A 72089-nucleotide genomic window follows, 5' to 3' on the forward strand; every position below is an offset into this window, starting at 1 on the left:
ATTAATATAGTAAAAAATAAAAAAATATTCACATTCTGTATACCTTTCTCCCTTGTTAATCTTTTCCCCTTTGTTTTCTTTGTTCTTACATTTTTAAATTAAATAAAAAAATTTTTCAAAAGCCTAATTTGCTAATAGATTTGTGTTGAAAGGATAAGATCATTGTCCTTGTAAACGTAGGGGAATAACCACGATAAGAGATAACACATGTAGGATAAATGCTTTTCTGGTGGTCAGAACAGTAATCTGCAATAACTTTAATGCTGATTTGTATTCCCATGTCCAGAAGCATGGAAATTCATTTATCAAATGAAAGTGCAATGGACGTCAACAATGACGAGTACATTGAAGTAGCTGTAGTTTGTTTACAATGTTGAAATACACATTTGATATTAGAATGCACATTCTATCCAAGCACATTAAACACATTTTATTTTATTTGAGAGGATATGTTTGGTATTTGAAATAGTCACACAGAAACCTGCAATGTCTTAACTCCTAGGGCCCTTCCATACAGCCCTATATCCCAAAATATCAAGGCAGAAAATCCCACAATGTCTGCTTTCAACTGGGTTATCTGAGTCCACACTGGCATATATTCCAGTTCAAAGCAGAAAACGTGCAATTTTATTCAGATGTGTATCTGATCCCAGGTTTTTTGTTTATCCCAGATTACCTGGCAGTGCGGACTCGTGCAATCAAGTTTAAAACAATAACCTGGCATCAGATCCTGGGATATAGGCCCTGTCTGGAAGAGCCCCTAGAAAGATGAATGAACTATAGAGGTCCTGAAAGATATTTTGGGATCATGACACATAGGGCCCTTCCACACAGGCCTATATCCCAGAGTATCAAGGCAGAAAATCCCACATTATCTGAGTGTAGACTCACATAACCCAGTTCAAAGCAGATATGCTGGGATTTTCTGCTTTGATATTCTGAGATATAGGGCTGTTTGGAAGAGCCCATAGATTTCATTTTCTTCTTGGATTTCAGTGTCCACCTCCGCACAACAGCTTGAGTCAGATCCCTGGTCTGTTTTTGCCAATTCTGGCTGGCAGCGATTTTGCGCTCCTTTATGGAAGTAGCGGTGCCAGGAGTTGCTTGACGGCGCATGCGTAGTAGTCCTTTGGGAGAACGGGGAGACCTCCGAAGAGGACTGCGCATGCGCCCTCTAAGTTTGAGCTTCCTTCAGGTCAATAGCGGTGCCAGGAGTTGCTTTGGAGAAGGGGAAGAGAACTGCGCATGCGCCCTCTGAGTCTAGCCTCCTTCATGGCAATAGCGGTGCCAGGAGTTACTTTGGAGAAGGGAGAGAGCGCTGAAGAGAATTGCGCATGCGCCCTCTGAATCTAAACCTCCTTCAGGGCAATAGCTGTGCCAGGAGTTGCTTTGGAGAAGAGAATTACGCATGCGCTCTCTGAGTCTAAGCCTTTTCCAGGGCAATAGAGCTGCCAGGAGTTGTTTGAAGGCGCATGCGTAGTACTCCTTTGGGAAGAGCAAAAAAAAAAAAAAGAGTGCGCATGTGCCTTTTGAATCAAGCCTCCTTCCTAACAGCAGGGGATGCCAGGAGTTTCTTGAGGGCGCATGCGTGGTACCTCTTTGGGGGAAGCCGTTGCCTTGGCTGCCGTGGAGCCAATTGCGCGCGCCCCTCCCGCCTTTTCCAGGATCCCCGGCGCCGGAGGGAGCGGAGCCTCTCCTTCCTCCTTTTCTCGGGCCCATGCCACCCTCCCCTGGCAGGAGGGACACTTTCGCCCCTGGCTGAAGGAGAAAGAAGAGGAGGGGAGGATGAAGAAGATGAAGAAGATGCTGGGGCTGGGGAGGAAACGGAGGGAGCCGCCGGAGCCCTTTCCTCTGGGCCAGGCGGGGGCGGGCTCGGGTCTGGGCCTCGCGGGAGGCGCCTATAAGGTCCGGAGCAAAGAGCTGCCCAGGCTGCACCGGGCCGCCGCCGAAGGAGACCTGGCTGAAGTGCGGCAGCTCCTGCAGAAGCAGCACGACCCCAACGAGAGGGACAAGAGTGACAGGTGAGGCTGGGAGCAGGGAAAGATGCATCCACACTGTAGGATTATTGCAATCTGGCACCGCTATGGCTCAGGGCTATGGAATTCTGGGAGTTCTTGTGCTTTCTTTGCCAAGGAGTGCTGCTGCCTCACCGAACTACATTTCCCATGTCTCCCAGCCTTGAGTCTTGCCAATTAAAGCGGGATCAAAATACACTGTAGATTTCTGTGTTTCTCATACCTTGGTTCTCAAGCTGTTTTGGATTGCAAATCCCAAAAGGGATGCTATAAGTTTTTCGGGCTGTATGGCCATGTTCCAGAAGCATTCTCTCCTGACGTTTCGTCTGCATCTATGGCAGGCATCCTCAGAGGTTGTGAGGTCTGTTGGAAACTAGGAAAATTGGGTTTATATATCTGGAATGTCCAGGGTGGGAGAAAGAACTTTTGTCTGTTGGGTAGGTGTGAATGTTTCAGAAGCCTCAGTCATCTTACTCAGCAGTCAGGAATTCTGGGAGCTGGAGTCCTGGAAGACCAAAGTTTGGGAAACACTGATGTAGATGCATCCTAAGGCCCCTTCTACACTGCCATATAATAATTATAATAATAATAATAATAATAATAATAATTTATCATGTCAGGAGCAAGCAGACATTTGTATTACATTTCTAACAAAACAAACAAACAGACAAAACACAAAGTTTGTAAGCTTGGCAGTTGATTAAATGTCCTTTGATAAGCAACTGGAAAAGCTTAAGATTTAAAGATCAAACTGCAAAGACTCTGGCACAAGCCAGTAAAGGTGGTCCTAGTAGTGATTGGCATACTTGGTGCAGTGCCTAAAGACCTTGGACTTAAAAACAATCGGCGCTGACAAATCTGTCATCTGTCAGCTGCAAAAGGCCACCCTACTCGGATTTGCACACATTATTCACCAATACATCACACAGTCCTAGACACTTGGGAAGTGTCCAATGTGTGATCAAATACAAAAGCCAGCATAGTGATCTTGTTTGCTGTGTATTAATCTTGTTATGTAACAAATAATAATAATAATAATAATAATAATAATAATTCTTTATTTATATCCTGCTTTTCTCCCAAATGGGACCCAAAATGGCTCACAACATAATTAATACAAATCAAAGGACATTTGACATAAAATATCAGCTTGGTCAGCAGTCAGGAATTCTGGGAGCTGAAGTCCTGGAAAACCAAAATTTGAGAAGCACCGATGTAGATGTGTCCTAAGGCCCCTTCTAAACTGGCTTAGAATAATAATAATAATAATAATAATAATAATAATAATAATTCTTTTTTTACATCCTGCTTTTTTCCCTAACAGGACCCAAAGCGGCTCACAACATAATACAATACAAATTCAAGCACATTTAACATAAAATACAAGACAAAAATCACACAAAGCATAATAACATCCAAAAATAAGATATAAATGAACATTAAGCATTGAAATTTTTTTAAATCAATTACAATTATTGTGGAGACTCATCAATTAAATAATATATTTTGCTAAGCTCAGTTCAAATTGACCTTGTTGCCATTAGCAATTGAACGCAAGTGTTGGAGGGAGGTTGGTGTTATAGGCATTTTCTATGCTTTTCAATATTATCCAAATATTTAAATTGTGATTCTCAAACTTTTGATCCTTCAGAGTTTTTTGGACTTCAGCTCCCAGTAGTCTTATTGATTTTGGCCAAAGAGCAAAGAGTCTGTGACCTGAAGCCCAAAAACACCAGGACCAAAGATTGGGCATCACTGTCCTCAAAGTGATATGACGCTTGAACAAGGTGGTTATATGTCTGCATCAGAGTATGATTAGGTCAGTGATTATCCCTTGGCGTCCTAACTCTGAATCGGTTAAACAACTTAAAATACCATATCCCATATTGTATTTGAAGCTAAGCAGGGCCAGCCTTTGGATGAAAGACTATCACCAAATACAAGATGCTGTATATCTTTCAGAGGAAGGAACTGACTAAACCTCATCTAAGTATTCCTTTCCTAAGGAAACTCAGTGAAATCCACGTGGTTGGCATAAGTTGATAGGCAACTTGAAGGCACACACACAGGTCCTTGCTCTTGTTCTGTGAGGCAAGTTAAACTGGGAAATATTAGGGGAGCACACAGGGGAGCAATGACACAGGCTTTCAGTCCAAATCTGGCACTGTGCTACATTATTCCAGTACCAATGTAGCACAGGGGTCCAGCACTGTGCAATATTGGCCGCCCTGAGTCCCCTTAGGGGTGAGAAGAGTGGAGTACAAGTATGGTAAATAAATAAATGCTTGAAAATTCCTTTATTTTTTCTTTCTGGGTGAAAAGGTAGAACTGAATGGAAGACCATTTGATGTGCTTTAGGGTCAAGTACAACTGCAATGGGAAATGGACTGAAAAAAAAAGTTAAACTAAAAGTCATTAGAACATGTGACAAACTCAGGGACCATATCGTGCCATGCAGCTCTCAGCCTGTGATTCAGAGAATCCCTTCTCCAGGTGATCAACCATCAGCTGGGCTACAGAAAGGACAGTTTCTCTGCAGGGAAACTAAATCCATGCTACGGCTTTGATCCTGATCAAGAAAGCCAAATTCCGCTTTGGACTGCTGTCAAGATTACAGGGGGTGGGGGAGTCTTTCAGTCAGAAGAGCTGAGCCTTATAAGTGTGAAGGTGAAATATGTTGAGTGTTTTCTGCTCCATCCCATTAATGCTTCAATCACCACCATAGCTCCATACCCATGTGGTCCTTGAGGGGTCCTGCAAGGGCCAGTGTAACTTCTCCTCCAGTTCCTGTGGTAGGAGGCATGGATCAAAGGCCTTTGGGGTATCTTAGGATAAAATTGAGAACCCAAGTTTGTACTGACAGAGAGTCAAATAACCCTAAATAAAATAATAGCAATATTATTCTCTGATAGTGATTGAATCTCATTTCATTCTTTTCAGAACACCTTTGCATTTTGCTTGCGCCAATGGATGTATAGATGTTGTTACTTTCTTAGTAGACAACAAATGCCAGCTAGATCTCTACGACAGTGATAAGCGATCTCCATTAATGAAGGTATATATGAGACGTAATACTGCAACTTTCCAAATATGACATGTGAATGAAAGTATCAACTTAATGCAAGTCCTATCAGCAGAATAAGTCACAGGTTATAATCAAGTGTTTTAATTCTTATATGAAATTGTTTTGTGTGTTTGAGTCTATTCAACGATGGAAATCACTGGATGACTTTGAGCAGTACATACTCTCTCAGCCTCAGAGAAAGGCAGTGCCCCCCCCCCCCCCAAATCCTGTCTAGCTAGAAGTTGGAAATGACTTGAAGACACACAGTATTAATACATTATCCTGTGGCAGCATGAATTTAAAATGTTTAAAAGCACTGCTTTTTGGGTTTGCTTTTGGGTTTATAAGAAATGTTGCCTAGGGGATGCCCAACTGTATTTACTCAGTCTTCGAGGAGGCTCTTTCAGCGTCTTGAGCAAACCAAGAATGGGCAACTTGGAAGTCCCTGAACAGACTCAGAAGTGGAGTGGGCAGATCAAAAGACAATCTGTTAAAATGGCATTATCTAAAAGAATCCTCCACCTTGTGCAACTGTGGAGCAGAACAGACATTTCCACATCTGTATGCTTGTCCGCAGTGTCCTGCCTCATGTACAGAGGAAGAATTGTTTGAGGCTACAGACAATGCAGTCACTGTTGCCCGTTTTTGGTCAAAAGATATTTAGCCGCTTATGCTCCTTTTATTTTTATCAGTTTCACACTAATTTATGCAATGCTTTTGATACAGAATAAATAAAAAGCATGCTTTGTTTGAATGAATTGATATAATTTTGGGCTAACTTCCTCTTCTTAAATGTTATAGGCTGTGCAGTGCCAGCAAGAATTATGTGCAATTTACCTGCTTGAGCATGGAGCAGATCCTAATCTTGTGGATGCATACAATAACACTGCCCTCCACTTTGCTGCCTTTAATTCTAGCATATCAATAGCAAAACATCTACTTGAACATAAAGCCAATGTTGAAGCACAGAATAAGGTAAGACACACTATTTTAATGCCAGAAAAGTAGGCTACAACAGCTTTGTTCTTTTGGAAGTTGAAAAAGTTCAGGAAGAAAAGCTATTACTGGATGCACTAGTCATGATCACATCTAAATGATAATGCAAAAGTCATACATTAAAATATATGCCCATTGCCATGTGGTAAATTCCCTGTTTTCACTCTGTCTCTCTGCTTCCAACCCCCCCCCCCCACTTCCTGTGTCCCACTGCTGTCCATAGATGAGACTCAACCACATGTCATTTTTCATTTATAAAATATGTTGGTTCTACCAGTAGATTTGATACATCTCTTTAATTTATAGTAAAAGTATTTTTAAAAAACTACCTAGAAGAATCCTCCACCTTGTGAGACTGTGGAGCAGAACAAACAACTCACCATATGTATTCTTGCTCACAATGCCTTGCCTCACACACAGAGGAAGAACTGTTTAGATCTACAGATAATGTGGTTGCTGTCACCTGTTTTTGGTCTAAAATTATTGGCCGCTTATGCTCCCTCTATTTTATCATTTTTATACTTATTTATACAATGTTTTTGACACAAAATAAATAAATAAATAACAGTATGAGCATTTATAAAACAATACATTTTTATTGACACACAGAACATACTATATGAGATCTGAAATCTACTTTATATGAAATGGCCTTGGTGTTGCTTGTGTTCCTTATTAGCGATTTTAAGATTCTGAGTAACTCTTCTTTTAATTTTGATACGTTTAGGTTATAAATAATTATTGATCTCCAAGAAAACAACAGGACAATAGAATGTGTCACTGGTTATATCCCTAAAAATACACATTTTAGTATATTAATCTTTATTTTATTCTTTAAATAAGCATTAGGAAAATGTCCTTTAATTTATTTCTATTCTTACAGGATGGGAACACACCTTTGATTGTGGCTGTAACTGAAAATAATCGAGAAATGGTAGACTTTCTTCTTAAAAAAGGAGCATCTGTGCATGCCACTGATAAGTCAGGAAGGTACAGTTGGATTCATTTACTTTTTCTTTCTCTCAGAAATTTCGGGCTGTTTCTTAAGTAAAGTGTTGAGGTTCATTCCTAAGGACAATAACGTTTTAGTCTGCCATCATAGTCATGGATGATGGGAGCTTTCAATTCAGAATGTGTATTTGTTGCTTATAGAACAGCTGAGATCAACAAAAGAGCAACAATGTTCTTCTTGATTGAACAACAACAACAACAAAGAAATGTTTTGATTTGTTGAAGGTTGCATTCATTAACAGTCTTGGTTACTTCTTAAATCCAGACTCTAGGTGGTTTTGTGTGAAATAGAAGAGCAAATAGCCAATTCTTGAAAGCTAACCTTATTGAAATAGTCATGCTTATACCACCTATATCAGAACTTTACCAAAGTGTGATTTGTTTTCATTTTTGTCATAGTAAACAATGGTATTTAAACTCCAAGGTATTAAAGCAGTAGTCGTGAGTGTTCTAGGCTAAATGAGCAGATCAAAAATTATTTTTTCTCTATTTCTATTTCAGAACTCCGTTGTTGATTGCTACAACTAATAAAAAACGTGATTTAACAAATATTCTCCTCTTTCATGGGTCAGATGTTTCCCATAAAGATGAAAGCGGATGGTCAGCACGGGATTATGCTCTGCTTAGTGATGATCCTATGTAAGCTTTTATTTCTAAAGTTTTCAAAATGTATATTTATAATTATATTTTCTGCCAACCTAGCAGTTCAAAAACATGCAAATGTGAGTAGATCAATAGGTACTGCTTCTTTGGGAAGGTAATGACGCTGCATGCAGTCATGCTGGCTACATGACCTTGGAGGTGTCTAAGTTGAGTCATACAAAACTCAACTTAATGTCAAGTGAAACCTTTACCTATATTTATAATTAGCTATTGATTTAAATTCTGAAACGGTGTTAGAAGTTCTCAGAAATCGTGTCCTTGCATGTCCCCAAGCAAGAAACAAATAATTTGAGTGTCATGATTTCCGACTAAGGAAAAGAATACAAACATTGATCAGTTGGCATTTGAGAATAGATCTCCATAGATTCTTGGAAAAGGTCTTCGCTCTTACGGTGCAACTTAATGTTTCCTTCAGGTTGTATTCTTTTAAAAAAAACTTTTTGTCTTGTTACAATGTTATATACTGTTTTACCTCTTCCCTTTTAGTCTTCTTCAATATATCGCTGACTATTCCAGGCAGAGAGATAAAGAAGAGGAGTCTCTTGATGAGCCAAATGTTCTGTCTATATTGAGCGGTTCAGGCAAAATGAAAAATGCTGCTATAACCCTGGGTGCTCCTGCTACTAATAGAGAAGGTACAGGTTTACTTTTAAAGAAAATAAGACACGCTCTACTGATTTAGACCAAAAATTATATGATCCACTGTCTTTTCTTTTTCCATGGTGGTAGAAAGCACACAATTTGTACTTTTATTTCTGTTGTCCCTGATATGTTGTCTTTAGGGGAAAGTGTAATTTACTACTTGTATTTTTATTATTTACTACACTTTTATCCTGCCCTTTTCAGCCCAGAGGCAACTCAGGGTGGTGTTTCAGTGTAACTGAAACCAGAGTTTGTCTAGCTATTGTGATTGGTAGCATTTGGTAGCCACTGAGGCCCCTTTTGAGCCCTTCCACTCAGCCATATAATCCAGTATATTAAGGCAGATAATCCACAATATCTGCTTTGAACTGGATTATCTGAGTCCACACTACCATATAATCCAGTTCAATGTGGATTTTATACAGTTGTGTGGAAGTGGCCTTGGTTGCCCTGTATTCCGGGATCTGATCCCAGATTATCTGCTTATCTCATGTTATCTGGTAGTGGAGACTCATATAATCCAGTTCAAAGCAGATAACCTGGGAACAGATCCTGGGATATAAGGACAGTGTAAAAGGGGGTTGAGAGGCATCTTTCAAATCAATTTGTCTCATCTTCCTTTAACCATTTAGGAAGTGGGCATTACATCATCTTGGGAGTTTATACCTAAATTATTTTATTCTGTGAAAAAAATAGTTCCATTTGTTTTTTCTGACTTCTAACATTTAGCTTCATTAGCTCTTCCCATGTTCGGCTCTGTATTCATTTTTTCATGCTGGGTCAAATCTTGCATACCTCACAATGGCTTCAAGCTTCAGAAAGTGGGTCAGTGGCAGTGCACTGCTCTTGCTCCTTAGCTCATAGATATAGGAAGTACTGTAGACCAAGCCAAGGATGTGGTGAGTGGGCTGTGCTTTGTTCAGTCTACATTTCTATCTCTATGGGTTAAGGACATAAGCCAATCACCACTTCTATTTTAGGAAGCAGGAGGAAATCAGCCAGGCAATGACAAAACCACAAAGAATTGGGTCTGCAGATGTCAAAACAGCAATTGTGGAGGAGTGACGTACCTAGGATGGAATTGATTTTTCACAACTTTTCTACATTGGGTCAACATTTTCATAATATCAAAGGGATTTTAAAATCTGTTTTTGTAGCTACTCAGTGCTTGTTAAGATCTTATCAGTGTAGATGGTCTGTTAGATTTTTTTTAATCAGTTTGCATCACTTTACATTTACCTACCGTCTGGCAGAAGTTGTGCATACAGTCACTGTGTGGGATCTAGCGATTCCTATTCTTTTTAATAATGCAGATGTACATCACTTTAACTGCCATGACTCATTGTTGTGGAATTAGGGGAGTTGTAGTTCGGTGAGACATCAGTATCATTTGACAGAGAAAGCTAAAAACCTTGTAAAACTACAACTCCCATTATTCTGGATCATTGAGCCAGGCAGTTAACAAGGTGTCAAACAGCATCCATTTTCTCGGAATTTTTAAAATGATTTTTCTACTTTTATGCCGCTAAACTCTATGGCAGTGACAAAATGTTATTTATTTATTTACAGTATTTATATACCGCTTTTCTCACCCCTGGGAAGACACAAAGCAGTTTACAAAAAAATAATTGCAAAATTCAATTCCTTACATGCATAAATCAAAATTAAAGCAACCAGCCCCACTCAGTTTGCATTTAATCTTCTGAAAGAGTGCAGTTCCATCTAGAACAATTTGTATTCTGCTCATCAGGGTAGAAAAACTGTCTCCTAACAGTGACTACAAAATGCCTTCGCTTCATTAGCTTTCATTACTGCACCTGGCCAATAATTTATTGTTATTGCCTGACCTCGATTTGAGTCCTATTTCTAAAAGACTGACAGGATATAAATTAAATAAATAGGTAAATATATAAAATAAACCGAAGGAGAAACAGAGTTGTATGTCATTAGAATTTGTCACTTCCCTCTAAATTAAGTGAACAGTTTTATATTGATTGCAAGCCAGAAACTTGTGGCAGCAGTAGGACACACATTGTAATTCTTCAACCCACTTGGCAGCTCTGTCCTACAGAGGTACAGCATCCAATTTGATAGGAATGGTTGGAGCTGTGCAGGTTCTTATAGGTAGATTTAAAAAAGAAACCATGGGAGATATAAATCTGGCAGCTTTGCTCTAATTTCTGCAGTACAGCCCTCTTTGGTTTTTGTCTTTTGATGTCTCTGGAGTCACCCTTAAATAGGAGATGCCAGTAAAACTCGGGTGCCTGGTGTTATATGGATTTTTATACTGAGCAAGAAAATTGATTCTTCATTGACAGTACTGAAAATAATATATTATCAAAGTAGTTGCAAGTAGGCATGTGCAACCGATAAAAAATGTTTCAAAAGTCATTACAAAATTAGTGGGTGCTAGCATTTCATTTCTAAAGTGTATCTAAAGTATAGTTAGTGAAAATCCGGGCATCCCCTAAGCAACATCCTTGCAGATGGCTAATTCTCTCATACCAGAAGCAGGTTGCAGTTCCACCAGTTGCTCCTGACATGAAAATAAATTAATTAATCAATTCTACATTTTCATAGAATCCTAGAATTGGAGGGGACCCCTAAGGGCCATCTAGTCCCTTTTTCAAGGCAGAAGGGCATCATCAAAAACTCTCCTATGCTTCCCTTATTGAGTTGTAAGGGACCTCTAATGCCCATCCATTTGGGAATTTCTTCCCAGCACTGATTTACTTATTTGTATTGAAGTATCATTCAGCCCACCACTTTGCAGATTCAGCAATTTATTGGAACCCTGGTTGGCTTCTGCTACCGAATGACAGATCTCTTCCCTTCTCCTGATTGGGGCTTTTTCATGCAAACAGAATTCTGGGAAATGCATCCTCTGCCATAGGGCTCCTCGCCTTCCCAAACTACATTTCCCAGAGCACTGTGCTTTCTTTCCCAGCGGACACTGCTCCCTGCTTTCTCTCTCCTAATGGCAACAACCCGTTAGTTTAAAAAGGAAAGGCAGTCTTTTTGGCTATGCTTTGCTTCCTTGTGCTAAAAATAAAATTTACTTTGGGAGGCTTCCGAGATTTATAAAATGCAAATGAAAAAGTATTAGGTAAGTTTCGATTCTTAAGTTTTTGGCGCGGGCCACGCCCACATGTTGGACATTGCCCCGTAAGTACGAATTTAACAAATTTGTTACAAGTTATGAGAACTATTAAAAAAATGCACACCTTTAGTAAGCAGGAAAAACCTAAGCTGAATATTTTCAATTTTCTTCCTATATTTTGTGTCTAAATCTTCTTTGGCCAATTAAATTATTGGTTAAATCCAGTTTTCTTTTTCTTTAGAGGGTTATGCTTTTCCTTGGTTTGAATTCCTTTCCACATTATTACAATTCAGAAGAGCATATAAGATGCCTTAAGCTTAATTTATATTAGTACTAATATTATTAACAGTGATTTAATAATTACTTCAGGAGATTCTGTACTATAGTAGAACTGACAGTGTAAGACTGTAAGTGTCAGTAAGATTATAGCCAACCACATTCTCTGTGAGTACATCTGCATTACAGAATTAATGCAGTTTGTCACCACTTTATCTCCCATGGCTCAATGTGATGGTAACCCTGGATTTGTAGTTTGGTGGGGCACCGGCACTCTTGCTAAGAGGAAGATAAAGCCCTTGTAAAGCTACAACTCCCATGATTCCATACTTTCCATAATTGCATCAAACTGCATTCTACAGTGTCAATGCAACCTGACTTACCCTGATAGTGTAATCCTCTGTGCACATATCTCTGTGTAAGCTGCATTCAGTTTGGTAGAATAGATTGCTCTAGATGATTTTTAGGCAAGTCATATTCTAGATGGAATGGCTGTGTTTTTTCCCCAGAGTTAATATCCTATTTTCCCGAAGAAACAATTCTTTCTTGTCTGCAGATACAGTGACACCCAAATATAAAGCAAAATACAGATTTTTCATACTATGTTTAACCTTTCTATCCTGAAAGTCCTAAATATTCCAGAATTGGGGGGGGGGGGGGGGGGGAGGGAGGGGGGAGAAGAATCACAACAATGAATCACAATAATGAATGATTTACCTTTTGAATGAATATTTGATATTTTTGTTCATATTTGTTTTTCTTTTCATTGTAGTCATGACATAGAGTAACTTCTTACTTGCTCATACATTCTCATATCTGTAAACATTTTCTGAATTTACTTTTTCATCTGTCCCCTTCCTGCCTTGTCTTGAATAGATAGAAAAGGGCAGGAGACATTCAACCAGGCAGCAGGAGTTTCAGGGGAAGGTATAATTGTCTCAAAGAGTCAAATCTGTTTGCTTAGTGAATATTAGTTGTTTTGAATTCAGACAACCTGCTTGAGTGTGTGGTACTGCTTTTTTAAATGTGTGTGTAGTATGTAGTTCCACTTCATTTTCTCAACTACTGTGTAAAAATTCTAAAATCCAAAACAAGTTGGTTTGTATGAATTGAGTAATGTATATAAAACACATTGAACAATATACTCAAGACATATATAATAATATAATATCAATTTCAACCAAAAAGGTCTCCTTCAAAGTATAGCAGATTTTTACAGCAACCAATTTTGAGAGGAAAAACAGTATTGATAGAATTAATACAGTCTGACATCATTGTAACAGCCATGACTCAGTGTTATACTGTAGATTAATGAGAATTATACTACAACAAGGACCCAGAAATACTTCGCAGGGAAGTTTAAAATCTTGTCAAACTGCTTCTCCTTTTTTCCATAAAACTGAGACATGACAAAGTGGTGTCAAACTACAAAATGCAGATGCACCTCTAGTGCTTTCTCTGTTGTGATTTCTTACAAATCCTTGTCTTTTTTATGTTTCTGGTAGTAAGGTTGATACACATACCCATGAGTATAATATTTAATTGTGGAGCTATTGAGCATGAATTTATGTTCTATTTTCTAAATGGTGGTACTTTCTCACCATATTGTACACAATGAAAACTGATATGCATTTTACCTTTAAGCTTACTTAATTTTGTACAGCTACTAATTATATACATTTTGAATGTTTACCTTATATGTTGGAAACCACCCTGAGTCCCTTCGGGGAGATAGGGCGGTCTACAATTATTATTATTATTATTATTATTATTATTATTATTATTATTATACATAAGCACATGAAGCAGGTGTTTAAAATCTTTTAGAAAAAAGTGTACAGTATTTTTTCTATTCTAAGATGTGCCCCCCCCCCCCAACATCTCTAAAAATGGGTGTATCTTAGAATCATGGATGTTTAAGTTTGTTTCTGTTGGTGGTATTGAAATTGATGTGTGTGTTAGAGTAGAAGAAGTACAGTATTTCCACTTTTACTGAATTTATGAAATAGTACTTTGGCCTAAAAAAGACCTGTAGTTTAAACATTGAACAGTACTTGCAATTATTGTTTGCTTGTTTAACATTATCTCAATTTTGCTTTCTCTTTTTCATGTATACTGAACACAGTTATAGACGACCATTCTTCTGGAGACTCAGTAAGGTACAGCTGGCATTTTTGTTAATCTGCATTCTAGACTGCTGCTCTGCTAGAATATGGTGTAGTGATTTGAGCATTAGAGATCAGAATTCAAATCCCTGCTTGGCCGTTGAAACCCACTGGATGATCTTGGGCAAGTCACTCTTAACCTCAGAGGAAGTAAAACTTCCTCTGAACAGATCTTGCCAAAAAAAAACCCATAATGTTGTTGTCACAAGTCGGAAACAACAGGAAGGTTCACAAAAACCAGAAAAGAGATTAATTCTTATCTTTTCTGTTCATTTTAAGAGATACAGGACAAATGTATGATGACACATGGCAATCTTCAGAAGAGGAAGAATTGGACTTCAGCCCTAAGGTACTTTTTATTGTGTACGTTCCAAGCTTGCAAAGGTGATGATTCAATAATGATTCCATAATTAATTACCATGGAGATTTCTGTTTACAACGCTACTTCTTACATTAAAGCCACCATAGATCTCTCTACTCTAGTTGAGCACTTTTGTCTCCTTAGGTTTTCAAGGTTTTAGGGTAAAGAAGTGGTTGGACTAACACTATAACACAGAAAGAAGAATTGGGGTTTAAATACATTTAGGGTTATTATTTTTGTATTATTATGTTTATTTTTAAATGTTTGTATTTGAGTTGAGCATTGAATGTTTGCCTTTCTTGTGTGTAAACTGCCCTTTGGGAGAGAGGACAGTCTATAAATAAATTATTATTATTATTATTATTATTATTATTATTATTATTATTAAATAACTGCAAACAGGCTGAAGAACCTTTCAGACAATATTATGTAGCTGTTAACCGAGTAGCTACCATTTAGAGAGTCTTGTGTGGTTTTAGCTCATACATGCTACTTTTAAGCATTACCTTTAAAAGATTTTTTGCCTTCGGGGCATTTTATATCGTTTACTCATTGGCGCCTGAGAGATCCATTGTGGCTGTGTTTGTTTTTTGTTTTTCTTGTTTATTCTACAACAACCCCCCTTTTCCCGTTTTATTCAGAAGAAAGTCTTCAAGTTTTTTCTTATTATGACATCTATAGCTTTCTAGAAATTTAATATTATCTAGACATTAATTCTGTTTAGTTTACTAATTTGGGTGTCATTTTTGAGAGTGGCAGTATTGTACCTACAAAGGGCTGTGCCTGAAATATGCATAAATATTTCAAGAACCCCAGAAGTTGAATGTTCAAAACAGTATTAAACATTTGTTGGGTGTTTCCTGCTTCTTGTGTACAAGTTTTTGTGGAGAACAAGTGTTAACTTGTTTGTGTTGATATTATATATTTTCCCCATTGGACAATATTGGTGTGAGATCAGAAAGACAAAAGCACACATTTTCAGTGGTACTGTGCCTGTCACTGTTTCTCAACTTATTATATATGCTAAATGTAGAATAAAATTGTAGAATAGAATAAAAATGTAGAATAACATTTTAAGGTGCTGGTGTTGGCCTACAAAGCCCTAAACGGTTCCGGCCCAAAATACCTTTCGGACCGCATCTCGGCCTATGAGCCCACGAGGGCCTTGAGATCGTCTGGGGAGGCCCTTCTCTCGATCCCGCCTGCTTCACAGGCACGTCTGGCGGGGACGAGAGAGAGGGCCTTCTCGGTGGTGGCCCCCCAGCTGTGGAACACTCTCCCTGTAGACATCAGACAGGCGCCCTCCCTTATGTCTTTCCGTAAAAGCCTAAAGACATGGCTATTTGAGAAGGCATTTAACTAAGTGCTACAATAATTTGGTAAAGACGACTGGAACGGAATATGGATTATGAGATTGGTTACGATTCTACGTTGAGACGGAGCGGATTTTTTTAGTGTAACTATATAATTGTTGTATTATGGATATGTTGTTATTTTGTTATTGCCTTTTGTAAATTGCCTTTTATATGTTGTACACCGCCGTGAGTCGCCCTAAAGGGCTGAGAACGGCGGTCAACAAATGCAGCTAATAAATAAATAATAAATAATAAATAAAATGTGGATAATGGATGTTTGTCACCATAAGATCTTGGAACGGAAGGTTATTCATAAATGGTTTCTGGAGATAAAACTTAATGTGCTTAAATGTTTATTTCTAGAAATTACAAAAACCAAGTTTGGCTCACCTAATGAATGTTTCTCAGCAACTGAAGAAAAGCTGTAAGTTGCTTAAAATTGATTTATTACTTTTGACATTCTTACATGAAACAATGGATTTTAAATATTTTCTTTTGTTCATAATTGTGTGTGTTTTATATTTTGATGTAGTAGATATGAAAAGTAGCATTATGAGAACAGAACATATAGAAATTAAATCAGATTGTGAAGCTGGAGATGGCAATGAATCCCTTCCTAAGCCTTTGTTCCAAGTCAAATCCTTCCCTCAGCCTAGCCATTCCTCACCTGGCTCCTTTTCCAAATGCTCCCAGATGGTGGCTCACTTGAGCTCTAAGCAGGTAATAATTTTTATTCACAAATTTCAACTAGTCATTTGTTTTATCTTATGTATTTTTATATCCACATTTTATTCTGCGCAGACAATGAAAATGCGAATGACCAGTCACTAAAAGAAAACATTAAAGCAGAATCTCAAAAAGATATTAATCCCAATAAAGAAGAATTTAATAATCCAAATGATTCTTCTGTAAGTAACGAGGAGGATGAAATTGAGGAGGAAGAGGAAGATGAGGAGGAGGAGGAAGAAGAAGAGGGAGACGAAGAGGAAGAGGAGGTGGAGGCGGAGGAGGAAGAAGATGAGGAAGAGGAGGATGAAGAAGAGGAGGAGGAAGAAGACGAAGAAGAGGAGGAGGAGGGGGGAGAAATGGAAGAAGATTTCAGCGAAGAAAAGAAAGATGAAAACATAGAAGTAGGAAGACAGTGCGAGATAAAAAATGGAGGGGAGCAATCATTTGAAAAACTAGAAAAAGGAGACATTATTGAGCATGATGAACTGATGGTGGAAGGAAATCTTTCTAAGAACAATTGTGAAATAAACAAATTACAAGATGAAGAAATGCAAGAATCAGATGATATGCTGATGTCTTTTATTGCTGAGCAAAATGAAAATTCACATGAAAAAGTTAAGTGTGATCTGCAGGGCCATTCATGTGAACAGGAGAATAATAGTGAACATGATCAGTTTGAAAATCTAAATGATTTACAAGATATTGAGAGAAATGACAAAATTCAAGATGACATCCAAAAGGAACTTCACAACAATGTTACTGTTATTACTACTTTGGAGACTTATGAAGGAACAGGATTAGCAGAAGCTGAAGTTTTCTTAAATAGCCATCATAACAATGAAATGAATTCAAATCTAGATGAAAGTATTAAAAATGATCATGGTTCTGACTCAGAGGCAGAGCTTACAGATAACAATACTAAAGAACAGAATTTGGAGAATACTGATTTTGTGTATTGTCAAAAGATTGCAGACAAACTATATACAGAAATTAAAGAACTTCAAGAAACAGTAAACGAATCATTGCTACACAAAAATGAAAATACTGAGGAAAATCTGAAAGCTGTTCCACATGATATCAGTGTAAGTGAATCTAATATGATGGGAAAATCCATTTAATAAAAGGTAGATATTTACTAACTAAATCATAAGAGAATAATACAATCCAAGATTCATACAGTTATCATTTTCTTTAAGAGAGTTCTTGATAGTGCTTTTTGGTACTTTTTTTTTTACACTTGCAGTCAGTTTTGTTCCAAGGCATTGATCTTGGTCTGTAAAGTTCTGCATGCTTCTTAATTCAGAGTCCTTGAAGGACCACTTCATTTGAGCACTCAGTGTCTTTAAAGCGTGCTTCTGTGATACTTTGCTTCTACTTATTTTATTATCTATTTTACTTGTTTTCAGTGAAAAACAATACAAGTACACATAAAACAATCTCCATACTTACTATTAATAAAAATAAGAGAAGTAACCAAAAATGCTGAATTATTTGCAGTCTTCTACAATTTGTATTCAGTATTTTAAAAGCAAACGTTTTCTATGGCTGTATTCCGAACTGATACATGTAAGATGGAAGTACATAATATCGCATTTGGGAATGCACTGGACTATAAATGTTGTCTTATACTTCTCTAGTTGTATTACTGATTTTTGTCGGATTTTCTCCCAAGTAATAACATATAGAATAGTCCTACATTGCACAAAACATAAGTGAAAACATAATATCAGCAATTAATGTGGTTTCTGATTTTAGGATGAATCTTCAGAAGAAGAAGAGGAGGAGGAGGAAGAAGAGGAAGAGGAGGAGGATAGTGAAGAGGAAGATGGGAAAATTTCAGATGTGGTGGATAAAAAAATGCCTTGTAATGAAAGTTCTCAAAATTGGAATTCTTCACAAGATGGTGCCATTAGGAATGGTAAATACAATTAGTTTTAATAAATTTGTTGCACAAAGTAGTAATGTAGTCCTTTTTAGAAAAGGGAAGAATGAATGAAATATACCTTGGAGCTAAATTGTGGCTGGAGCAATGAGTGGCTGGCAAAGGGGCAAAAGTGTGCAATCTAACATAGGGTGGGAGGTACAGTAGTAATGAAATAGCTGTTTGCCTAGCAACCAGTTGCACTCAACTACATTTTTTTTTGTAAAAAGAAAAAAATAATCTTTTGTAAATAAAATATGATCTTTTATTTCCTAGTTACAGCAGTAGTAGGCATGCATAAAGAAGACCAGGACAGGGGTACAGAATCTCCATGGGATTCTGAGGTAGGTTACTTGGCTTTGAAGAAAATACTTTGGTTTAAGCCTGTTGCCTTAACTGTTTATTATCAGGTGCTTTTTTGAAGTCTATATCTTGATAAAAGGAGCTTGAAAGATTATTTGTGTTACAGATGTATGTCTTTTCAATGGAAGAATTGAACTTGAGCAAGTTTTGTATTACTAGTAAAATGTGACCAATAATAATAGATCTCACAAGCAGAGTAATGAAATTCTGAATGTCGAAGCTGTTAGAGTTTGGAAAATGGTGCAAATGATGTAAATTTAGTATAGTTGAGCACATGTTCTAATGAAGAAAAGACAGAAGAAGAGGTAAAATTATTTCAGGTAAAAGGATGGAGAAGGAGAGTGGATACAGGAGAAGAAACAATCAAGAAGTCAACGTGCAAACTAGCAATTTAGGCATGCATAGATTGTTAACTCTTCTTTATAAATAAAGAAGCATCTATCTTCTTTATTTGTTTCCAATAGTGTATTACCGAAAGCCCCAGAAAGTCAGCTGTCAGTTCCTTGCCAGCATCACCTGCCAAAAATGGGACATACATGCACAGTATTACAGAAGAGCCATGTGACAGTAAGATTTTCATAATAGTTTTGTTGCCTACCATGTTTGTTTTTTTACAATGGTCTTCACATATAATATTTTACAAATAAACAAAGTGTTTGCAAATGAAACCCTATCATATACAAAATGTTTTGTTGTTGCTGTGTGCCTTCAAGACATTTCCGACATATGGTGACTTTAAAATGAACCTATAGTGTGGGTTTCTTGGAAAGAGTTATTCAGAGGGGCTTTCTTTGCCTTTCTCTAAAGCTGAGAGACTGTGACTTGCCAGAGATGACCTAGTGGGTTTCCATGGCCAAATAGGGATTTGAATCCTGATCTGCAGAGTCATAGTCCAATGCTCAAACCACTGCACCACATGTGTCAAAACCAAGACTCATGGGCCAATTTTATGTGGCCCACAAGGCTTTCAATGCCAGAGTAACATAGTTACATTTATACACTTACAATTACAACCAGCCCTTTGAAAACAACCATAAAGCAGATTTGGCCCTCATTGAAAATGTGTTTGACTTCTTTGTACTAAACCATGCTGCCTCTCATAAAATGGGTACAATACAAGATACAGTGGAACCTCTACTTAAGAGCATCCCAACTTAAGAGCATTTTGAGTTTAGAGGGAGACTGGAATAAGTACTATATCAAGAAAATGATGCTTCTGCCTCTTCGCTTTGTGCTTCTACCATCTTAAAGTTTATATTTCTTTTTTATTGTTGCATTTGAATGTGCATTTATACATTATTTGTTATTTATAGAGTACATTTTCTTATTTAAAAACACATAACAAAAAATGGGGGGAGGGGTCAGGAGGCCAGAACGGGTTAATGGCATTGCAATGGAAAAATTTGCTTTGAGATAAGAGTGTTTTGAGTTAAGAGTTAAGTCATGGAATGAATTAACTCTTAAGGAAAAGTTTCACTGTGCTGTGTATAGATATTATCTTTCTATAGTTTTAACTCTCTGTTTTGAGATTTTCAAGCCAAAATGTATGTTCAAGAAGCCAAAAATATGAATAATTTGTAGTTAAAACAGTTGTTTCATTCTTATAAGTGGTACTTACTCTCACTAAGCTTGCACATAATATCATACTTAATGTCCTCCATATATAATTTTCAGTACCTTGACATGTGGATTATGTGGTAGATATTAGCACTTTTTATTCTAATAAGCAGGAAAATTTCAAAAAGTGAAAAGTGTTTCTATAGGTGTTCAGTACAATTAATAATTACTGAAATTTTCAGTGCATTATTATTACTATCACTAATTCATTTTCTTGACATTCTAGGGAATTCAAAGAATATAAAGGTAAATATAGCTCTAATTATATTAACACCAATATGCTAATTTAAATATATATTTTTTGTTTTCCAAAGGTTCCACAGAGATTATTCTAATGATTTTTTTTCTGGAATATGTGAGCGTAGCATATAGATTTGCTTCTCTAGGAAAAGCAGTTACCCAGATCTCCAGACCAGCTCTGTTAGTAGTGACTGAAGTTGGAGCTTCTGAGAATCTAGCTCAAGTTAATAGTGCTGCTTCTTTTTGCTTCCCCCCTCCCTTTCCTCTTATTTTTCACTCTCTCTGCTTTTTCTCCTAAATCTGAGGAATGGGCTACCACATGCTCTTTACTGAAGGGGTAAAACTCATTTTCTTCAGGGCCCATTTAAGTTGTCTTCTCACAGTTCACTTCCTTAACAGAAATACAGAAGCTAGAATGGACCAGTGGGATCAATGTTAATCTTGTTCATATAATGACAAGTGAACTTTATATGCAGCCTAGTAAAGTGATGGAGCTGCTTAAGCTTTTAGTGAACAATTGACTTGTAGTTGCTTTTTCTGCTCCCATGTGCTGTGTATACTGGTGTATTAGTCAATCTCCTGTGTAAGTCAAGAACAGGGTTGGGGGCCAGAATTATGGATTTTGATGTGCCCTGTGGGTAATTTAAGGATTAAACTTTGAAGTTTAACACAGAACTCCTCAGAACCATTCCACAGAGAAGCAAAAGCGCCAACACCACCTCAAGGCCTGCTGTTCTACTGTTTCCATTTTTGAACTCAGGCCTTTTGCCACTTTTTCAACAAAAGTTAAGATTCAGTAGGAACTCGTATAAAAATAAAAGCCCTTCTCTGAGTAATTTGGCAAAAACTAGGAGATTACTTCAATCCACATTAGTAGATGGAGTTTGTGGTGCTGCTTCGGGCCTTTTTGAGTTCCAGGGCAGGAAAATTGTGCCAGTGGTGGCTCTTTGGTGCTTCCTTTAAGCTGAAACAACTGCTTGAGGATTATTGTTGAAGAAAGCTGGCTGGCAGGCAGATAGGCAAGTGAGCTGTTTCTTCAGGGACCAGCATGGGTATTCTGGATTGAGGTCTTGCTGCCTCTTCAGACAAGGAACTCACCAAATATTGCTCTGTCACCACTGCTGATTCTATGCTCACTGCTTCCACAAGAAGCAGACATTGTCTGGCAGTGCAGGAGCCAGTACTAACTACTTTTTCTCTTTTGCTCTCAACTGGCTTTTATTACCTCATCAGCTGGCCAGCCTGAAAGTGGGCTCAATTATGGTCATCATTCTCTCTAGATCCCTCTGCCTTTCCCAACTTTTCACTGCTCAACTTTGCATATGGGCCAGCTATGAAAAACCAAGAGTGGGCAGTAGGGCAGTGAAAAAGATCCAGAGAAGGTAGACGATTGACAACAAAACAGCTGTTCTTCCACCTGCAGCAGTGGGGGATCCCCTCCCCATTTGTCTTTTGGGTTCTGCCTAGGAAGATTAGGACAAGAGCACAGTTCTTTTGGGGAGAATCTATAAAAAACCACCAACCTCCTTTGCATTCCTTGTATGGAATAGAAGCACCAAAGAACCACAGTTGCTGCTATTTTTTGAGCTGGCATTACAAAAGGCCACAAGTGGTGGACAAAGACCACACTGACCCATTTATCAGTTGCTCCCGGTTGTGAGTTTTCCTAGAGAGCAGAAATTCCCTGTAAGAAAATGCAGATGTTCTTACTCTTTTGGATTTTTTTTTCTAGCTAGAAACCGCTACCACAGTTCTGCAACATGCTACTTCTTCTCATCCTTTAAATCAGATAGAGAGCAAAGAAAAGCAAAAATCAGGTAATGTTTGATAAAACAACTTGTTGGGAGGGGTGGAAATTTGTTTTAACCTTTTTGTTCAGTCAAAGCATTTCTATGTGTTCTCCTTTCAGATTTAATGGAAGAACTTGGTTTAAATGATGCAGATGATATTGAAGGTACTTGGTCATTCTTATTTTTGTTTTTGCCTGTTGCATAGAGTTAGGTATCACAAATCCTTTCTTCAATACTGTGAAATGAGTATTATTAACTTAACTTTATTTGTACCTTGCTAACATCTCCCGAAGGACTCGGTGCGGCTTGCAAAGGCCAAGGCCCTCAATAAAACAACAACATAACAAGTACACAATAAAACTCAAGCAAACCAATAAACATTAAGCAATAACAATAAACATTAAACAATAACATCATGACACAGTTAAAACTAGGGCCGGGCCAAATGTAATGAATAAAAATTAAAAGTGCTGGACATGACAGGTAAATGTAAGGATTTTAGGGTAGGTGCAATGTGCCGGCAATCTTAAATCTCTAATAAAGTACATAAAACTACTTTATTTCCCTTTCCCCAGAATTTCCAAAATTTAGAAACAACAGTTTTGTACATTCCCCATGAAATATCTAACCATGCTGGAGGTTACCAGCCATCAGGGGGCCTTCACTTTGTCATAATGCCATGCCCCCCCCCCCCATCTGCTATATGGAAGGCTGCTACTGGAAAACCCCATACTCTGAGAGACTGTACTCTGAGAGACATGTGCTTCTTCGGTGCCTGTTCTATAGAGATATTCGATCCCGTCTCATTATTTCATGGCTATACAAACACCTAGGACACTCTGCACAATTTTACATCTCTCTCTTGCCTTCAGACACTAACTCAGCTATAACTTAGAATGCTGCCAAGTTCTGCATGGCAGCAATTAAAGTCCGGTGGTCGATGACTGATAGTACAAGCTAGGACAAGCCAGAATTTCATACTAGCAGAAAATTAGGATTACAGTCTTTTAATTATAGTATGGATGTTGCCCCCTCCTCTGTTTGACAGGACTTCCCTTCCATGTGTCACATTTTATTTATTTATTTATTTATTTCCTGGATTTGTATCCTGTCACTTCTCAACCCCCAAAGGGGGACTCAGGATGGCTTACACTATGCTTCCTCCCTTTAAATTCCCTTCACTTTGATTCCATAAATTGTGTTAGGTTTTAATACCATTCTGTATATGGCTTTTAGCTTAGGTTCTTAAGTTAATTATCTTAATGTCCTAACAATTATATGCTTATTTTAAAGTATGAAATTTCTTAACCCTTAACTCAGATATGCTTGTATAGGACTATGTCCTTCTTTTCTCGAACTGGTCATTGACCATAATAGAGTGAACTCAGAAATAACAGTAGTTAAATTTTGTGTCTCCACTGAAGAAAAGACATCCGAAATGCCCTCCATAACTCTCTATCCAAATCTGATCATTGAAATCCCTAAAGTAATTTTGAAAAGACAAATATTCATATGAATTCATATGAACTGAATACCTCATATGAATTCATATGAATTCTGTTTAGCTACCATTAGCAGACTGTAGATTTCTCTGTTAATAAAGTTTAAAATATTAACAGAAATGCAGACTGTTATAGTCTGCATTCTAAAGAATGCAAATATATTGTTGAGGTTTTTTGTTTACATATTTTGATGTCCTGATAATTTCAGATGCATCTGACTGGGATTCTACCAGCCTGTCACTTAAGAGTGTTCCTTACGCTAAATCCTATCACATCTTTACAGTGGGAGAACATAGATCTCCTTTACAATTAGCAAAAGCTGCTGGTGTAACTGAAACTCATGTTTCTTCAAGAGCAGAAAGTGATGTTCTGAAAGTTGCATCAAAAGGTAACTGACAACATTTTTTTACAAAATCTTTTTTCTTCTTCTGTGCACTAAAGATATCCTGTTGTTTGTAGCGAAACCACCTAAAAGTTGGGAATTTCAAGGTTCAGAATTAGATAGCTTTTTACCAGTTGTTTTTAATCTATTAAGGTAAACCTGATATGCAGAAGTCAGATGGTAGGGTGGATAAAATGAAGTGAGTGTCATGGGTTGCTAAGGAGATGGGAGACAATGTAGTGGAGTGGGAGCTGGAACAAAATAGGACAGCAAGGTAGGCAGTTGGAGAGGGAGGAAGGGAAATAGATTACAGTTTCTGAGAAAAATAGTTGCAGCCTTAATTTTATTTTTTAAGAATATTGTTATACTGGGCTAACAATATTCATCCCATATATATATAACTGGTTCTGCTATTTATAAAATAAAACCATCTGTGTTTTAAAGGAGTGCACTTGTTATTCATACAGACTACTTGTGGCTGAGCTTTGAATGCTTCCTCTTATCAACATATATTTGAATATTACACCCTGTTCATTTAAGTGGGAGTTCTTATTTTATTTTTTTTAAAATAATAACCTGGTTCTCTTTATCTGTTCCCAGATCATTTATTAAGCAAAATATTTATATTTTGCTCTTTATCTAATGATCGTAGAAGTAATCAAACATCATTTTAAATTATTTTTAAAACTAGGTTAAAAACAGATTCAAACAAACCCACAAGATAAAATGATTGGAAATCTTCAAGGTGTGCAAACCTGGCGTTTCACAGTTTAGATGAGAGATCAAAACCTTGCACTACTGCAAGGCATCCAAACACAAATATGCTCATTCAGTATTTTTGCAGGTCAGCAATATGATGAACAAAATGACAATGGAGAACTGGAAGAGGATGAAAACAAGGTAGGTGTATTGCAAATTGAATTTGTCTGTTGCTATCAAGTATTACTGTGCATCTGAAATTATTGTTAATTTAATCCTTTGAGTTATACAGGCACCTCAAAACAGAGTTAAAGGCACAAATTCTATGTTCTTCCAGTTTATTTTGATACTTCTTACCCTTTCAATTAACTCCTAAATACTATATATTCCAATGCCCTCCAACACCATCCTTATACGTCTAGAAGCAACACTCATACTGCATACACAGAAACATGAATTGTATGGTAATTATGAATTTTCTGATACTTCCGAAAAGTTGAACTGAGTCTGTTCAGAGAGATAGGACAGTATATATAAAAAAGTTCTATAATTATTATTGAGTAGTGTTTACCTGAGTGAAAATGTTCTAGAGGTCTTTAGTCGCTATGATTTCTACACATTTCTATGACCTTTCCCCCATAGAGGAAGAGGTGGGTGAAGTATGAATTTATTTTTGAAAATATTTGTAGAATTTAAAGGCATAGCTTTGTTAGTCTGAGCAGTAACAACTCACGACTGGAAGGATATCCTGAATGTCTCCATAGGCATTTTGCAAGTTGGTATATGTGACTCGCTTGTATAGGAACTCTAAAGACTTGGTAGGCTTAGTGGCAATGTATAGGCTTTGCCTGAAATATGTAACCTGCAGTATGTCCATAACCTGCCCAAGACATGATGTTTGCTAGATAAGGGCTAATTTGTATATCATAACATCCCAAAAGTCAGTATAGGAGTGGATGGGTTTTCTTCAAACTACTCAACCCTCTGTCTGCACAAGATAGGAAATCTATATCGGAAATATAATAATGTTGGAAACATTGTTTGAAAAGAAATTCTTTGTTGAAGAAAGCAATCATGTACTGTTAAAATATTAATTTGTTATTCTTAATAATACATACTGGTACTGTTTCATTATCTGGGTGGAGCCCAAAGAGGGCCTAGACCAGGGGTCCTCAAACTAAGGCCCGGGGGCTGGCTGTGGCCCTCCAAGGTCATTTACCTGGCCCTCGCTCAGGGTCAACCTAAGTCTGTAATGACTCGAAAGCACACAACAACAACAACAACAATCCTATCATCAGCCAAAAGCAGACCCACACTTCCCATTGAAATACTAATAAATTTATATTTGATAAAATTGTTCTTCATTTTAATTATTGTATTGTTTTTAAGTGGTTTTTTGCACTACAAATAAGATATGTGCAGTGTGCATAGGAATTCATTCATTTTTTAAAAATTTTTAATCCGGCCCTCCAACAGTTTAAGGGACTGTGACCTGGCCCTCTGTTTAAAAGGTTTGAGGACCCATGGCCTAGACAGAGAAGGCTAGTCCATTTTATATGGGTGGAGGGTAATTTGAAGGAGGAAAACAATTTCTCCCTGTTTTCCTGTTCCCCTCCCGCTGCCGCCCATATTGCAGTTATGGAAATAATCCTTGTTTATGACATGGGAAGTGAAGGGGGGAATAACCGGGGAAAACAGGGAAAATTGTTGTCCTTCAACTTTGCCCCCCTACCCCGCAAAACAAACTAAACAATTTTTATTACTCCTGAAGAGAATATAATCTTTTTTGTAAATTCATAGAGTCAGTTTAAAATGTTGATTATTTTTGTTAATTTCTCTCTATTCATACTTGCTTGTATAAGGAAAAAAGCATATTAGATACACACAACTCCCTAAAAAGTTTGTCACCTGAAACAGAGACTGACAAGGCAGAGATTCCATATGCTTGTGATGAAAAGAAAATTGGAGCAGTAAATCACAATGTGGAACCAGACAATGAAAGCAGTCATTTTGATTCGGCACTTTGGGAAGAAAGATATGAAAAAATGTGGGTTGCAAATGAAAAAAAGGAAGTCAAATCTCATTTTAAGACAATTACAGCAGAACTAAAGCAGATGTTTGGTGAAATCAATATAATGGAGAATAAAAGTAAGTCTGGGGTTGAAGGACAATTGCAAGATGGCCCCAATGGTTTCTCAGAGGATATAAAAGAATCATCACCATCTCATCTGTCCAGAGCTGCAGTTGATATACCAGGAAATGAGGATATTAGACTGTTACAGCCTGTTATTGCAGAAAAAGAAATAAATACTGGAAACTCCATTCTATGCTCTAAAAATTCTGTTTCTCAAGAGCTATTTTTTGAAATGTGTGAAAATAAAAGACATAATGTCAAACAAAATCTAAAAACACATGAGGTATTGCCTAATAATGCAGAAGGAATGGGAACAAATGTAGATGAAAAAGATGACACTAAATGTATACAACTGGAAAACAATATGAGTAGGAATGCCATAGCTTCAGAAATAATTCCAGATTCTTCTTCAGTGAACAGTTGTAGAGACACTTCAGGTACATTTTGTAAAACACCCGTTTTAAAACACCCAACTGGCGATCATGAGACTACAAATGGGGAAAATGAAGACTCTCTGCACTATTTTAATAATGGTGTCAAAAGTTGTAAATGTTTTGATACTGAGTTTGGAAACCAAGTGAAAAAGTCTGTACAAACTTGCTGTCAAACATCAAAACAACAGCTGGATGAAGAATTAGAACGTGATGTTGCAAGATTTAAGAATGAGGTAGGAATGCTGCAGGTAGTGTTCCTGGCTTTGGAAAGAGAAAAGGCCCAGCTGCAAAAAGAGGTAGAGATGTACCTGCTGCTTTCCATTCTTTGGTCTTTCTCCCACCTCAGTCATCCTGTCCATTTCAGCTCTTCAATATTCATTATAAAGTCTTCTTTCTGTGTCGGCTTTATACTATGCTTCTAATATAAATCAGGAAGGAAAACTTTATATAGTACGACCCCCATATCAGCAGGGGACACTTTCTTGAACATACTGTCGAAACATGAAACTGGATTATAGTGTGAACCCAACTGAAATGAACAACTTCCTACAAAATGCCCAGAGAGAACATACTTTGTTGTATGCGTGTAGGTGAAACTATGAGTACTAGTCCTGTGGGTAAGGAGGGTCGTAGTATATATGCTTTCCATCTAATCTGTGTGGTGTGATTGTAACATATTGAGAATTAAGAAATTTAATGCTAACAGAAAAAGATTTCAAGTAGCTCATATTTTAAATGGATGCTACTTTATAAGAAATTAACTGCACCAATTTATGTACTGGTTAGACATTTGGTCCAAAGTATGAAATCAGGATTTGAATAGGTTATTGATTCATCTTTCCATTTACTTTCATTCTTGCTTATCACTCTTCACTTTGCTGTGTGAAACATTTATCCTTTGTATGAGTTATTCTTTTAAAGCCCATTTAGTCACTTTTGTGAAGAATCTATCTTTTCTTCACAGTTAAAGCATTGGTGTTTTATTGGTGTTTTTCTTTTACACTAATAGTTATTTTCTCCCTCATTACCTTCTTTTATATAATACTAACTCTTTAGCTTTAGAAGTGAGTGGCTGTTTTCTTTTGAAGAGTGGGAGTGTTTGCTTTGTGTTCTAAGTACTTTTTCACAAATATATAATGACTATTTTTCCTAGGTTGAGGAAGAAAAAAGAAAGCAGGGATTGGAAGCTGACGGGGAAAAAGCAGCTGCAAATACTGGACAAAAGGTGGATGTAGAAACTGAACAGAAAATAGAGCAGATGCCTACAGTAAATGAAAACCAGTATATTAGAACAGAAGGACAGAAAAAGACAGAAAAAAGCCAGGTTATAAATAGGATTTTCTCACCAGACCGAGAGCGATTTATGCAAATTTCTTCTCAGAGGTGAGTATGAAAAGTGATATTAATCAACTTGTTTAATAGTCACATAACTTTTTTCCTCTCATCTACCTTGGTGTCTGAGATATCACCATGCAGGTTCAGGAGAGTTAGCTTCTATCACCTTGGCCAGACCTACTCCATCTGTTGCATTTCAGTCCAGGCTGATTACAGTTACATGCTTGGAGGTTGAATGGAAAAGGTGGGAGGATATGATGAGGTTGTCATTGAGATCACCTTGGCAGCCAAAAGACCTTCTACTACCATATTTACTTGAGTATAATATGTCATCAAATGTAATGTGCATCTCAGTTTTGAAGGTGTGCATAACAAAAATGGATTTGCCCTTGAATGTAATGCTCCCATCAGCTCAAATATAGCACATCAGGGAGGCAGACAGCATGAATGAGGCCATTTGAGAATCCATGTCTATCCGTCAGGCCAACAATTCCCAATTAGCCTCACTCATGAGAACTTTAAAATTGAGGGGGTGGTTGTGAAGGCCTTGTGAATGAGGTCAGTTAGGAGCCACATAGGACTGAGCCTAGGGAGGAGCAGGCAAGAAACCCCTGAGGCCACCCAAGAGGCAGGAACCATAGCTGAGCAACATCTGGGTCGCTAGCTGGGTGATCCTCCTCCTTTGGGTGCCACAGAGCCCTGAGGCTGCCTCCATCATCAGGAATAGCCATTTCTCATCACCACCTCCATGTCTTGCCTCCAGTTCCCTCTGGGTCTTTTCATGCAGGTGGGTTTTTGTGGGCAATTCTGATACAACATTGAATCTAATGTGCACCCAGTTTTGCCAACAAAGGTGAGCATTGGACTCAAATAAATGTGGTAGTAATTTACTTGGTCAACTGGGGGCATTTTGTAGATAGTGAAAAATGACAACTGAATGAAAAATATATTTCTCTCAATGTATTTTGCCTTTTTTTCACGACTTAAAGAAAACTGAATTAGGCTAAAATAACTTTCATCTTCCACCAACTGAACTGATTCTGATCATTTATTTATTGTTATTTGCTTTATTTCTACCCTGCCTATCTCACCCCTTTGGGGACTCAAGGTGGCTTACAGCTCTGATTCAGGTTTCTTGTTTCATTTCAGGAAAAATCCTGTTGCCAGTGCAAAGGAAGTAAGAAAAGGTGGAAATAAAAGACCAATTTTAAAGCAAAGAGTTGATCAGGAGGTCACTGGCAAACTTCGTCAATTACAGGATGACAGCAGTTTGAGTGAAGCATCTCTGGAAGATGAAGGGTATGCATAATCATGATTTTAAAATAAAAACTTTCATTTATAGACTTACCTCGTGTTGAATGAGCCAGTAATGCATTTAGACGAGCAATATCTGTATTAACCAAGTATGTACTCTCTGGCTGAGATTAAGTGTAAAAACATCAAAGGCAGAAGTACATCTTTATCTGTATAGATTCATTATCTTTAGTATTTTGAGAAACAGTTTGTTGCATCCAGCTGTTCAGTACTTAATTGACATGGTTTTGGACAAATATTACTTTTAATCCTGTAGTCCTGTAGTGCAATTCTGGACTAAACTGGATGTGATAGAAGAGATGTGTGATTATATTGGACAGATGATGAGTCAGTGATAGAACATACACTTGGTCTGTAGATGAATCAATTCTCGGCATCCTCAGTATCATGTGATATGAAAGACTTCTGCCTATGATCCCTGAAAGGTGTTTCCAGTCAGAAGAATCAATACTAGTCTAGATAGTAGTCTGCCCACGTAAAAGACATTTTATATATTTCTAGGAATTTTTGTTTTGATATCTCCTAATTATATACAGCCTTGTTTGACTGCTTTTAAGAACAACAAAAAGGTGACCTAAGATTATTATTTAACCTTTTATTTTATTGTGCTTTCCTTAGTCTGTAGCACCTCCCATCTGTTTAGATATGAAGAGATTCATAGAGATCTTAGAAAATATTCTGCATTATGTCTAGATTGTGCCTCAGCAATGCTTTTTTTTAGTGTGTTGCAGATTTGGTTTTTTAAAGGTCTAAACATTAGCAGTATAGAATGTTTCTACATTTTCAAAGTCAAAGAAATTTACATGAAAATCTATTGTTAATAAGGTTTTTTTTGTTTAATTTTCAGGGATGTAGCCAAAACTGTGAATGAAAAGAAAAAGGTATTGTATTCTACCAAAATATTTGATCTAACTTGTATATATGCTGTAGAAGTATGAGTGGCAATAGTATTTTTACCAACTTCAGAAGCAAAAAGGCACAGTGGTTCAGTTCAAGTCATCATCATAGCAGACATTCTTGGCCGAATATGATTGCCTTCCAAGGGTAAATAAAGTCTTGGTGGTGGGTCTGTAAGCAACTGTATAGACCTATTCAGAATCTGCATGATCTTCTGCAGTGAGGATCGATTTCCAGATGAAAGGCACTTGGGTTTGCTTGATACACCTTAGCATATTTCTTCCTTTCGCTCTCTATTTGTTCCTCCTCAAAATACATAGCACTGTTGGTTACAGCTGACCTCCAGTTAGAACGCTTGAGTGCCAGGGCTCCTCAATTTTTTGTGTTTATACCACATTTTTTAGGTAATACACTATTGACCAAGATTCTTAATCATCATTTATGGTAGTATCCAGATTGACAAATGAAAGATTGTTTAAAATGGTAGATGATATTCTGGCCTGGTGGAAAAGAATCCTATAAATACTTTCTGAGAGATGCAAAATAAGCAGAGTGCCTTATTACACTGCTCCCTAGCAATAACCAGTCATTTTCAATATAGAATCTGTTATGTTGTCAATAGTTTCTAGAGATACTTTTTTAGAAATGGAAGTGGACTAAAAAAGTATAGCGTTTTGCCTAGCAAGCTAACTACAGTTAACTTGTATATTTAAAGCCAGATCATGAGTTATGTCTAAACAGGACCCCTTTTCCTACATGACAGAGAAAATGGGACATGCCTGCTAAGCATGGTCCTTAATGCGTGATGGTAGATGCAAGGACAGGTCTGCTTTTTTCTTGTTGCATTTAGTCCACAAATTGAGTTTGATCAATATGAAAACTCTATCAAGCCACTACTACATGCTTGAAATCCTAAATATAGGTTAATTTATCTTAATTAAATATTTATTATTAAATTACTAAATTCTAAACTATATGATTATTTATCAATTTATTAATCATTATTGCTTATTGTATTCCCAAATAATTATTGCTTTACTTTTCTTAGTCTTTATGCCAAAGACACTTTATACATTATGTGGATCAGAAAATTCATTAAGGATGCAAAAACAGACAAACAGTGGTGTTTTATTCTGTACGATTATATGTTGTTTCACAGCTCCAAAGAGGAATTGTTATTACGCATGATTTTGATGACTCAACACAGTCTTCAGATACAACTACAGAGGATAATGAATTGTCTGCTTTCGTCACAAGAGAAGCTGTGATGTTGATGGAACAACTTAATTTGGATAATAAAGGTGAACTTATCCTCTGCCTTTTCCAAACTTTCTGATTTTGTTTGAAAGCAATATAAATACATAATAAGTATATATATCTGGAATCACTTAGTAACATATGCTGATGTAATAATTAGCAATGGCAACATATTTTTTTCTGAATGCAGTTTTAAACATTAGTGTTCATAATGTTGCATCGAAATTAACTATGCAAAGAGGAAGATTCAAAGATTTACACTGATTGGTACCTTGTCTAATCAGTAATTCCATCCTGGCCTCTTTTCAAAATATAGCATATTTCTTCCTTTCGCTATTTGTTCCTCCTCAGAATACATAGCACTGTTGGTTACAGGTGACCTCCAGTTAGAACGCTTGAGTGCCAAATTATCCATATACATATGTGTGTATGTGAATACACATATATACAGATATATTTTTAATTAAGGTACAGTGGGCCCTTGATATCTGCTAGGATATGGTTCCAGGACCCCCATGGATATCAAAATCCCTGGATACTCAACTCCCATCATATACAATGGTGTAGTAAATGGTATCCTTTATATAAAATGGCAAAATCAAAGTTTGTTTTGGGGATTTTTAAATATATTTATCGAATACATGCATCTATTTTACAGTCTATAGCATCACATAGTTCCCAAGTATGGAGGTCTCAAGCCATTTAGGACTTGAAATGTTATCATCTGATTGTTGAATTTAGACTGGAAGTGTATTTATTTATTTATTTATTTATTTACAGCTTTTACATTCCGCCCTTCTCACCCCGCAGGGGACTCAGGGCGGATTACAGTGTACACATATATGGCAAACATTCAATGCCAATTTTAACATACAAACATATACAGACATAGACAGAGGCTATTTAACTTTTTCTGGCCGCCAGGGGAGCTGTCGCTTTCATTGTCCATCTGCAATGCTGATGAAGCACTTTCGCATTCCCGCATGCTTCCCCGCTGGAATGCTTTGCTGGAGTCTTCTTTATGGCCTCATAAATCAGTTAATTTAGCCTCCCCACACTTTAAGGTGGTACCTTATTTTCCTACTTGACAGATGCAACTGTCTTTCGGGTTGCAAAGGTCGACAACAGGCTACACACAATTGGTTGGAAACCCAATCCAACCCGGGCTGGCTTCGAACTCAGGACCTTTTTGGTCAGAGTGATCTTAATGCAGCTGACACTCAGCCTGCTGCGCCACAATCCCGGTGCAAGATTAGTTCAGAAAACATCACGTATAGCCTTCTCATATTAAATCTCTGTGGTAGCTGCTTTTATTTTTTTAATGTGTGAAAAACCCAGTACAGTACCTGTCTTTCAGAATATGTCTAGTGTTTCACACAGACATTGTTACCCAAGTGTGTGTATGAATTCCCTGGTTTGCCGAAGTGCTGGGAAAAATTCACAAGCACAAATACAACCCTGCTCTAAACATGGCAGTGATTTTGACTCTCCAGGAATTTTATTTGTATTCACCTCTCAGGACTATAGTTACTATGTAGCCTTTCGAAATAAAATAGAAACCATGGTAGGGCCTTGTCAGCATTGGCCTTTGAAATAAAATACAAATATTTGCCCAATATGTTTGTAAAAGTTATATAGTACTACAAGGATGTGAGGGCAATCTGGCTGCGACATCTGTCACCCCATTGATCGCCAGGGTTGATTTGGCTGATCTGCCTGGCTAGGCGGGTGTCCCCTTCCTCCCTCACCGCTCTATGTGCGTCCCTTCCGAAGCTGCGCGCTCGGTGGAAGAGGACGATGTCCCAGGTATAGAAGGAGTATACCGAGGTCTCCAGTCTTCGGTCCCGGGTTTATATAGTACTACAATATTTTTCCAAAACAGATTCTGTAGACCTCCTAAAACTTCAAAATATTTTCCATGAATATGAACGTTTAATTGAACATGAAAAGGGACGCTATACTCATCTCCGTGGGAAAGTTAAAAAACTTGAGAATGAGAAAAAAGAGCAGAAGCGAATACTGGAAGAAATGAGAGACATGAAATCTGTGCTGGATCAACAGCAACTAGAACGAGAAAGTGATATCAGCAGCCTCAAGTAAGAACTTTTCTGTTCTGGTACAAGATTTACTGCTTTTTAAAAATGTGAAAGGGGTACGAAAGGCAAAGTTACCCAGAAATGTTGACTCTTTGCTATTAAAATCTGGAAAATAGTGTTACGCAGAAAAGAGCTGGCTGGCTATAGTAATTCGGACAAATGATTTGAGTTGAGATAGATATAACCAAAGCACATATATCTATGTTTGGTTATACTGTTAGAGCCTGTACAATTTCATAAGTCAAAGAGAAAAAAGTAGTTGAAGAGCTGTTAGTGAGGGAGATAAAAATGTTTTCTTCTCTATATTTGAACTCATACTACAATATTTCATCTTAAAGGAAGAAAGTTTTAAAAGAGTTTATTAAATGATAGAATAATAGAGTTGGAAGCAATCTCATGGGCCATCCAGTCCAACCCCTTGCCAAGAAGCAGGAAAATTGCATTCAAAGCACCCCTGACAGATGGCCATCCAGCCATCTGCTTAAAAGCCTCCAAAGAAGGAGCCTCCACCAGACTCCGGGCAGAGAGTTCCACTGCTGAACAGCTCTCAGTTAGGAAGTTCTTCCTAATTGTCAAGCGGAATCTCCTTTCCTGTAATTTGAAGCTTGATTCCTCCTCCCTATGACTTCTCCTCACATATTTATGCATGGTCATAATGTCTCCACTCAATCTTCTCTTCTTCAGGCTAAACATGCCCATCTCTTTAAGCTGCTCCTCATAGGGCTTGTTCTCCAGGACAAATATTAAAATATTTGTGAAGATAATGATCTAACTCTTTCAACTGCGGGCTTTGTCCAAAAACAATGTACACCTGAATTTTCTCTAAAAGGGAAAAGTATTTTAGTAACAGGATCAGAACATTTTAGTTGAGTAAGAAAACTGAAGGCAACCAGTATAATTATGTATTAAACAATATATATTGCAATAAAATTGATACATTGCAATAAAAGTAATACTGCAGCTCCCATTTTCCTAAATTATCTCATCATCCTGCCTCTCTCTCTCTGTCAACTCTCTACTTTAAATCACAAACAGCTCCACAACTACTAGCACTCAAATGAGGATTACCAAATAGCAATTTGGTATCTGGTCTCTGCCAAATGCTCAGATCTTGACTATGACTGATCTGCAGGTATCTTCTTCACCTCACAAAGATGTTTCATTCTCAGTGTCTGGGCTTCTTTCATAATGTGTTGGTCAAGTCATGTAGTCCACACACTGTGAATTTCATAGTTTCTAAATCATGTGATTGTCCCCTAGACATGTAGTTCCATATGTATAGACTATCATGCTATTATGAGGGCTTGATACAAAGATAGTGAAAGCAGTTCCAATCAATGACTATATTTTTAAAATTGTTAAACCACAGGTTTTCTTTGAAACAAGAGGAGGAAAAGAGAATGACTGCTGAAATGTTGTATGAAAAAATCCAAGAACAGTCCAGGAATAAAGAGGAGCAATACTGTAAACAAATGGAGGAAAAACAACAGCTTGAGTTAATGCTGAGAAGTTCTGAAATGGAGTTGAGAACACTGAAAAATCATCTGAAACAGGTGAGTTTAAATTAAAATAGAGTTGTTGTATAAGGTGTGCATTTGGATTTATAGTTGGGGCTCTCTCCTCCCCCAAAAGTCAAAAGCATTCTTTTGAATGCCTTAGGATTTGGGATTGCCCTGCTTTTGCAGATTAAAATATTTAGAGGAATTTGAAGAGCTGCTGCTAAGAGATGGGGAAATGTGCTTTTATTAAACCAACTGCATGTTCCTAAATCTGGATATATTTTCCAGTGGCTATTTCTCCTGCTCCTGATTTATAGCCTCCAGCCCACAGCACATGTCTAGGGAGTGACCTGATTGCTGCAAGTCCTTCAGCCATCCTGACTGACCTACGACTTGCTTGATGCTCCCTTTGGTGTTCTTGAAAAGTAGGAATAACCAGTGTGCCTCTTCTTCCTCTTCATTAGGCCTGACCATCTGCCCAGATTCCCAGCCCCTTCCTCTTCAGTCTTCTCCTCTTCCAATTCCTCCTCAGAGACAAAAGAGGAAGATACAACATGCCCCAACACATTTCTCTTCACATTACACTGGTGTATATCTCTGTGTATCCATTTGTTTACCAGTGCAGGACTACATTCCTATATTTAGTGAAATACATTCTAGTCCGCAAAAGTGTATGCCATTATAAAGTGACTAGCCTTTAAGGTGTATGTGGAATTTTGGTTGTTTGTTCATATTGAGATGTTGTTATAGGTTGAAGAAGAACGCAATGATATACAGCAACAACTTTGCCAAGAACAAAAGGCCAGATTTCTGCAAGAAGGTATTTTGAATACTCACCTCTGGAGGCAGAAAGAGTTAGAAGAAGAATCGAAAAAAGTAACAGCAAAGCACTTAGAGGTATCCATTTTCTTAGTATCTAAGTGTGTGTTAAAGATGAACACGGGGTTCTTTTAATTTCCTAACACAGAACAGCTCTGTAGGCTGCTATGATTTCTATAGTGTTACACTAGAATTTTGTAACTTTTATTCAATGAGACAATCACAGAAAGACAAATTTCATAAAACAAAATGATCATATCCCCCTTATAAAAACACAACAAACATGTTTCTTAATATAAAAAACAAACCTATTTATTTATTTATTTACTTTGCTTATATACCGCTGTATCTCAAGCCCGAAGGCGACTCACAGCGGTTCACAAACAGTAAAAACAGTAGAACCTAACAAACTAACCAACCTAACAAACTCAAGCCCCGGTGGAGCAGCAGGTTAAACCTCTGAGCTAAACTTTGTGACTGAAAGGTCGGTGGTTTAAATCTGGGGAGCAGTGTGAGCTCCTACTGTTAGGCCCAGCTTCTGCCAGCCTAGCAGTTTGAAAACATGCAAATGTGAGTAGATCAGTAGGTAATGCTTCAGTAGGAAGGTGACAGCACTCCATGCAGTCATGCCCAGCCGCATGACCTTGGAAGTGTCTATGGACAATGCCAGCTCTTCAGCTTAGAAATGGAGATTAGCACCATCCCCCAGAGTTGGACACAACTAGACTTAATGTCAAGGGGAAACCTTTACCTTTTAACAAACTCAATCTAACGTAATCGTTCTAACCACTATCATCCCACGCTAAACACATCTTACACATTGAACGATAAAAACTAATAAGTGAGTCAGTCTCTTGCTGTTGGTTTTCATTTATCAAATTACTGTTCCCTTGACATTTAAAATATTTTTCTTTAATTCATTTGTGAGGTCATTAGGGAAAAGGTTGGGAAATGTTAGCAAAAGAGCATCCTTTGAAAGAAAATATATAATACTCATAAGAGTTAAGAGTTTAATTCTTCAAGTATGAGGAAAAGTAAATGTATGAATCCCGAGCACATTTATTAATTTTGCTTTTTTGTTTATGAACCTTTCAGATGAGTGATAATCATGACCAAGAAAAGGAACTGTTGCACCAAAATCAAATCCTCCAAGATGAGCTTTCTGTATTACGATTAGAGCTTGACCGCATAAGAATTCAGCATCAGGAGGAAGAAAGTAAATATTTAGAAGAAAATGAAGCTTTGAAAGAAAAAATAGAAGAACTTAAAAAAGAATTGAAACTGAATGAAGATGCTTTGACTCAAACAGTTTTCCAGTGTAATGGACAAATAAATATATCAAAAACAGAGGCTGCAATGCTAACAACCAAACTAGAACATATTAAGGAACATAAAGAAAGACTAGAAATGGAAATAGATTCATTCCGTTCTCGTTTGACTTCTACTGCTCAGGAACTTGAACGGTGCCAGTTAGCAAAAAACGATGCTGAACGAGTGCTGCAACGAGAGCGGGATGAGTGGATTCGTTTAAAGGACAAACTCAATCATGATATATGTACTCTAAGAGAAACTAGCAATACCATGTCTCAACAGTTAAGTAAATCTGAAAGTAAAGCTAATGGTCTAGAAAATGAACTCCACCATGTAACACACTCTCTCAGAGAAAAGACCTTGCTCTTAGAAAGTTGTCAAAGAGATTTGAACCAGGCCCAATGCCAAGTGAAAGAACTTGAAAATGCACGACAAGCTGAAAAGGATCAAATGAACAAATACATTGTAAAACACGATTCTATGCAGGAACGATTGGCACAGCTCCAGAGTGAAAATCTTTTACTTCGACAACAGTTGGAAGATTTTCAAAATAAGAGTATTATCAAAGAAAAAGTAGTTACTGACGTCCAAGATCGATTCAATGATATTTTTACTAAACTCAGAGGTGATACTGAAAAGCAAGTGCAGCTGATGGAAGAGAGAAATAAAGAATTAGTTACAAAATGTGATAATCTAAGAGAACAAATTCTTAAATATGAAGCAGAAAAGGTTGATAGAGAGGTAAGTGTGATACATCTCACCAACACACTTTAAACTTTCAAATACTGACGATGAAACTATTTTTTCAATGGTACAAGGCTTGTATCCAGATTAGGCATGAAGATAATTATATTCCCTGATTCTACCTTCTCAGAAATATCATCCTTGGGTATTAACATTTTTGATGAAATACTGTATTGATTTACAGTCAGATTCATTTTGTAGAATTAAGTATTTTGCAAAATTACTTTCTAGATCCATAACATTTGAGGGAATAGGCGTGCTGTCCTCCACCTAATAGTAAACACCATACATTAGGCATGGGCAAACTTCGACCCTCTGGGCAATGTTTAATTTGTAAAGTCCTTATTTCTAAATTCTGTTGTCAGGGTACCATAAGGCAACTACAACAAGAACTTGCAGATTCTCTTAAAAAGCAGTCCATGACAGAAGCTTCACTAGAAGTTTCAACACGTTATCGTATTGATTTAGAAGAGGATAAACAACAATATCAAAAGGAAGTAGAGAGGATAAAATCCAAGGTATGGTTGTAACAGATCATTAAGTCCTAGCCAATTTATGTCTACTTTTGATATGTGTGTGTGTGTGTGTGTTTCTGTGTGTCTGTGTAAATGTATAAAAGATAAAAGTAAACGTTTCCCCTGACATTAAGTCTAGTTGTGTCCGATTCTGGGGCGTGGTTCTCATCTCCATTTCTAGGCCGAAGAGTCGGCGTTGTCCATAGACACCTCCAAGCTCACCGGCTTAACCCACTGCACCACCAGGGGGCCCTCTGTATATGTATAAGTATATCCATGCCCTGTTTGTTTGGGTGAAATAATGAGTAGCATCTAAAATCCATTACATAGAACTTCCACATTTCCCCTTATAAATGCAAAATTGGCTAAAGAGAATAATGTTCATGGTCAGATGCAAAGTTTCATAGTCTGGCAAATGTTCTTTTTTTCTTACTGCTTACTTCGTAACAATTTAGTTCTAATTCTATAGTCATCTGGGGAAATCCCGGTAGGCATTCCTATTGCTAATGTGAAGTGTTGTTACAGCTGCAAGAGTCAGAAGAACAGTATTTTCAGTCGGAAAGATGTGCACATAACTTAAAAAATGCTTTGGATGCTAAGGAACACGAAGCAATTGTGGCGGCTCAGAAATTAAAAGACCTACTGGTGGCATCATCAGGTGCAAATAATGCTATAAAACAATTAGAAGAGCATGTACAGAGGTAATAAAATATTTCCCATGTCATGAAATTGTATATGTTAGCATAAGATAGAAATGGAGAATTAATGTAAAATGTAAATGTATAGTACCAAATTCATGTTTTGGAGATTTAACAAAAATATTTAAGTTAAAATCAATTTAACTATATTGTGCACTGTTCTGAAACTTGGTATGTGCCTTTTTCAGACTTGAAATAGAAAATGCCAGATTGGAAGCAACCACCAACCAACAGACCAATAGAATTGAGATACTTCAGAAAGATATGCACAGTAATGCCTCTGTAAGTCAGCCATAATATTATTGAGATAGTTGGGGAAGTTGAGCAAGAAAGATGTCCATTTCACTTTTTTATTATCTTTTCAGACATAAGAATTTTGGAGCAAAGTAATATCTGGGAAATTGTTTTATAGCTCTCTTTAAACCATAACTTTTTAAAATTCTGACTGGCTTTTAAAATTGGCTGTAGTAGATCTGTTAAGGGTATATTGTCTGGTTGATTTGTAGCTTGTTTTTAATGTATTTTAAAATCCTAACTGTTCCTCACAAACAGTACTTCCTAACCAACTGTCATTTCTTTTCAACTCTAACTGCCTCTTTTTTAACCGTAACTCCGCCCCTTTAGAACGTTCAGATCTCTTCTCAACTGTCATTCTGGCTCAGTGGCCTTTTCAAAATCCTGGACTACACTCATCTGCATAGGACCAATGGGCTACACGTATGCAAATTAATCTTGCCTTTACTGTTGCTACCCTATTTGTGCCAATTCTGCCACCTTGCAACATAGAGCTATACGCCAAAAATCTTGCAGAGATCAGCAAATTCATTACAGATGTCAATGAAAAAGATAACAATAAAACAATAATCGAAAGAGATTTCTCAAATCTACTATTTCATTTGTTATTTTGGATACAGGCTCACAATAATCTTGAGGAACTGATAACTGGTCTGCAAACAGCAAAAATCAATTTGGAAGAGCAACTAAATCAACAGGTATATTACACATTTCTAATATATTGAAAATTTGTCTGTGATTACACTTGCAATACTTAAATAGAAAAAGGATTTTTTATAAAATGAGAAAAAATGGCACTCTGTACTTGGAGACCATTTCCTGATTCAGGGAGCAAGTTTCCATCCTTTGTGTGGCTTACATAGAAGGAGGAAGTATCAGCAGGCTCAAGAGAATTTACAGATTTGTAAAAAATATATAAAATTAAAACAAAATAAAACTTGAAGTTAAATTGCTCCCAGGAAATGTGTAGTGTGTATGCAGAGTGATAGTGAACAGAAGTAGAGGGAGGAGACTTTTCTTGCACTGGGCAGCATCCCAATTGAAAAAGAGTTATGAAAATGAGGTGACATTGGATATTTTTTAAAAACTGTTAATCACACAAAGTCTATAATTCACTCGGGGCTTTTAAACTAGTTTGAGAATCTTTTTCATAGAGTGACAGAGTTGGAAAGGTCCACACTGCAGCAGTCCCAGCTAAAGCCGCGGTTTCCAACTACCACCAGTAGTCCACAAGAACGAAAATACAGTCTGTGGCTTCACTGTCAGTACACTGTTGCAATGAGAGTGACTGGTCTCGCGAAACCCTCTTATAGTGCTGAGGCTTATTAAATATGGTTTCTGTCAGCGAGCAGATGTCGACTACTGGATGGCATATGTTCTGTATCAGAAACTAGAGCTGATGTGGTCTATCCAATGCAATTTTCTGAATCAGCACCCCAAATAACCAAACAAAATCCAAAGTTGAACAAAAACTGATTTGTAACCCTTTTGGTACTAATGTTGGAGAGCGGTCCCTGGTCAAAAAAAGGTTGGGAACTACTGAGCTAAAGCATCCCATCCTCTTTTTGAAGATGTTCAAGTAGGTCCCACCACATTTCTAGGCAGCTTCATTGCTGAACTGTTCTTACTGTCAAGAAGTTCCTTTCAATATTGAATCAAAATCTACCTTCCTTTAACTTCAAACCATCCAACTTAGTGCTCCTCTTTTGGGCAGCAAACAGGAAATTTGTTCCTCCTTTTTGTGTCAGCACTTGAAGTATTTGAAGAATATAATCATGTTAATGCTCAGTCTTAAATTCCCCAAGTTGACTGTGCCCAACTCCTTCAAACATTTTTCATGTTTCGTTCTCTATACCAATTATCATCCTTGTTGCTGTTCTCTGAATTCAGTCCAACTTGTCTCTTATATCATCCTGAAAATGAGGTATCCAAAAATGAAAGTTGTACTTCAGACAAACTCTGGCCAGTGCAAATTATAGTGGGACTATTACTTCCCTCATTTTAAAAATGATGCTTCTGTTAATGCAAGCATGTAGTACTGAGCCATGTATCCCTCATCCTATACCTATGCATTTGGTTTTTGTGCTGTAAATGCAGAATTTTGAATTTGTTTTGATTGAATTTCATTTTATTAGTGTTTTATTAGTTTATTTATTAGTTTTCTAGTTTGTCAAGGTTCCTTTTGGATTCTGTATCTACCTTTTCATGTGTTACCCACACCTTCTAGTTTTGTATTGTTTCTGCAAACATGATAAGGATTCACTCCACCCCATCATCTAAGTCAGTGGTTCTCAACCTGTGGGTCCCCAGGTGTTTTGCCCTACAACTCCCAGAAATCCCAACCAGTTTACCAGCTGTTAGGATTTCTGGGAATTGAAGGCCAAAACATCTGTGGACCTATAGGCTGAGAACCATTGATCTAAATAATTGATAAAAATGTTGAAGATCGATGCCCCTTGGACAAATTCCCAAGGCTATTCACTTGAGACTCCCTTCATGTTTGAACCACAGCTATTGATAACTTTTCAGGATGGTTATCCAACTAATTATGGATCCAGCTGACATTGTTTCCATCTATTCTATATTTAGTCAGTTTACTAATTAAAATATTTTGAAGGACTTTATCAAATCCTTTACTGAGATCCAGAAAAATGACACCTGCAACATTCCTATCATCTACTAAACTAGTGGCCTGATTAAAAAAATTAATGAGTTTGGCAGGATTTGTTCTTGGCAAGTTCATGCTGGCTCTCACCGATCACTACATTGTCATCAAGATACTTGCAGACAGATTTCTATATAATGCAGTATAATGTTTTTTCCCAGACTGTCTAGTTTGTAGTTTCTTGGATTCCTTTTTTGAAGAGAAGCACAATGTTAGCTCTTCTCTGGTCCTCTGACATCCTTACTGAGCAGAGGTTCCACAAAAGGATAGCAAAGGGTATATGAAGCCATTGAAAAGGTTGTACATTAAGTAAATGCACATTCTTACCTTTATGAACCTTTCCAATTGTAGTCTTCCAAAATATTAAGGTATTGTCACATTTATATTATAGCTTATAATTACTATATGAATATTACGTTATATTATTAACTCCTCATTATTCTTAATTATTTTTGTATTGGTTTCATTTGTATCCCACCTTTCTCTGTATGCAGAAAGCACAAGCTACAGCTTTCTATTTTGTTATGTCAGAGTCTTCTAGCATGAGGAATTGTACTTGAGGAATTGCCTATTTCTTGGCTGCCTTTAAGACGAATTGTCTTTATGGCATACAATAATTATATAATACAGTGTGTAACAAAAATCTAATAGAATCATATATAAAGTTCAGCATAGTCAGGAGCTTACTAGTCAATAAATAAACAAATTCAAAGTGCCGTAATGCTTGAAACAGATTTTAGAAGGCCAGGGAGAACATGCCTTTAAAGTAGGCATGGGGAAGCTTTGGCCCTCCAGTTGTTTTGGACTTCAGCTCCCACAATTCCCTAATAACAGGTAGGCTGTTGGGAATTGTAGGAGCTGGAAGTCCAAAACTTCAGGAGGGCCAAAGCTTGACCATGCCTGCTTTAAAGATACATAAAGATACATGCTATCTATTTCCTTGGGGGACTCTTTCTGTTTTGTTTTGCTTCTAACTGAAAGGCTATTTCTTTAGGTACAGAAGCAAACTATGCTCTCAGCAACTGCACAAGATACTCATAATTTGTGGGAAGAGGAGCTGAAGTCAAGATCAAAACTTGGGGTTCGCCTTTCTGAACTTGACAGGGAAAAGGCAGAGCTAACAGCTCAGGTAAGCTCACTGGGAATGCAGTATGTTTGCCAAATGGAGGACATGCTTCTACCTTTCATTTTCAGTCCTTAGCCATGTGCTGTGGCAGTGACATCCAGTTGTTTTTCCTCTACTAGTCGTTCTGAATATACTCTGTAAACAGATGAGAGTTCTTGAAATAAAAAGTTTAAAAAGCAAACCAAGTGCAAGTTGTTAGAATTCAGTTACTTGTGTCTCACTTATCCTTGCAAATATCTTGTTCAATATGTTTTCTTGGAGTGAGGGGAGCAGGGAAGGCTAATCATTTTACATAGGAATAGAAGTTATTGTTACTGTACTAATTTCTAATATCCCACAAACCTTTTTTAAAACTCTCCTGTCACTAATCACATTGATAAAATAGCAGCCCTGACATCTAAACTGGGTTAGTCAGTATTTGAGATTTTTGCTGGCATACTGAAGAAGTATTTGCAGACACTTTGAACAAAGGTATATGTTTTAGAAATGTAGATTTAGACCAGGATAGTCACTTACAGTCAAGGTGATATCAGTCTACGTAATACACTCATTTGCATTAATTAATGTATAGCTTGTAAAATGAAATTTAAAAATGACTCTTGAGATCAGCGGTTGAATCCCCACTCAGCCATTGTTATCCACTGGGTGACCTTGGGCAAGCCACTCTCTCTTCAAAGAAGGCAAAGTTACCCCACTATGAACAAATCTTGCCAATGAACCACCATGATAGGGAAAAAAGAATGTCCACAAGTAGAGGATCATATCGGAATTTCATGCCCCTTTTATCACATAACACAAGTGTTGCATATAAAAGATCCATCTGCTGTTCAGAAACTGTATTCAGTTGATTGGATTTTAAACATTGATAATTGATGTACATTTCTGTGTATAACTTATTTTTTTATCAGTTGGAGAATGAAAGGAAAAAAGTGAAGAAGATAGTAGAGTTAAAACATTCAGTGGATATACGACTAGATCAAGAAATGAAGAGAAACAGTGAATTACAAAAAGAATGCAATGGGTAAGGAGAATGTGCATGTCCAATAAATAGTAAGTAGTTCACTTTATAGAAATGCTGTTTTATTTTTCTCCAATGAAATACTTATTCTAAACCAGCCGTCCCCTGCCATGCGTTACTGTGTATATGTGTTTTGTGTGTGTATATATATGTGTATATATGTGTATATATTTCTGTATATGTGCATATATGTGTGTTTGCGTGTATATATGTGGTTTTGCACATGCATTGTAATGTATTTTTTATTTTTTAAGCCTTTTCTGCTGTACTTTTCATTGTTTTTTATGAGTGGTGGTCACTTGTTTGCCTGATAGGTGTATTGTGTCCAAATTTGGTGTCAATTCGCCCAGTGGTTTTTGAGTTGTGTTAATCCTACAAACGAACATTACCTTTTTAATGTATTGTCGAAGGTTTTCATGGCCGGAATCACTGGGTTGTTGTAGGTTTTTTCGGGCTATATGGCCATGTTCTAGAGGCATTCTCTCCTGACATTTCACCTGCATCTATGGCAAACATCCTCAGAGGTAGTTGAGGGCCTCAACTGTGCTTAGTCTAGAGGCATTCTCTCCTGATGTTCCGCCTGCATCTATGGCAAGCATCCTCAGAGGTGGTGAGGTCTTTTGGAACCTTTTTATTATATAGATGGTTGATGCACAATATTATATCACATTTACGAAATACATTTGCAATATAATACAGTAATAAGCCTATACCCAGCTGCCAATTTTAACTCAACTTGCTGATTCAATCATGATTTCCACAAGTGTTGACTTGCCATTCAGTAGCTGATTAAGAGTGTTTACTTTCACCAGGAAAAAAGGTGTAAAAATACATTTTCAAACTATGTCTGAATCTTACTGAAGTTTCTGCCTGCCAAACTGCATATGTTTTAGAGAATGGGTTTCTATTACTGAAAAGACTTACTGGTCTCTATTTCAGATATATTTAGCATTGTCATATTGAAAATAGCCATGCATATAAAATCCAAGTCCACAGCATCTTATACTCTTGGCCTGGCTTTTAAAGCACTGTATTCTCTTAACTATAGTAGATGGATGCAACACAAGGATGCTGTTAATTCTGGAGAAATAATGTCCCATACTTTGACTCCAGGTCTCTTGTCAGTAAGCAGGTGAGGGAATAGGAGGAGGCATCATCAGAAATGATAGGAACTAGAGGACATGATTTATTACTTATCATCTGTGGATTTTATTGTAATTAACAAAGGGTGGCAAGTTGTTGATGGTATTGAGATGCCAAGTCACCTTGTCTGTCTCCTGAGGAATTTGTATAACGACCAAGTAGCAACAGTAAGACCACACCACGAAACAACAGAATGGTTCAGGATTGGCAAAGGTGCACAGCCAATATATACTCTCACCCTGCCTATACAACTTGTATGCAGAATACATTGTGTGACATGAGGGGCTTGATGGATCCAAGGCTAGAGTTAACATTGCTGAAAGAAACATTAACAACCTTAGATATGCCGATGATACCACTTTGATGGCTGAAAGCAAGGAGGAGCTAAGGAGCCTGATAACCAAGGTGAAAGAAGAAAGTGCAAAAGCTAGGTTGTAGTTAAACATTTTTTTAAAAAAAAACAAGATTATGGCAACCAGACTGATAGATAACTGGCAAATAGAGGGAGAAAATGTGGAGGCAGTGACATACTTTGTATCTCTAGGCATGAAAATTACTGCAGGCACAGACTGCAGCCAGGAAATCAGAAGACATGTACTTCTTGGGAGGAGAGCAATGACTAATCTCCATAAAATAATGAAAAGTAGAGGCATCACACTGGCAACAAAGGTCCGCATAGCTAAAGCAATGATATTTCTTGTAGTAATCTATGGATGCCTCAGCTGGAGCATAAGGAAGGCTGAGCAAAGGAAGATAGATGCTTTTGAACTGTGTTGTTGGAGGAAAATTCAGAGAGTGCCTTGGATCACAAGCAGATCAAACCAATCCATACTCCAGGAAATAATGCCTGATTGCTCACTGGAGGGAAGGATATTAGAGGCAAAGATGAAGTACTTTGGCCACATAGTGAGAAGACAGGAAACTTGGAGAAAATGATGATGCTGGGGAAAATAGAAGGAAAAAAGAGGGGCTGACCAAGGAAAAGATGGATGGATGTTATCCTTGAAGTGACTGGCTTGACCTTGAAGGTGCTGGTGGTGGAGACGGCTGACAGGGAGCTCTGGCATGGGCTGGTCCATGAGGTCATGAAGAATCGGAAGCAACTAAACAAAGAAAGAACAAGAAAATAATTAATATTGTAGTTCTATGCAGTTTATTTAATATTCAAATGCATTTGTATTCTATTTGTTAATTAAATATTTATGAAATAAATTAAGTCCATTGGCATTTTTTTTAAATTATGTATTCATAGTTTAGTAAATATTCTCTGAAAGGAACCACCTGGTTCTACATTTTCCTGTTTGTTCAATCATAGTCAATGTTTTTAGGTGTGGAGTAAAAAAAGAAAATCTGTACAGAGTATTTCAGCCATTTAAATACAGTCTTATTCCAAGTTTTCTCATCAGTGTTATCTTTACTTTTCTAATGTTTACTTTACAGGATTAAAAAACTTCTGAAAACAACCAAAAAGAAACTTAAAGAGTATGAGAGTGGAGAGAGTTCATCTCAGTCTAACTTTCATGGAGAAATAAAGAAGAGATATTCAGACATTGACATCGAAGTTGGAAAGTTGAGAGCAAAGGTACCTTTATGGTCAGACTTTTCCATTAATGCTTTTAATCTATTAATTCATTTCTTGTTTCCTTGTATAACTAAAAATAGGGATGTAATTTCTCTTTGTAAGAAATAAAGGCCTGATTTCAGTTCAGTATTTCTCCTTTGTTCAGGTAGATGAACTTTCTCACAATTTGGAAGCAGAGTCAAAAAGATGCACCCACTTGGAATCTAGAAATCATGAATTGCATGAACACTTGTCTTCTATGAAGATACTTCAAAAAAATCATGAGAAATTGGAGAAAAGCAAACAGCAGCTAGAAGAAGAAGTTGCTAATCTCAAACACCACATACAGGGTAATGCGATAGACCACAACCAAGTGGAACAATACAAGAAAGATATTGAAGAGCGAGCTAGACAAGATGTAAGACAAAAACTGGAAGAAGTCAATTTGTTTTTGCAGGTAAACATGAATACAATCAAAACCTCTGGTAACTTTTATACATCAGACCACTTTAACAATTAAGCTTTGTTATCCTACTCTAGTGTTTTTAATAGTATGAGGAAGAGACCTCTTCTTTCTAAATGTAGTAACCCATGTTGTTTTGTATCCTAGACACAGGCAGCCTCACAAGAAACCTTGGAACAAATACGAGCCACCAATTATTCTTCCTTGAAAAATCAGCTCGAAAACAGAATTAGAGATTTAGAGTCTGAGTTGACAAAACTTAAAAACAGTCAGCAAGACAATGGGTTACAGAAACACTCAACACATACAGAACTGGAAAGATATAAGGAGCTATACTCAGAAGAACTAAAAATGAGAAAGTCTTTAAGAAGCAAATTGGATCGGTAAGATTAACCAATCTTACTTGTTGCCTTTTTCTGCACTTTTTTACACTGTTTGTTTAGTTAATATATAGCACAAAAAGGAAATAAAATATTTACCTTATAATTTGAATGACATTAGGAAAACATGTTTACAGCAAAACATTTGATATAATGATTTCAAGTCCGAATTCTGTGGGTGTTGTAAGTATTATATGTCCTACCAGATGCTGGTAGCAGCACCCACACAGTTGCCTGCAGAAAAATACTAATTTCTCTTTTTAATTTTTTTAAACCTGAGCCAAAGCAGAACAGCTAGTGGAGACGTTAAGATTTATGAGGTGTGGACTCTTTAACATGTCACTTATGGAAAAAAACAATGGCTTCTGCACATTTGGAAAAGATTTGCATTTAAAAAAGAAAAGCAAAAAAGCTGGCGAAGACTTAAGATTTAAGAGACAGACTTTTTTTTTTTTTAGTCAGGAGTGACTTCTGTGTGAGAGAATTGGCTGTTTGCAAGGATGTTGCCCAGGGGAAGCCCGGATGTTTTACCATCCTGTGGGAAGCTTCTCTCATATCCCTGCATGAGAAGCTGGAGCTGACAGACAGGAGCTCACCCTACTCCCCGGATTCGAACTGATGACATTTCGGTCAGCAGTTCTGCCAGCACAAGGATTTAACCCATTGCGCCACTGGGTGCTCCAAGAGACAGACTATAGCATACCACTTAAAGGATGAAGTGAAAAGGGAAAATTGGGTGGAATGAGTGAGTCCTTTGTTCTCTGAACGTTCTGTCTGTTCTTACCAAATACTGTGGGTGAGGGTGGAGGTTGAAACATGCACACTGTAAAGTCTGCATTTCTCTCAATTAAATGCTTCATTTGAGTCCAAGATGTGTTTTTTTTAAAAAAAATCTTACCTAAGCAATGTGCTTCCTTCCATCCTAATTATAAGCTTCCTGACAAAAGTGTGAATTGCTACTGCTTCTATTCTGAATAGTAGGGCCCCAAGAGAGGAAATGTATATATTCCTGTACAAGTCAGCCTTGTGTGTAAATGGAAGGCAGGTTATGGGCTAAAAATATGTATTTTGATATTAATCATGCATAAGTCAAGGAGCATTCCACAGAGGGGAGAGTGTCAGTGTCACCTCAGGGGCCTGGGTTCATGTTTCCACCCAGCTATTAAAAAAGGTATTAAGAGGCCCGGTGGCACAGTAGGTTAAACTGCTGAGCTGCTGAACTTGCTGACCAAAAGGCTGGCGGGGAGGGGAATGGGCTCCCACTGTTAGCCCCAGCTTCTGCCAACCTAGCAGTTCAAAAACATACAAATGTGAGTATATCAATAGTTACCACTTTGACGGGAAGGTAATGGTGCTCCATGCAGTCATGCTTGGAGGCATCTATGGACAACGCCTGCTCATCAGCTTAGAAATGGAGATGAGCATCACCCTCCAGAGTCGGACTTGACTAGACTTAATGTCAAGGGGAAAGCTTTACCTTTACTTTTATTGAAAAAGACCAGACTTGGTACTGTGGCAGAGAGATTATAACTGTTCATTGTTGCTTCTTTTAGGGGCCCTCTTGCTCTTGCCTTTCACCACTCTACTCAGAGATGTGTCCTTTTTTATATAAAGAATTTAAGTACAGTACCTACAATGACCCATGGACAAGCCAACCAAAATTTTGAGAGTCAATATTTTGACTAAAATTTCTACATGACCCACCATTCCTGAAAGGAACGTCCCAGGTTTCGAATACGATGAGCATGAAGATACTTTATCCAGTCCCAGAACACAACCATCTGCTCTGTTAATAGAAACATACAGAATAATGAATCATGTATCACCCTTTCCATTAATTGTTGAAGGATCTTCTTAATTTTTTCCAAATAATATTGACCTTGGTAGTCTTGTGTCCATCAGTAGCCCACAAGCTAGTAAATTCTGCATAAATGTAGTTTGCCTACATATTTAGAAAAACAATGAGGGTTGACTTTAGATTATGTATTCTGTAAGGTAAGAAAAAAGCAGTTTGTTCATGATGACTCTGCTCTGAATCACAGGAAAGTATTCCATTACAAAATGTCAGTTCCTGTGATATACGGGGAGATTTCACACAGAGAAAAGGACACCTTTTTCCTCTTTTCGACTCCTTGGGAACCTTCCTTCCCCACAACATTGCAATAAAATAATACAATTTGAGACTGGTAGTTAGCCAAGCAACCCTGATCCTAAACCCCTTAGCTTTGTATAGCAGTATAAGAAAATTTCACTAGGTGGATAAAGGGGGGGGGGGGGGGGGGACGACAGTTTTTTTAAGCTTTGCCCCACTTTGATCTGTGAATCGAAATGAAGTACAAGATGATTCTTGGCTTATTGGAACCCTGTACAGTAGTATCTCTGTGTGGAACTGGAAATATCTCACTTGTTAAAACGTTGAATGTGTACCAATTCTTTTTTGATCATATGTCTGCTAACTGTTTACCTGCTGTTAAATGTTTCACAGATCTAGTGAGAAATTGGCAGAAGCCAATGCCAAACTCTTTTATGAACGCAACAGGAGCAGATCATTACTTGCCAACAGCTTTTTAGGTGGAAGCCTTTCGACAAGCCCTGTCTTGGAAACAGTTCAGTTTGGAAATCTTGGCTGCAATTTAGCATTAACTAGACCTCTTAGCCTTGGAGGAGAATTTATGAACCCAACCGGAAGTCCGTTAGCCTCAAAAAACAGAGTGGAGGCTTACTTGGAAAAGGTCAGTAATCCCCAGTGTTATTCTAAGATTTCTTTTAATGCTGTGATATTAGGTAATGTTCACCTGAACAACTGCATCAGTTTAACCAATATGCTAAGTCCTTAAATATTTGGCTCCTATACTGCCCATCCCACAGGAAAAATACCCATTTCTAAGTGAAGGGAGATAAGAGGAGTGGATTCCAACCTGTTTCTACATAGTGTAAAACTGGAGTCCCACAGGCAATCCACAGAACGAAACATGCGTTGTTTGATGGGATCCATGGGATTCCGTCTCTTAAGTATGTAGAAATGGAGGACAACCTCTTCTGATGAGGTCCTGTGAAGCATTTTTGGAAATAAATATGCTGCAAGAATCTGACACTATGCTTTTACAGTGGTTCCCAACCTGTGGGTCCCCAGGTGTTTTGGCCTACAACTCCCAGAAATCCCAGCGAGTTTACCATTTCATTTTTCTTCCACAGGGTGGTATTCTTGTTTTTCTTTTCTATATACCAACATTTTAAAATCATTATCTTTTTCCTTTTGCTCCTTTTTACAGCCTTCTTACATCCGTTTCAAACATCTTCCCTTCTTTCTGGTATAGTTCCTTCATCCTGTTCCTCTCTTCAATCTGTTTTCACTTTTTTGCTCACTCACTCTGCTCTCATTTGTATTTTCATCTCCTTTGTCTATTGAACCATGCAAATAGAAATGACTTCTTAACACTTGACTGCTAATTAATGAATTGTGAGACTGATTATAGAGCTCCATTTTATTTTTTAACCACCTCATGTTACAGTACTGCTGGCATTAGACTGAAAATCTGTTAGCTTTAAAATTATGCCTTAAGAATGCAGTTTACCTTAGAATGTCATTTTAGAAGAACAGTTGGCAACTGGCAACTTAACAGTGGGGTGGTTGTAAATCTTTCTGATTATTCATCTGAACTTTAAACAACCCAAGGCGCCCTGAGCTGAATCTATTTGAGTGGTGGCGTTCAACACCTAGGATGGCCTTTTAAAAATCTGAACTACCGCTGACAACCACCACCTGTCACTTGAGTTAATATAACAAGGAAAAGAAAGCAAAAATGTTTTCATGTCCTCTGCAAAACTAGCTTGAAAATTAGTATAAAGGGCCTATGATGACCGTTATGGGTCACAGAAATGTACTTTTCCTTCTCAGCCACCTAGATTAGAGTGTTATCCTTCTTAAGAACCAGGACAATTAGTGAATGCTCCAGTTTCAAGTGAAGGAACAATTCCAGTTTCCTAATTTTTCCCACTTTTCTTGTGTTTGCAGTGTTAATAGGCAGAGCAGTATGTTTCCAAAAATGTTCAATATTTACAAAATCATAACAGGACTTATGATCTCATAACTTTTGGGATTTATATTTATGTTTGTTAGTGATGGAATGTGACTTCAAGCCCCATCTTTTAAGCTGGGCAATACTGATTGGGACACTGAAAAATCATGACTACAGTGCTGATTGGGACACTGAAAAATCATGACTACAGGCTCTAACAGGACCCTGCATGGTCTCTCCTGTTTACTCCAAGACCAGAAGAGCACTTCAGGCATCGGTTCATGACATTCTCATCCACAGTGTCTTGAGAAACTTTGTTTGACTTAAAGGCAGAATTTGCGACCCTGGGGAGCGGGGCAGGGCGGGACATTGGCATAAATGCTCACAACAGATGTCAGTTGTCATAGCTGTATCTAAGGCTACAGAATCTCAGCTGAATCCAAATAATTTTTGTCATTCTTTAATCTCATTGAAATCATTGGCATTATCATGTTGATTTTAATAGAAAAGTATAACTTTTTTTCAGATCAGTCCAGATTTTCTTCTTGCAGCTAAATTCTTCATGTTTTCTCAGAACTAAATCACGCTGAATTTACTAATTGTAAATGGCTTGCATACCTGGCATAGATCCAACTAACCTATTTTTTAGAGAAACCCTTCCTTTTCTATCACTTATAAACTGGCCTTTTTAAATTCAAGAACTATACACTTATGGCTTCTTCTTTGCTTCTTCAGCTCTTTGATCAAAAGTCTATTTCTTCTTTCTCTTCTCTGCAACCAGATACTTAACAAGGTGTGTAGTCCGCATTGCTTAATGTTACATATTTTTTTCTACAGGACAACTATGACTGTTCTGTTACAAATTAATTAAAAATTGTTTTTTATCCTGACAGATTGATTAAAAAATTATTCTTTAGTATTAAGATTAATACAAACTGCAACCCTGTGTGAAATAACTCTGTAAATATATCAAAAGTGAACTTTTTTGTATTGCATCAGCTTCTTAAAACTTATTAAATATAGCTATAGTTAGACTCCCAAATCCAATTGATAGTGTTGGCTCACTTTTTTACTCGCTTTCTTGTATTGCCTTCTTAAGGGTTTCTGAGCTGATGAACAAATAAAAGCGATTCGGTGGCTACTGGCTAGAGGAGACCCACTGAATCAGTGGATTTGCATAAGTGTTTATGCACCATTCAGAATGTGATTCATTTGGTTGACATTGGTCGGCACTATCATAAACCTAATGAGTCACTCTAGGATGGTTTGGAAATTAATATCAAAATGATATTGAAACAATAGATGTAATAGTTAACCCAACATAACATTTCTTATGATGTTACTATTATTTAATGAACATTATACATTTACATTCAATTTATAGTTAATCTAAATGTAATTTCAGATGCAGATGGAATTGGAAAAAAACATTGCCAAGGAATTAGACCAAGGTATGTTTGCAAACTGCATCCTAGCAATTTATAAATGTACGTTACTGTGGAATTTTTTCCTACAAAATGATAGTAATCATGGTATGTCAGAGTTTTATGCCAAAATATTTATTTTTGTTGATTTCGTACTCTCAGTCTATAAAATGCTACAAGATCCCTTTGCATACATTCAATTTTACAAGTCTACACCAAGTCTGGATCCAATTCTTCGTAAGGGAACTATGGCCTGACATATTTGCAAATAATAATTTCCAAACGATAATCTGAATTTGTTTAAAGATAGCATTTTAATTAATTAATTAATTAATGTGTGTGCGTGCATATATGTGTGTGTGTATATTTAATTAATGTAATGTTTTGTCTCCAAAGTAAAAATAAATAAAAATCAAATTTGCTAAATAAAATCTTCAAAAAATACTCAAGACTCATATTTGACAACCCAATTCATTGGATTTGTTGGAATAAAACAATTTTACCTTATTTCTCTAATGAGTACATTTTTGACAGAAGAGTCTCCCTTATATTGTTTTGTCACCTATTGTCTCTGATTTACTTTCTGTTGCACTGAGAGAAAATTGTAACCATTTTTTTTTTTTGCTTTCCAGCAAATGCTGAACTTGATACTGGGTCACTTCGAGTCTCCCCAGTAGGATCAGTGGGTGGATCTTCAAAAAACCTAAATGCAGATCAAGATCAAGTATCTAAGGCAAAACAGCAGTATCTTGATGTTTTAAAGAAAAATTATATGATTTGAATGAACTTTAATGAAAACTTGCTAATGTGGGTTTGCTACATTACTTTATAATGGAGGGAATGAACCAAATGTGAATTTTATATAGTTTTGAATTACGTTGTAAACATATCATGCACATGGCACTTATATCTGGAAATATTTTGCATAAATGGTATTTTTCCTATTTGTAATGGAAGCCATATTTCTTTTTTTAACATGTAATACACTAGCCTTTATATGTTGATGGTATCTGTTCTGAATAGCTGAAGTCCTGTCTTGTTATATATTGATATAAATTCAAAGTATTTTTATGAAAAAAATAGCGTAATTTGGTACTTTGTACTTTTAAAATGTGTTTCAGTATTGACAGGAAGTATTTGAAATGCTTCTCTGATATATTTGCTTTGTTGTACTTTCTTCACCCCACTGACTTTGAACTTTTTTGACCTTGTCTATAGTTGTTTGGCATAGTTTGGGTATACATCATTTGAAGTTCAATATTATTGTTATGAATGCAGTGTTTAGGTACGCCATGCCACCAGCAGAACAAAGAGACTTGCAGTTTGTAATTTTAAAAGGTACATAAAGTGCATTCCAGTTTGATTGAATACTACCAGGGTACTTGGAGCTCTTGGTATATTGTTCTGAGTTAGTAGTAACAGGCCTTCTACCTCTATTTTTTTATTTCCCAAGAACAGTCAACTGTAATCAGGTGACTTCTAGTTGGAAAAATCAATGTTTCAGTGATCTAGTCAATTCAGTTAGTAAATTGCTTATCAATTCTTGATTATTTTGGATGAGCAATAAAAGTTATAAGTAGCTATGAAACTTCAATTCATCTTACATAATAGTCAGCACAGTGCCTCACAGGCTATATCCAAAACTATATATGTTTCTGTAATACAGCATCTACTGATACACAGATGGGACACATGTCGCTCTCCAAATCTTTAAAGGTACTTCCTGCTAATATTGAGGGATGGTGGAAACTGAAGTTTAACATCTGGAGTACTGTATTTCCTCTCTCTGCAATTAGGATAGACTCCTCTTCCCTGTAATTCTCAGTATATGCTCCAGAGAATTTGGGAAATCCTCAGAAGTGAATGGGAAGTTCTTCTTGCGCAAGTGGTGGATTATAAACCCATGTTTTTTGCCCTAAATATGCTGGTACATTTTAAGGTATTTGATAGCGACTGCTAAATGTGAATTGCTACTAGCCCACCTTTTCTTTTTTGGAAGAAACACAAACATGTTATTTATTTGTATACTGTATGTAAATGTAGCTTTATTTTAATAAATTTTTATAAATATTTAAATATATCTTCTTACATTCCTATTTGGGGTGTTATTTCTAGTAAAATCCTTTCTCTCAACAGCTTTACTTTTCCTCTGCAAAAATTGGACCATCTCATATTTTTAGCACTACGATCTAGACATAGATGAAAATTGATCTGAGAAAAATTCCTTTTTTGTCTAAGAAGCTGCATATTTCTGCCAAATCCTCTTTGCAAACAATAAAAAGGCAGAGCAATGCTTAATACTTTTGTAGCAAATGATACTGAGTTCTCACCTGAAACTTTTTAGAGAGCTGCTGGTGCTCAATAGAACTATACCATGATCTGATCTCTGTAAACTACAGAATGATCCCCTTAACCACAGATTCAGTATCTACAGCTTCACTTAACCACTCTAAAAACATAACCACTCCCCTGAAGTATTTGTAGGTCTCTACAGGGTGGCCCTCCAGTGCCGTTATATGGTATACTTCTGGCCCAAATATAATCAATATATTTGGTCTTTCCGTGAATGCACACATATGGAGTTCTGCGCCTGCGCAGGCTCCAACGGAAAACTTCCCAAGTTAAAATTTTCAAAGTTTTGGCGGTAACCCCGCCCAGCGCCCAGCAGGGCATAAAAGGCGCCTCCGCGCACGCTCCCGGTAGTTCCTGTTTTTCCGCCGCACAGCTCGCTCGGAAAAGCTTTCCCGTACTATGTCCACGACACGCTTCAAGCGATGTATTGAATGCCCGAGAAAGATCCCTGACTCAGACAAACATTCGAAGTGTCTTCGCTGCCTCGGAGAAGGCCACAACACTTCGACCTGCAAACATTGCCAGGCTCTGTCGGCCCAGTCTAGAAAAAACAGGGCGGCGCGCCTTAGAGTTCTTCTTCTCGAAGAATCCTTGGCTCCTCGACCTTCGACATCGACAGCCGAGACGTCTCGTGCTTCTTCGATACCGACGCCCTCGACAGCGACATCGGGTCCGTCGGCGTCGACTTCGACGATGCAGGCCTCAAAGCCTCCGTCTACATCATCCAGGGCGTCTAAACGACCTCAAAAACAGCCGTGCAGTTTGACTACCGAGACGGTCCCGGTGAGACAACCATCCACTTCGAGTTCGGTGGCCTCCGTTCGCTCGACAAGGTCGAATACAGCCACACCGCCCTCGACCTCGGCGATGAGAATAGCCTTCAAGAGTTCTCACAAACCCCGGCGAAGAAGAGGCCGCAACCGAGATCATCCTCTCAAAGCACCCAGCTCAATCCTCTTCTAAGCACCCAGCTCAATCGTCATCAGCGACGTCATCGCCCAGGTCGTCTCCCATCCAATCAGCCCAGAAACCAGGGCCGGTGGTAGATGCAACTCAGGACACCCAGATCGATGAAGAACCGCCTCCCTCGCCGGTGCAGTCAGTGTCGACCGTCGTCGAGAACCCCCCACTGGCAGCAAGACAACAACTCTTTCCTCCATCGACCCCAGAAAGGGGGCAACAGACCACGCGGTTGACGAGCTGTACAAGCTTCGGCATCCAAACACCCGCCTCCGCCTTCCTCTCCGGTGGGAATGGCCAGACCTCTTCAGATACCATCGAGACACATTCAAGGCTCTGTACACTCAGTCGGTAATTTCTCTGGAATCATCCAACCCATGATGCCTACGAGGCAGACCCGCCTTCTCCAACAGACAATGTTCGGGCCTTTGCCGACCAGATGGCGAGAATGGCGGAAACGCTGGGCCTCGAGATCAAACAGACTTCAAAGGCGGTCACGGACCCAGTCTTCAAGAGGGTGCAGTCCGAAGCCCCTCCTGCTCCACTGCTCCCCTTCCTGCCTTACTTAATGGAAGTTATCCAGGCATCATGGAAAACTCCTTCCTCGATACCCCCTACCTCAAAAAGAATTGAGGCATGGTATCACACCGATGATGAAGGACTTGAGTGGCTTAAACACCACCCTGACCCGAACTCTGTTGTGGTCAAGGCAGCCCAGTCCGGAAGGCAGTCAAACACCCCTTCCGATCAAGGAAAACGCTTTGACGCCATGGGGAGGAAACTCTATTCGGGAGCCTTACTTCTCACCCGAATGGCCAACTATGGGGCATGCATGGGTGCTTATCAACAAATCATCTGGGAGAAGGCCCAACCATTTTTGGAAAAACTCTCCAAAGAGGATTGTGCGGTCATGTCCGCCCTTTCCCAAGAAGCCACTTCTCTAGCTCACCATCAAATGCAGATGGCAAAGCATACTGGTGACACTGCCGGCAAGATGATCGCTCATGCGATAGCAATCCGTAGACACTCCTGGCTTCGATCGTCGGGCCTCTCTACCTCTTCCCGACAAGTCATCGAGGACCTTCCCTTCGATGCTTTGGGACTCTTCAATGCGGGGACTGATGACAAACTGAAGTCCAATCAAGATTACAAACCCTTGGCCACAAAATGTGGTTTCGACAATCCACCACAGGCCCAAAGAAACCGCTGGAATACTTATCGCCAGCGTCGCTTCACCAACTACCCTTACAGACAACAGTCGACAAGGCAGTCCCCGCGGCCTGCTCTCAGACCCAACCCCAGCAACAAAACCAGAGGTCTCGCTCCTGTCAACCTCTGGCCAACAACTCTAGATGTCGGGTTTGATGCCTTCCTCGACGATACCGCCTACACCTTCGGTACTTCTGCCAACTTCACCTCAACCCTCCCAGTTCCTCCCCATCCCAGAGAACCCGCTATCTCAAACCATGTTCTGCCGCAGTTTGGAAACCGCCTTTCCAAATTCATCGATGCGTGGCGTTGCATCACATCAGATGTGTGGGTGCTCCGTGTTGTCGAAGACGGTTATGCCTTGCAGTTCAAAGAACTCCCTCCCACGGGTCGTGTCGTTCGGACAGACCCGTCACCTCCTATTCTGGCAGAAGTCGACTCCCTTCTCCAAAAAGGGACAATCCAAAGATCTCTATCTCATTTGGACAGTCGAGCCTTCTTCTCGAGGTACTTCACGGTACCGAAACCCGACGGCTCCCTTCGCCCGATCCTCGACTTCAGGGCACTGAACAAGTTCATTCGAGTGACCAAGTTCAGGATGGCCAAGGTATCGTTGATAACCCCCATGCTGTACCGAGGCGATTTTTTCGCTTCGATAGACTTAAGGGACACATACTTTCACTTGTCCATCAGACAGTCCCACAGACGTTTCCTATCCTTCAAGATAGGACAACAGACCTATTCATTCACCGTACTTCCATTCGGCCTCGGTACGGCCCCAAGGACATTCACAAAATGCATGTCGGTGGTAGCGTCATACCTAAGAAGGCGAAAAATCCAGGTTTTTCCATACCTGGACGACTGGCTCTTGGCCTCAACATCGCCACGTCTTCTCGAGTCGCAAATCTCCCTCACCCTCAGACTCCTAGAGGACCTCGGCCTCCAACTGAACGCCGAAAAGTCCTGTCTCGTCCCATCGACGTCGATAAAGTTCATCGGCGCCGACTTCGACTCCCTCTCAGAGACGGTGTCCTTACCGAGAGTCAGATTCCAGGCTCTACAGAGAGAGGTCAACCGCTGCACGTCAGCAGCGAGGATAAGGGTGCAACATGTCCAAATACTCCTTGGCCACATTGCCTCCACAGTGATGGTCACTCCGCTGGCCAGACTAAAGATGCGCCCTCTCCAGAGGTGATTTTTGGACAGTTTCAACCCCCAACGCGACCCCGACCTCAAACTATTGACAATGCCAAAAAAAAGTCAAACAATCTCTGAGTTGGTGGATGAACCCCTCCAATGTTTGTCTCGGTCTTCCTTTCCACCCCCGGCAGCCATCGACAGTCCTCACGACAGACTCGTTGACTTTTGCATGGGGAGTCCACACCGGCCATTTCTCGGTGCAGGATGTCAGCACAAGAAAAGACCTACCACATAAATTACCTAGAACTTCTCGCCATTTTCAAGGCGCTCAAGTCGTTCCTCCCTCTCCTCCGGGGCCAGATGGTCCAAATACAAACAGACAATATGGTAGCAATGTACTACCTAAACAAACAGGGAGGAACAGGTTTGAGAAAACTCCTCAAACTCTCCATCGAGATTTGGGAATGGTGTTGCCAGCACTTGATAGTACCAACAGCGCTTCATCTACCGGGCCGCCTCAACGACCAAGCAGACTCTCTGAGCCGCTCGATGTCGACGTCTCACGAATGGAGACTCGATCCCGTGGCGTTACAAGACATCTTCGACAGTTGGGGGCAACCATCAATCGACCTCTTCGCCTCCCTGGAGAATGCTCATCTCCCGCTCTTCGCGGCTCGCCTTTCCCGAGATGACGCCAACGGGTGTCTCAGAGACGCCTTCCTCCTCGACTGGTCAACCGAGTTTTTCTACATGTTATTATTATTATTATTATTATTATTATTATAACTTTATTTGTACCCCGCTAGCATCTCCCAAGGGATTCGATGCGGCTTACAACAGGCCGGAGCCCAACACAATACAACAATACAATACATAACAAATAAAACAGTTAAAGCAGAAAACAATAACAGTAGCAGTAGAACAGGACATTATTAAAAACTGAGCCGGCCAGGAGTAGGGTACAGGATTAAAAGTGCTGAAGTGTCAGAGGGATATGGGATTAAAATATAAGTGCAGTGTGCGGTGAGCAGTTCCCTCCGATCCCGATCCTTCGAGTGATCGAGAAGATCGAACTGGTTCGAACAAACTGCATACTCATCGCACCAGAATGGCCTCGCCAGGTGTGGTTCCCGGCTCTCCTCCGGCTCGCCGAGGGTCGAATACTACATCTTCAGCCCAGGCCGGATCTACTTTCCAGAGAACAAGGCCTTCTCCATCCAGATGTTCCATCCCTACACTTAGCCGCGTGGACGATTCTTCCATGACGTCCCTCCCTCCTGAAGTACGGTCGATCCTTGAGGCGGCACACAAACCTTTGACATCGAAGGCATACACTTACCATATTGCGCGTCTGCACTCCTTTCTTCGGGAGCGATCTTGTACGGAGATGCCTCCCTCAATACCAACCATCCAAGACTTCCTCCTTTCCTTGGCCACCCAAAAGCTGGCCTTGTCGTCACTGAAGTCTTATGTTGCAGCCTTGTCCTGGTACCTTCAGACTCTGGGTTCCCCGTCTTTGTTCAAGAACCATCTCATCAGGATCTTCCTTCGGGGTTATACCAACCTTAACCCGCCGATCCACCCTCCCACCCCGGGATGGAGCTTCGACCTCATCCTCGCCCAGCTGGTTGGTCCTCCCTTCGAACCGCTGGCCACGACCGACCTGAGGTTGCTCTCCTGGAAGGTTGCCTTTTTGGTTGCAATCACATCTGCTCAAAGGCCCTCAGAATTGGCGGCCGTTCGTGTCGACGAACCTTACCTTTTGTTCCATTCTGACCGTGTAGTCCTCAGAACTGACATCACCTTCTTACCAAAGGTGGTTTCCTCATTTCATGTAAATGAGGACATCGTGTTACCTTCCTTCTTTCAACACCCGTCCTCATCGACGGAGAAGAGACTCCATGCCCTTGATGTTCGAAGGTCTCTGCTTTTCTACAGACAAAGAACTTCTACCCGTAAGTCGCCCAGGCTGTTTGTGGCTTATGCGCCGGACAAGGTGGGACTCCCGATATCGTCACAGCGACTTTCTCGCTGGATCGGGTCTACAATTGAACTATGCTACGAACTTGCCCGAAAGACGCCCCCGGCCTCGGTCCGCCCGAGGTCAACAAGGGGCATGGCTGCAACAACCGCTTTCCTCAGAGGTGTCCCCACTGACTTGATCTGCAAAGCGGCCATTTGGTCCACTCCAATGACTTGTTTCTCATTATCGCTTGGACACTCGATCTCGAATAGACACTTTGTTTGGAAGATCGATCTTGTCCACATGCCCTCCGTGACCGAGTTCAGTGGTCACTTGTGTTGTTCATATGCACTGCCTTGCTGTGATTGTTTCTCTCGTTATGCTTGTTTTTTCTCGATGCAACGAGCTAAGATGGGACCTGTGAATATCATGCATATCTCACATGTAAACTGCTGATATCTTTATTGCACTTGCTTTTGTATACTGCATTTTGCACTTCTTAGGCATACTGACTTTTGCCTTTCTATCTCACCGATAGACATGTTATCTCAGGTTATTCATCCAACTAAGGTTGGTTAATTTATGTTGCTCTTGTTGGGCCTATCCTTGCATGTATCGATGGTGCTTAAGTGTACATGTGTTTGTGAGACCTTACACTACCAGTACCTCCTTTTCTCATGTACTTGTCGATCAGTTAATAAACATGTGTTTGGCCCTTAAAAATGGTGTCGGTTTGTTCCCACCATCCGGGACCTTAGCTTGCTAGTTCTCCATATGTGTGCATTCACGGAAATACCACGAAGAAAAATGGTAGGTTACTCACCTGTAACCATCTTTCTTCAAGTGGTCCTTCCGTGAATCCACACAAACCCGCCCGGCCGTCCCCTCTTCAAACCTCCCCCTTTTTCCTCGCTAATGTGGCGTAGGAACTACCGGGAGCGTGTGCGGAGGTGCCTTTTATGCCCTGCTGGGCAGCTGGGCGGGGTTACCGCCAAAACTTTGAAAATTTTAACTTGGGAAGCTTTCCGTTGGAGCCTGCGCAGGCGCAGAACTCCATATGTGTGGATTCACGGAAGGACCACTCGAAGAAAGATGGTTACAGGTGAGTAACCTACCAATATGCTGTTGGTGTCTAGGTTCAGGTGTCCACACGGGTTGTTGAAACATACCTTCGCTGACACAAGACTGTACTTTAGATATGCTAGTGATTTTTCCTGTAGGACAGTGTTTCTCAACTTGGGGGTCAGGACCCCAGGGGGGGTCGTGAGGGGGTGTCAGAGGGGTTGCAAAAGACCATCAGAAAACACAGTATTTTCTGTTGGTCATGGAGGTTCTGTGTGGGAAGACTGGCCCAATTCTATCATTGGTGGGGCTCAGAATGCTCTTTGATTGTAGGTGGACTATAAATCCCAGCAACTACAACTCCCAAATATCAAGGTATATTTTCCCAAAACTCCACCAGTGTTCACATTTTGGCAGAAAGAGTGTCCATGCCAAGTTTGTTCAGATCTATCATTGCTTGAGTCCACAGTGCTCTCTGGATGTAGGTGAACTACCACTCCAAAACTCAAGGTCAATGCCCACCCAAACCTTCGTCTTTTCTGTTGGTCATGGGAGTTCTGTGTGCCAAGTTGGGTTCAATTCCATCGTTGGTGGAGTTCAGAATGCTCTTTGATTGTAGCTTAACTATAAATCCCAGCAACTACAGCTTCCAAATGACAAAAGCAATCTCTCCCCCCCCCCCCCCCACTACCCTACCAGTATTCAAATTTGGGCATATTGAATATTTGTGCCAAATTTGGTCCAGTGAATGAAAATATATCATGCATATCAGATATTTACATGATGATTCATAACAGGAGTAGTAAAAAAAATAATTTTATGGTTGGGGGTCACAACACGAGGAACTATATTAAGGGATCGCTGCATTAGGAAGGTTGAGAATTACTGCTGTAGGAACAAAATAAACTCTTAAAATCCCTTATATTGCTATGTGGCGACGGGCAGCAATAACACAGTGACTTTTTAAAGTATTATTCTTTTTCTTTTTGTTGGGAAGGGGAATGAGAGTTGTGCTTATTTGTCAGTCCATCAGATGTAGTGTTTGGAATAAAGTATGTTTACATTGTAAGCTTGAGAACAGGAAACAGTTTAATCAAAAATTTGTAAGCTGCTCTGGGAGCCTTTTGGGCAGGGTTTTAATAGTATCACCTTACAAATTATAAGGGATCAATACTATGCTTCAGCGTAGCAAACTCAAATACAGTTGGAATATTTTTAGCCTTTTACAGTTGAGTTGCTGGGAGTGATTCCTCGAGATCTTAAACTCCCCCAAACTATGGCAGGAGACATCAGGTCTGGAGCAGGAACTACTCCAGAACAGTTCTTAAGGCTAGAATAAAAATGTAGGGAGACATGTAGAATATATGGTAGAGAAAAAGCATACAATCCCAGTCCAATGAACAGAATTTGAAGTATCAATGGTGGTACATTGCCCCAAATTTCAAGGAGAAATGTTGACTCAAGATTCTGCATAGTAAATTAAAAGATGAAATAGTGCATCTCAAGTTCAGAAAAGGTGTGTGGAATTACCCTACATTCAAACGAAGTTGTTATATGGAGCAGGATGAATTGAATTGAAACTAAGGTATTTCTTTGCATAATAGTCACACACTTTATGCCTTTGTAAAATTTGAATCATGCAATGACAAAGTATCTGCCTTCGATTCTCTGGTTTTGAGGGTTTTTTTTAATTAACTGCCTTATCTCCAAAAGGGGATGAGGAGGGATGATCAAGCCTGCCTCGGAGAAAAGAGCAGAGCTTGAGACCCCAATTTCATAGTATTTAAACTGCCTTGCCTTCGAAGAAGGCAGGAGGAAACAGCCCCAAACGGCTCTGCAATTATTATGTGAGGAACACAAAAACACCAATGTTGCCACCTCCAAAATAGGAGTGCGACTATTATGCAGTGACAACCTCTCATGCAAGAAAACATGACACGTTTCCTAGCTTCTTGGAGGATTTTTTTATCCTTTCTGAGTGTATTTTCTGTCTGAACACAGGATTATTTTAATCTTTGATACCAAGTAACTGTATTTACCATTCCATCAGTGAATAAAACATATTCCCGGTATAATGGTCACAAGATTGCTATAAAGGCTACTCGTCTTCAATAAAATTGACAGTTTAATAAACATATCAAACCATAACATTTATAATAGGAAAGTATCCGCTATTCAGGTTGTGACACATAACTTGTAAAAAAGTGGCCATGCCAGTCAGTGTATAAATAGTTCTGTACAGCTGGAGCTTCAAGAAGTCCTTCTACAGCCGTATCCTTTTTTTAAACTCAGTGTACTACTGAGTTCAACGGTTCTGCTCGAATGTTCCCCAGATCAAGAGATGAATCTGTCTCTTCATCAATCTCTCCAATTACAGCCCTGTGAAAGAAATTACATGAACATCAAAATAAAAACAACATTGCTTTTATTAGACACAGAAAGTACAGCACAACTTGGCTACACTGTCCATGTACTGCTTAAAAACATTTTACGATACATGGGGAGAATTTCTTTTGGGGGGGGGGGTGACTTTCACAGGGATTATTCCCTTCAAAATATAAATTATATAACACCTTATGGGAAACAGCATTTTGAGAGGAAAGGCTAAACTCTTAAGATTTTTAAAACAGCCAAGTTTCTAGCAGACTGCACCGGAAAGATGGCAGTGGCATGTCGGAAACATGGGAACGTAGACATTGCATAAGTAGTATACAAATGTTGGTGGCTAGTTCACAAAAGAGAAAACTGTTTGGGCCCTGTTTCACTTTAATGCAATATTACAAAAATAACCTTGAAAGTATGCATCAATTGGTCACTTCAGAGAACCTCCTAGAAAAAATACAAATATTGTATATCAATAACTAGCTTTTAAACAAGCCACTAATCAGTGGTTCCCAATCTTTGGGCCTCCAGGTGTTTTGGGCTTCAGCTCCCACAGTTCCTAACAGCTGGTAAGTTGGCTGGGATTTCTGGGAGTTGAAGTCCAAAACACCTGGAGACTCAAAGGTTGGGAACCACTGAAGATGACTTTCGGAAGTTCAAATTACACTAACAGAAACAGAAGATGCCAAACTTACACATTATCACCCCTTACGATGTATAATCCTAGAACAACTTGCTCTACTCCTTGTGAAGAACTGAACACCCTTTCATGGCTTTCATCCAAAATCAAGTTGATGGTCTGATCAAAGCCCTTGAGAGTTCCCTTGGGGAAAAAGTACAGAGACATTTCACATTCTCACACATTTGTGTCCAAAGCACATTATAAATATAAAATTATGCTATTTAACACTAATTAGAATGCTTTGAATATTACACGATTTACCAACAGTCGTATAGCTTTAAATATGCTAACTTCAGCAGAATATTCTGAAGTAAATTATTCTGTATCATCAGCACAATTTCATTTCCCCCTGATATTCTGAGGAAAGATTCTGCCTCTTCCAGCCACTGATCCCAAAAGCTTCGATTTATCCCACCTCTGTGGCATCAAATATGGAGACCTTCTAGATGCCCAAGGTTCCTATGTGAAAATTTATTCATCTAATCTCCCCACGAGGCACCACCACCCTTGATTCATTGCTGCCACCAAAGACATTTCTATTTGAACCTTACAGTTTTAAAGAATAGAACACAATGAACACTAATTTGCAGGGGGAACAGACAACTGGCATTGTCAAATGAAGGTATCATGAAAATGTTTTGCATAGAAACAGGTTCATCCTCTCTAGAACTTAAAGTTTGCTACTCCTACATGTCTTCCATAAGTGATATATAAGATTTTTCCGACAGCTATTTCTTGTATGGATGGCTACTCTAAATGAACAGCTCTACGAAAGAATATTTAGATTTGATGTGAATTCTTACCACAATCATTCGGCCATCTGAAGTAATTACAGCAACAGTACCTGGGGCTCAAGTTAAAGAACAACTACAAGAAAGGAACAGACGCATTTGCTCTGCCTAATCTTGTATTGCAGCATCTTTCAAGAAATCAAGCTTAATTCGTTAGTCCATGCTCTTGCTACATCCTGAATAGACTACTGCAACATGCTCTATATGGGGTTGCCTTTGAAGACTGTTCGGAAGTTTCAAGTAGTCCAACGGGTGGCTCACTGGAACAGTACTGAGAGAGGACATCCCTCTTATAGCGACAGCTCCACTGGTTGTCAGTCTGCTACCAAGCACAATTCAAAGTGCTGTCTTTAGCCTATAAAGCCCTAAACGGTTCCAGCCCAGCTTACCTGTCTGAACATATCTCCCCTTATGAACCATCTTGGAAGTTAAGATCATCTGGGAGTGCCCTGTTCTAAATCCCATCGCCCTCGCAGGTGCGACTGGTGGGGACGAGACAGGGCCTTCTTGGAGAGGGAGGAAAGGAAGGGGCCTGAGGTTGTTTGGAATTGCGGGAGTTGAAGTCTAAAACACCTGGAGAGCCCAAGTTTGCCCATGCCTGGCCTACCTTGTAGAATCAATACAATTTGACACCACTTTAAGGGCCATGCCCCAATGGAAACGGCCTGAGGCTGTTAGGAATTGTGGGAGCTGAAGTCCAAAACACCTGGAGGGCCCAAGTTTTGTCCATGCCTGCTTTAGATTGTACACCTTTGACAAGGCCCATTTCTTTTGGCTGTTAATGCACAATATGTTTAATGCAGGGGTCCTCAAACTATGGCCCTCCAAGGTCATTTACCCGGCCCTCGCTCAGGGTCAACCTAAGTCTGAAACTACTTGAAAGTACACAACAACAATCCTATCTCATCAGCGAAAAGCAGGCCCACACTTCCCACTGAAATACTAGTAAGTTTATACTTGTTAAAATTGTTCTTCATTTTAATTATTGGGTGATAGTATGATAACTGGGTCCTGAAGCACTGAGCGTTATGCAAATTCTGCAACGGTGGTTGTGAATAAGGGAATATACGTCGTAGCTGCATTTGGTGAAGGGAGAGAAAGGAGGGGGAGGGTTAGGGTTAGGTTTAGGGGTTAGGCTTAGGGTTAAGGTTCGGCTATTTGTGTTCTGTTCTGCATTGCGCAAACAGTGCTCCCAAAGGGGTGAAGGGGAAACAGCGTAACACTCAGAGATTCCGGACCCAGCTTTCATATAATTACCAATTATTGTATTGTTCTTAGATGTTTTTTGCACTACAAATAAGATATGTGCAGGGTGCATAAGAATTCATTCATGTTTTTTCCCCAAATTATAATCTAGCCCTCCAACAGTTTGAGGACTGTGACTTGACCCTCTGTTTAAAAGGTTTGCGGACCCCTGATTTAATGTATTTATGTGTATATCTATCTATATAAATAGAAATGTAATGTTCATTTGTGGGATTAACAGAACTCAAAAACCACTGGACGAATTGACACCAAATTTGGACACAAGACACTTAACAACCCAATGTATGTCCTTCACTCAAAAAATTGATTTTGTCACTTTGGAGTGGTAATTGCTGGGATTTATAGTTCATCTACAATCAAAGAGCATTCTGAACCCCACCAACGATGGAATTGAACCAAACTTGGCACACAGTTCTCCCATGACCAACAGAAAATACTGGAAGGGTTTGGTGGGAAGTGTCCTTTGGTTTTGGAGTTGTAGTTCACCTACATCCAGAGATCACTGTGGACTCAAACAATGATGGATCTGGACCAAACTTGGCACAAATACTCAATATGCCCAAATGTGACTGTTGGAGTTTGGGGAAAATAGAATCTTGACATTTGGGAGTTGTAGTTGGTGGGATTTATAGTTCACCTACAATCACAGAGCATTCTGAACCCCACCGATGATAGAATTGGGCCAAACCTCCCACACAGAACCCCTATGTGGGCCACAGCAACGCGTGGCAGGGGACGCCTAGTATGTAATATATATACACACAAGTCGTGGTAATTCTAACAGACTCACTTGAGGCTTTTGGCCAAATACAAACAAGCCTCCCCTTCAGAAAGCGAGACCCAACCCACTCCCTCTAAAGCCCAGAACGCAGCTCATTAACAGTGCTTTCTTCTCATTTTTCCCCCTCTTCGCTTCCCGTCTGCTTGTAAACCCGCGAGCGTCCAATCAGAGGCAGCCCAACTCCTTCCTCCCTCACGAGCCCTTTGAGAGCCGACGGGAAGGAAGCGCCGGTTCCCACAGACCTTCCTTCTTGGCCCAACCTTTCGCCCCAGCCTCCCCTATTGCTTCCCACGCTGAAGGATACGGTTGATGTAGTTCTCCAGCGCGGAAGTCATGGCGGCGGCCTTTCCTCCCTCCCTCGCTCGCTCGCTCGCTCGCGCAGACTTGGGTCTTCTGGCGGGCTCACATAGACTCCTCTCGGGAACGCTACATCCGGGACACCGCGCGCTTGCGGGGCTGCACTGCGCATGCGCCGAAGGAGAGGAGCCATTCCAATAGAGTCATACAAAGCGGGGAGAAGAGGTCCCAAAGGGCATCCAGCCCAACCCCATGTGCATAGAGTGTCCTTTCATGCATTTGTCTCAGAACTGTAAAATTTAGCTTGCTTTCATCCTTTTTAAAAAACAGAACTCTCTTCCTACACTGGGTTATTTTAGGAACTGGAATTCTTGGAAACTAAACGTATACATCTATGTTTCTCTCTGCTCGAATCCTATTGGTGCTCGCTTCCACGTGCGTGCGGGAGAGAGCGCGCGAGAGCAGAGGGAGTGGGCGGGGCCGTTCTAACTGCGCATGTCAGCGGGACTGCTATTTAAGCTTCGCCTTTGGCGGGCGAAGCCATTTCGCGTTGGTTTCTCAAAGAGGGGTGGTGTGGGTTATTTAGGGCTGAGGATTTTTCAGGCCTGTTTGGCCTGCGGGAAGCCGTCCAGTAAAGATCTTGATATATTTTAATAGAGGAGTGAGTGAAGACGTTAGGGAGCAAAGGCCAAACATTTTTTTAAACTTAATTCAGTATTACTCTTTTAAAAAGGAATTCTGCTGCGTTCATTTATACTTAGAATCAAAGAGTTGGAAGAGACCTCATGGGCCATCCAGTCCAACCCCCTGCCAAGAAGCAGGAATATTGCATTCAAATCACCCCTGACAGATGGCCATCCAGCCTCTGCTTAAAAGCTTCCAAAGAAGGAGCCTCCACCACACTCCTGGGCAGAGAGTTCCACTGCTGAACGGCTCTCACAGTCAGGAAGTTCTTCCTCATGTTCAGATGGAATCTCCTCTCTTGTAGTTTGAAGCCATTGTTCCGTGTCCTAGTCTCCAAAGAAGCAGAAAACTAGCTTGCTCCCTCCTCCCTGTGACTTCCTCTCACATATTTATACATGGCTATCATATCTCCTCTGAGCCTTCTCTTTTTTAGGCTAAACATGCTCAGCTCCTTAAGCCGTTCCTCATAGGGCTTGTTCTCCAGACCCTTGATCATTTTAGTCGCCCTCCTCTGGACACATTCCAGCTTGTCAATACCTCTCTTGAATTGTGGTGCCCAGAATTGGACACAATATTCCAGGTGTGGTCTAACCAAAGCGGAATATAGGGGTAGCATTACTTCCCTAGATCTAGACACTATGCTCCTATTGATGCAGGCCAAAATCCCATTGGCTTTTTTTGCCGCCACATCACATTTTTGGCTCATGTTTAACTTGTTGTCCACGAGGACTCCAAGATCAGATCATTTTCACACATACTGCTCTTGAGCTAGGCATTGTCCCCCATTTTGTATCTTTGCATTTCGTTTTTCCTGCCAAAGTGGAGTATTATGCATTTGTCACTGTTGAACTTCATTTTGTTGAAGTTTGAACTGTTGAACTTCACTTGAAAGTTTTTTTTACTCATTCTGGGAGTTAGCTTATTTCATTTTAAAGTATGTGTAGCCAGGAGTTTGTCATTAAAATCTAGCATTTCAATTTAATTCAGTACAGAGCATGGCAATCAAAATGATGCTCAACAGGAGCAAACAATGTATGTTATAAATAAGTCTTCCACCTGAGAGCAATGAATCAAGAAAGGTCAACTAAAGCAAACAAACCCACCTGTTTAGCAAAGGATAGCAATGGCTCATAAGGTTTTCTAATCTGAAGGGAGTTTTAGTGTGAGATCAGCTACCACAAAAAGCCTAAGTTTGTTTTCACCAAACTTAAGTTGGGCATAAAAAAGCCTCAGAAGACAAAAGGCAGACACCTATAAGAACTTCTATAATAAAATAGATGTGTAATGCTAGTATTCTAACAATCCGACGTGTAATGCTAGTATTCTAACAAGAACCTAATCCAGCATGGCCCCAGTTTTAGAAACTGCTTTTCCCAATGTGTAGTCCTATATATTCCTGAAGTTTAACTTCTACTGTATCAGTTCTTGGAAGCTATGAAAGTAAACAAAAGTTGTCAAAAGCTTTAATGGCTGGAATCGCTGTGTTGCTATGAGTTTTCTGGACTGTATGGCAATGTTCCAAAAGCATCCTCAAATATTTTGAGGCATATTGGAAACTAACCAAGGGAGGTTTATATATCTGGAAGATCCACAGATTGGTACAGTTTTTAAAAATATGAAATCAAATATTAAGGAATAGTCCCAGTGGGAAGAATGGGATTAGGGAGGAGTTCCCAGAAAAATCAGAAACTGATATACTGCATCAAAACATCAAAGCTACTCTCATTGTCAGTTAATGGAACAGAAATGCCATCAGAATGAGAAATATGCGACAAAAATGTGACTAGGCTGAACACCTAGTGCTCAATTCATTGCCCTCAGCCTAAAGCAGTGTTTCTCAACCTGGGGGTCGGGACCCCCGTGGGAGTCGTGAGGGGGTGTCAGAGGGGTTGCCAAAAACCATCAGAAAACAGTATTTTCAGTTAGTCATGGTGGTTCTGTGTGGAAAGTTTGGTCAATTCTATCGGGGTTCAGAATGCTATTTCATTGTGGGTGAACTATAAATCCCAACAATTACAACTCCCAAATGTCAAGGTCTGTTTTCCCCAAACTCCACCAGTGTTCACATTTGGGCATATTGAGTTTTCGTGCCAAGTTTCGTCCAGATCCATCATTGTTTTGAGTCCACAGTGATCTCTGGATGTAGGTGAACTTCAACTCCAAAAACTCAAGGTTAATGCCCACCAAACCCTTCCAGTTTTTTTTAATTGGTCATGGGAGTTCTGGGTGCCAAGTTTGGTTCAATTCCATTGGTGGAGTTCAGAATGCTTTTTGATTGCAAGTTAACTATAAATCCCAACAACTATACCTCCCAAATGATAAAATCAATCCAGCCCCCAACCCCGTCATTATTCAGATTTGGACGTATCGGGTATTTGTGCCAAGTTTTGTCCGGTGAATGAAAATACATTCTGAATATCAGATATTTACATTACATTTTAAACAGAGGCTGGATGGCCATCTGTCAGGGGTGCTTTGAATGC

At 39.0% G+C, this 72089-nt stretch overlaps 2 protein-coding genes and 1 long non-coding RNA gene across 11 annotated transcripts; 1 reads left to right on the plus strand and 2 right to left on the minus strand.

The window, feature by feature from the left end:
* The first annotated feature begins 1543 nt into the window (after nucleotides 1-1543).
* On the plus strand, nucleotides 1544-56117 carry ANKRD26 (ankyrin repeat domain containing 26). Of its 9 annotated transcripts, XR_010910033.1 has the most exons (41): nucleotides 1544-2021; nucleotides 4956-5070; nucleotides 5881-6054; nucleotides 6959-7065; nucleotides 7588-7725; nucleotides 8236-8384; nucleotides 12644-12694; nucleotides 13893-13926; nucleotides 14212-14281; nucleotides 16012-16072; nucleotides 16450-17459; nucleotides 18133-18295; nucleotides 18575-18642; nucleotides 19126-19228; nucleotides 20505-20524; nucleotides 22251-22335; nucleotides 22428-22472; nucleotides 24019-24198; nucleotides 25037-25092; nucleotides 26754-27755; nucleotides 28613-28842; nucleotides 29944-30093; nucleotides 30956-30989; nucleotides 32165-32306; nucleotides 34145-34358; nucleotides 35728-35911; nucleotides 36608-36754; nucleotides 37772-38728; nucleotides 39097-39249; nucleotides 39772-39947; nucleotides 40133-40226; nucleotides 40859-40936; nucleotides 43898-44032; nucleotides 44938-45050; nucleotides 47631-47772; nucleotides 47918-48208; nucleotides 48362-48597; nucleotides 51080-51326; nucleotides 53349-53406; nucleotides 54019-54064; nucleotides 54670-54708. XR_010910033.1 is itself a non-coding variant. In XM_067469047.1 (40 exons), the coding sequence occupies exons 1-40, from the start codon at nucleotides 1585-1587 to the stop codon at nucleotides 54816-54818; spliced, it is 7986 nt and encodes a 2661-aa protein (XP_067325148.1). In that variant the 5' UTR covers nucleotides 1545-1584; the 3' UTR covers nucleotides 54819-56117. The 9 variants fall into 9 exon arrangements, 8 of the variants coding, with proteins under 8 accessions (XP_067325151.1, XP_067325148.1, XP_067325150.1 ...); XM_067469047.1 differs by lacking the exon at nucleotides 53349-53406 and having other exon boundaries at nucleotides 1545-2021; nucleotides 54670-56117; XM_067469049.1 differs by lacking the exon at nucleotides 53349-53406 and having other exon boundaries at nucleotides 1545-2021; nucleotides 26754-27692; nucleotides 54670-56117.
* Nucleotides 44943-52665, minus strand: LOC137097187 (uncharacterized). Its single transcript, XR_010910034.1, has 4 exons — nucleotides 51513-52665; nucleotides 50474-50536; nucleotides 50299-50380; nucleotides 44943-47293 (listed from the first exon to the last, which is right to left on the minus strand). It is a non-coding gene; the product is annotated as an uncharacterized lncRNA (long non-coding RNA).
* Nucleotides 56118-64830: 8713 nt separating the features above from the next.
* Nucleotides 64831-69080, minus strand: LSM8 (LSM8 homolog, U6 small nuclear RNA associated). Its single transcript, XM_060777696.2, has 4 exons — nucleotides 68930-69080; nucleotides 66591-66631; nucleotides 65801-65928; nucleotides 64831-65102 (listed from the first exon to the last, which is right to left on the minus strand). Exons 1-4 carry the CDS (start codon nucleotides 68958-68960, stop codon nucleotides 65012-65014), a joined length of 291 nt encoding a protein of 96 aa, XP_060633679.1. The 5' UTR covers nucleotides 68961-69080; the 3' UTR covers nucleotides 64831-65011.
* Nucleotides 69081-72089: the final 3009 nt, after the last annotated feature.

Source organism: Anolis sagrei, chromosome 5 (assembly GCF_037176765.1).
Source record: "Anolis sagrei isolate rAnoSag1 chromosome 5, rAnoSag1.mat, whole genome shotgun sequence".
Lineage (NCBI taxonomy): Eukaryota > Metazoa > Chordata > Lepidosauria > Squamata > Dactyloidae > Anolis > Anolis sagrei.

What these genes read in the sequence shown, in the direction of transcription:
- ANKRD26 (XM_067469047.1), top strand. Translation starts at nt 1,585, where the DNA reads ATGCGTGGTACCTCTTTGGGGGAAGCCGTTGCCTTGGCTGCCGTGGAG. An exon ending in GAGAGGGACAAGAGTGACAG is followed by an intron (nt 2,022 to 4,955) that starts GTGAGGCTGGGA and finishes CATTCTTTTCAG; the next exon opens with AACACCTTTGCATTTTGCTT. An exon ending in TGGAAGAGGATGAAAACAAG is followed by an intron (nt 25,093 to 26,753) that starts GTAGGTGTATTG and finishes TGCTTGTATAAG; the next exon opens with GAAAAAAGCATATTAGATAC.
- LSM8 (XM_060777696.2), bottom strand. Translation starts at nt 68,960, where the DNA reads ATGACTTCCGCGCTGGAGAACTACATCAACC. An exon ending in GCTGGAGAACTACATCAACC is followed by an intron (nt 66,632 to 68,929) that starts GTATCCTTCAGC and finishes CTTGAGCCCCAG; the next exon opens with GTACTGTTGCTGTAATTACT. An exon ending in ATCGTAAGGGGTGATAATGT is followed by an intron (nt 65,103 to 65,800) that starts GTAAGTTTGGCA and finishes TTTCTTTCACAG; the next exon opens with GGCTGTAATTGGAGAGATTG.